A 72,089-nucleotide genomic window follows, 5' to 3' on the forward strand; every position below is an offset into this window, starting at 1 on the left:
CTGGATGAATGACCTCCTAAATGTTGTATTGTTAAGTTATCTTTGGGACTGTCTCTTCCATTAAGTCCCCTCTCCCAAGCGTGCTAAGATCTAGTGACTGGATTTTGCTCAGGACCCCCCAACCTCAAAGAGGTGATTTTGGCTTTTTCAGCCCTGGCTGGGCCTGGTGCAATGCTCACCCTAAGGAGATTAGGGCCCTGCAGGACCTTAATCAGTTCTGTAGGGCCTGCAAACAGGGCTGTTCTGACAGGCTGATAGTTGAAGCCAGAGAGGTAACATCAAGAGGATGCTGGCCTTCCTGTTCAAAAGTCCACCTGTAGGCACTGCCCCAAATCATCATCATCATCATCATCATCATCTTCTTCTTCTTCTTCTTCTTCTTCTTCTTCTTCTTCTTCTTCTTCTTCTTCTTCTTCTTCTTCTTCTTCTTCTTCTTCTTCTTCTTCTTCTTCTTCTTCTTCTTCTTCTTCTGGTAAAATTAATTTATTGTAAATAAATCTCATAATTATAGCTTGGCATTTCCTTTGAATCCTGGTGAAGAAAGTTAGCTTCAGGAATGCTATAAGCCACTATGATTTCAGAGAAGGTCACCTTGGAAGAATAGAAAGGGCAACTTAGCTGAGACTTCAAGTTACAGTGTAGTAATTAAAGTGTTGAAATAGCAACATCAAGCATCTTGGCTTCAAACTGTGGGGAAATGACCATCTTATTTTATTTATTTATTACAGCATGTCTTCTCCGCCTTTCTCTTGCGGTTGATGGCAGTCAAAGCCTTCCAAATGAGAACTGTCTTATCAGTTGTCTTATTCTTATTCTTAATTTATTCGATTTCTTACCTGCCACCCCCAGTATGCTAGCTTGAGCGGGTTACAATAAAACCCCACAGTAAAATATAAAACAGTCCCCCATAAAACCATTAACCTTCCCAGACAGCAGTCACTAAACCTAGCCTCCCTCCCCCCTCTCCAAAATCTCTCATCCAGTGTCTCAGGGATGTTGGGATATAATATTCCATCTGGCCCCCACTCAGTTGTCCATCTTAATGCTCTGCGCAAGACCATAGAGATTTTTATAATGGAAACGATTGATTTTAAACTGAATTCTAAACCTCAGATTTAATTACTGTGGATTTTAAATCTCGCTGCAAGCCACCCTGAGTCCTCTGGGAAATGGTGGGGTGAAAATCTAAAAATAAATAAGTACAATAGTGCAGCCATTGCAATCTGAGGGCCAACAGATTACAAATTGGGTCTTCCTCTTTTCCTGCTGCCTTCCCCCTTCTCTAATATGATGTTCCTTTCCTTGTCTTCTCATAATCTAGCCAAAGGACAATAGTTTCAGTTTGAGAGCCAGTTTGGTGTAGTGGTTAGGAGTGCGGACTTCTAATCTGGCATGTCGGGTTCGATTCTGCGTTCCCCCACATGCAGCCAGCTGGGTGACCTTGGGCTCCCCACGGCACTGATAAAACTGTTCTGACCAAGCAGTGATATCAGGGCTCTCTCAGCCTCACCCACCTCACAGGGTGTCTATTGTGGGGAGAGGAAAGGGAAGGCAAATGTAAGCTGCTTTGAGACTCCTTTGGGTAGAGAAAAGCGGCATATAAGAACCAACTCTTCTTCTTCTTCTTCTTCTTCTTCTTCTTCTTCTTCTTCTTCTTCTTCTTCTTCTTCTTCTTCTTCTTCTTCTTCTTCTTCTTCTTCGTCATTTTAGCTTCTAGGAAGGTGATTATTCCTGAACCACTTTCTTCAGTTTCTCCTCATTGGTGCCATTGTTGCCTCATCAAAGATCTTTTATGGAATCCTCAGGAGTTGACATATCTTTGATTTCACAGATCATCTTTCATTGGAGGAAACATTTGGTGAAGGTGGAATGGATGTTATTTTGGGGTTGTGTTACAATCCCACTGGTATGGGAAAAATCTCTCCAGGGAGCAGTAAAAAAGGAGAAACGAAAGGCCATGACCTCCCTGATATCATGGTTACTAAATTTCTCAGAGGGAGAGTCATTTTCAAGGCATGGTGGGGTGGAGGCTAAGGGCAAAAGGGAAGTAGCCTTGGTAAAGAGCAGGCCAATAGCAAAGAGCTCAAGTAGATTATGATAATGATGGCTAAATTCAACACTCTCCAATTCTCCGTGGACAAAGAGAAAAGACACTCCCAATGTTCTAAGGCTGAGTGGTAGTGTGCATACTTTGCATGTAAACCTTCCCACACCCATTCCCCTCTACAGCCAAATAAAGGAAGTCAGGTGGCAGATGCAAGGTGGGAAACACCTGAAGGTCTGGGGATGAAAGACAGAGATGCCAACCTCCGGATGGGACCTCAGTATCATGTAGAATTACAGGTCATGTCCAGACTACAGTTCCTCTGGAGAAAATGAATGCTTTGGGGGGTAGATTCGGTGGCACTGTACCCAGCTGAAGTCCTTGTTCTCTTCAGGCTCTATCTCCAAATCTTCAGGAGTTTACCACATTGCATCTGGCAACCCTACATCTCCTGGCAACCCTAATGGAAGACTGTCCTCTGCAATCTGGGGGCATTTACTGATGGGTACCAAGCAGACAATTTTGGGATAGCTGGATGAATGGCCTGACTTGGTACAAGGAAACTTCAGATGTTCAGAGTCATGTGGAGAAAGTAACACATGGTCCAATTCAGAATGTTTTCTGATTTATTTTTCCTAGTGTTAGGCCAATTCCTCTTGGAGGCTGCACCTGTGGAATCTACTGCCTCTGAATATGGAGGTTTCTTTCATCGCCATGGCTAGTAGCTGTCTACACTTTGTTCTTTAAAGAACACTTTGTTCTTTAAGCAGCCTAGTGTTGTGCACACTCTGAGTAGTCAACTTCTATCAACATGAAATGCTACTAGCTGAAGATGCAGAGTAGTTCGCTGGATGGTCTTGGAGAGCCAAACGGTTCACCTAAATCACCCTGCTCACAACTGGCAGAAAGAACATGAGCTGAACTGACCAGTGCATGGGTGTCGCTAAATGCATCTGAAAAGGGGGGGGGGGAGATCTATGGCCTTGCTGAAGATTGTGTCACTGCCAATCAATCTTGCCATTCCTTCTGCCTCCTGCTTGTTCTCACTGCAGTTTCCCTTCTTTCCTCTGACAGCCCTCAGCCTGATTCAGCCACGCTGAGCTTCAACGTGATTGTCAGGGGCAACTCAAAAGATTTTTTGTTGACAGGCACCCATGATGTCTCCATAGCGCTGAGAAGTCATTGCCCTCAAATCAAATCAATTGGAAGACTGGAATGGCCAAGAAGGTGGAGGGGGAAAAACGTCTGGGAAGAACTGCTTGGAAGGAGACATGTCCACGTGGCCATGAACGACTGAAGACGGAAAGCGTTTCTGGACGTTCTTGAAAAAGAACACCAAACAAGGTCATTTCTGGACCCGGCCCTTTGGAAGTAGCTATTTCGATATCGAGGAGATTTGAAGAACAGGACAATTTTCATTCCGCTTTGATGTGACGGCTCTTTGCCCGCAGGCCACCATGAAAACCTATACTTGAAACTCAAGTTCTCAAGTGCCTTCCCTTTCCCCACCCCCAACAAAAATAATATGACCCACAGCCTAAGGTCATGTAAAGTTCTGCATAAAATCCCCAGGGTTTCCCACTGGTGCAGGGTCAAGCCTCATAACACTGGAGCCAGCCAGTCATTGGAGCCAGCCAGCTTTATCATATGACCCAAGCTGTTAAACTATAAGAAACACACTCAGTCAAAAGCATGGAACAAACAAACCACTAATATAAATAGCCTGGTCTAAGCTGAAGGGTACCAATTAATTGTTTTTTAAGTTTAACTAGCTGCAATCCCTAGCTAGCCCAATCTGGCCTGATCTCAAAAGCTAAACAGGAGTAGCCCTGGTTAAGATTTGTATGGGGGACCACTCAAGAATTCCAGGGTCTTTTACCTTGAAAACTCTATAGGGATGCCATCATTTGGTTGCGACTTGATGGCCCTTTATGTACACAGCCTACAAAATCTTTCCTGAATCATGCCTCATGTTTGGATTCAATAAAACAAAATCAGCTTTTGGATGAAATGGCCAACCTGAGTGCCGTCAAAGAACTGGTCTAACACCTCCCTTCTAGACATGTTACGTAGGGAATCATGTAGAAGGCAGGTCTTCCATCAGTGGAGGAGCCATGACTCCATGGGAGAACACCTGGTTGGCATGTAAAGGGTCCCAGGTTCCATCATGGGTGATGGGAGAAACCTCTACATGGTATCTCGGAGACCTGCTGCCAGTCAAAGCAAACAATATGGATCTTAATAGACCAGTGGTCTGAAACCATATAAGGCAGCATAAGGTGTCAACATGTGCTCCCCTGCCTTATATCTTGCTAAGGTCCCTTCCCTCCTCGCCAATTTCATCAGGTTCCACCACTAAAATTGCCAGATCCCCCCAAATTTCACTATGAACTTCACTATCTCCCTGTCTGCAGCATGTTTGCCTTCCAGCCCTACTGCTAATTTTATGGGCTGAAGATCACCTCCAGAGATAAGAGAAAGAGCTCTTTCATTCTCGTTATGCAGCTTTCAAATGCTGCACCCAAATTCCCCGGGGAAGACTTAAGTCGTGAATGGATCCTGTGGTTGATTATCATTTCCTTCAGCATGTGGCCTCCGTCATTTTCCATCCACCTTCCAGAAAGAGATTTTTTTTTTTTGCAATACCTTACAGGGACGGAGCAAGGTTTTAACTGCAGAAACACCTGCCTACTTTACTGCTCTCCCTTTCTTCCGGAATTGGCGCCTGGCCAACAGACCATAAAGGTGCCTATTTTTAAACGCAGGGCACTTTGCATTTACTAGAACTGAACAATTAAGAAATTACGACAGTCCTCCTTCAACGGGCCAGAAGGGACGAATGTTTCCCGCTCGGGACTGTAGGCTGGCAGAGGCCAGGACTTGGGGAAAGAGAGAGACTGTTTATTAAAAAGAAGAAGAAAAAAAGAAAAGAAAAAGAGAGAGTGTGTGAATTAATTGCTGTGGGACTTGGTTCTAAACCAATATTTAGTCTAAAACACTTTGCACTGTCAGTTCCCATGTCCTCAAACTTGTTTCCACTCGCTAATAGCTTCTTTTCTGTTGGGTTGTTAGAATTCTAGCGAGAACAGCGATTTCAGAGAGACAGGAAGAGAGAGAATCAAGAACGGTGAGATTATGGAATGAGGACATCTTTGTTAACAAAAGTGGTTATATATATATATACAGCGGGCTAAATATATATGTGTGTGTGTGTGTGTGTGTGTGTGTGTTGAAAACATATACTCCTTTCACCCCCCAAGAGTTCTCGAGTTGTAGAATCCAGGGGAATCCAAGTATATGAATAAAGGGGCTCAGGGTGGTTCACATGGAACATAAAGAATACATACAACTTTGTTTCTTTACAACTTGACATATAGATGATGATGAAGAAGAAGAGTTGGTTCTTATATGCCGCTTTTCCCTGCCCAAAGGAGGCTCAAAGCGGCTTACAGTCACCTTCCCATTCCTCTCCCCACAACAGATGGACTGTAACAATATAACACTAACAATAGCAACTATAACTGAAGGTCACAGTTTAATTTATAACAGTTCGAACAGGTCCAGGGTTCAGGTGTTTGTGTTCTTGGGAGGGAGGTTCAGGGGCCCTGCAGATATTACTGATCCCAGTTGACCCCAACCAAATGCCTGGTGGAAGAGCTCCCTGTTGCAGGCCCTGTGGAACTGTTTTAGATCCATCAGGGCCCTGATCCCTACCGGGCGCTCATTCCACCAGGTAAGCATCCCCTTGACATCATGCCATCAAAGTGATATCACTGCCATTTCCCTCCATCATTCCTCCCAACATGTCCTCATGTCCCCACTCCTGGCAACCTTCACGAAACCATGGGAACTTCAGAGAGCCAACTTGGTGTAGCGGCTAAGAGTGGCGACCTCTAATCTTGCAACTTGGGTTTGATTCCTCGCTCCTCCACATACAGCCAGCCGGGTGTCCTTGGTCCTGTCACAGTCCTGTGAAGAGCTGTTCTAACAAATCAGTTCTCTCAGAGCCCTCTCAGCCCCACCTACCTCACAGGGTGTCTGTTGTGAGGAGAGGAACGGTCAGTGATTGTAAGTCGCTTTTTGACTCCTTAAGGTAGTAAAAGGCTGGACACAACCCACCTTCCCCCAAGCTCTTTTTCAAAGGAAGGGGCTGGGAACATCTAGCAAAAGAATCTTAGCCCCCTCACGAAACTACAATGACCAGATTTCTCTGGTGAAACCATGACTTTGCTATAAAATCGACTTCACTGGAGAGAGGGTTTGAATAACCACATATACATAAACACAGCATTAGGGGGAAAGACGTCTGCATCAGCAAGCATTACTTCCCATGCCTCTCAGTGAAGGAGTGGTTTTAATGTGGGCACAGCAGATAATCATTTGTGGGAAAGTTGTATGGATTTCACATCTCAATTCATGTTGTCCTTTTGAGCAAAAATTGGCTCTTTTTTTGGGGGGGGGGATTTGGGGTTGATTCAGAGATGCTTCCAAGCAAAATTTGGCAGGATCTGAATAGAATGTCCCTGAGGAAAATGGACTGGCCAAACCATTTTACAAGTTTATAGGATGGATGTGACACTCTGAACAGAATGGGACTTAACCCCCTCAGTAAACATGCCTAAGCTTGTGCCACACAGTTAGTTGCTCAGGGGTGCTACTCCCTCCTTGGCTTCCCAAGAGCCGCATGGACAGAACCACACTCTTAACCACTACACCAGCTTGGTATTGTGGTTAAGAGAGGCAACCTCTGAACTGGAGAACTGGTCTTGATTACCCACTCCTCCTTCATGTGCAGCCAGCTGGGTGACTTTAGTTCTCTCAGAGCTTCCTCAGCTTCACCTACCTCACAGGGTGTCTTTTGCTGGGGAGAGGAAGGGTAGGTGATAAATCGCTTTGAGACTCCTTCAGGCAATTGAAAGTAGGGAACAAAATCCCCATTCTTCTTCTTCTTCTTCTTCTTCTTCTTCTTCTTCTTCTTCTTCTTCTTCTTCTTCTTCTTCTTCTTCTTCTTCTTCTTCTTCTTCTTCTTCTTCTCCTTCTCCTTCTCCTTCTCCTTCTCCTCTTCCTCCTCCTCCTCCTCCTCCTTCTTCTTCTTCATTTCATGTGCAGCAGGAAGCTTGCATCTTAAGGAGGCTTGCAGCTCCCTATTCCTTAAAGAGCCATCTGCCAACCACAAATCCATCGGGGTCTTGTTGGCTGTCCTGAAACATGGGGCAGGTGCCACATTGGGGTTCAGTGCTCAAAAGTGCCAGATGTGGCATCCTAGAGAGCCGCACATGGCACCCACACCACTGAGTATCACCGCTGCAGCATGATTATTCGTACTGCGGGGTTTCTGCATAACTGAGATTCTTACAATGAAATCCCCAACAGAGTTCATGCCAGTTTGAGTCTGGAACTCCACAGGCATAGAAAGGGAATAACTCTGTTGAAGATTGGAGTGATACTGCCTACAGAACACTTTCCTGGGCATAACCCCCATTGAATAAAACAGGGGTTTACTTTTGTATAGACCTGCATTGTGTCTTTCCCCGCGGGAAGCAATTCTCCAGTAATGGTGCCGTCTCAGCCTTCGATAGTGCCTTTAGAACAAGGCTAGAAAATTTGAGCCGGATTGCAATAAGAAATGGGATTCTCGAGAGCCAGCAAAACAGCGAGTTAGATCGAGGAAAGATGATGGGAGCATATTTCAACATTGCTTTCTTTCAATGGGCTGGGCTATTGCCGTACTGATCGAGGCCAAATTTCTACCTGGTCCAACCCCGTCCCTTGCTGCTTCTAAAAGGGAGTATCATCTACCCACCCCATAACGATCTGCCTGCAAAGTCCAAACCACAAAAACAAGAGCAGGTGTGCACTGCAAGCTGCCTGCAGAGCAATCACTCCAGATGACTCAAAGCAAAACCCCACACAGCGCCTAACGCGCAGGATTGCTGGTACATGGTTCATGCGATGGATGATGTGGACAGGCTTCACAGAGAGAACTGCTTCAGCCTCACTGGTTGCACTAGATCAGGGGTAGTCAAATTGCAGCCCTCCAGATGTCCGTGGACTACAATTCCCATGAGCCCCTGCCAGCAGATGCTGGCAGGGGCTCATGGGGATTGTAGTCCACGGACATCTGGAGGGCCGCAGCTTGACTACCCCTGCAATAGAGACTGACCTTTATTTCAGGACAGGTGAAAAGGAAGGACTTCTTCTTGCAGCGTGCAATCCCTTTGTAGAATTCTCTGTCGCAAAAGACTTGGTTTTTATATGCTGCTTTTCTGTACCTAGAGGAGTCTCAAAGCAGCTTACATTAACCTTCCCTTCCCTCTCCCCACAACAGACACCCTGTGAGGGGGGTGAGGCTGAGAGAGCCCTGATATTACTGAAGAAGAAGAAGAAGAGCTGGTTCTTATATGCTGCTTTTCTCTACCCGAAGGAGTCTCAAAGCAGCTTACATTCGCCTTCCCTTTCCTCTCCCCACAGCAGACACCCTGTGAGGTAGGCGAGGCCAGAAATGTTCATGGCTTCCCCTCCAAAAGAATGGGTAAGACTGAGTTATGGAGGATGAGCAGAGGCCCTGCTGCTCATTCAGAACCGAGGCAGACAAAATGGGAGACGGGGGCTTCTTTCATGCTCTGAGTTTGAATGGGCAATGAGCCACAGTGTCTTTTCTCAAGGTCTTTGGTACTTCCCAGCACATAAACAAACAATCATGCTTGAAATCGTCATGGTCCTTGTTAATTATTATTGCTACAAGAAGGGGGTTTGCAAGGACTGGCTCACCAGATTAGAAGTCCATGCTCCTAGCCACTACACCAAGCTGGCTCTCGCTAGGAGCAGGGCTTCTCCACAAGAAGAAGCTGTGGACCACCACGGTCATCCGCCTTCGGTAGCCTTCGAGTGCTTGCCAGAAGACACGCTAATTAGCTGCTGGGATTAAACAGGTCAGCTCTAGGAATTTAACAAGGAGGTATGGCTGTAATCCAGTCCTTAGAATGACTTCCAGTTAAAACTGCGTAGATTTTTCACTTTATTTTCCAGCGCGAAGGATTTCAGCGAAGAGAGAAGGGGCCCTCCACGTGCTTAAAGAAGAACAACCAATGGCATTTGGGGAGGAATAACATCCACCCTAGAATTTATCTGAGTTGGAAACCAGTGGCAGACTTGTAGCTTGTGGAAAGGAAAGGTGCCAGCAGATGAGTCATCAAACCCCAAGCACAGAGTACGTTAGTGCTTACAGATGCAAATAACTTTGGCCAAAGTAAGAGCCAAAGCTTTATCATTTCACACCTTGCTAGACTGTCACACCTAAAGAGACAGGACTTGGAAAGCCAAAAGGCTGGAGAATATATATCTTTGCCTCAAAGTCAGAAGACCAGGACTGACCTTGGGGAAGTGGTAGGTTAAAGATGCTCAAGAGGCGATTATGAATTCTTAGAACAAAAGAATGGATCTGTTTTCTCTTTGGGCTTGTGGCCAGGGACAGACTAAGTTTTACCTAGGGAGTCCATCCTGACCATATGTTGATCACCGCCTCAGGATGGTGGACAGACATCCTAACTCTGAGAACTAATGCAGCAGCTTTAAGCATTGCTAGCCTATCATAATTAAATCATTTTGGATATGTTTAGAGTTCAGGGTTTAGAGCAGCCTTTTCCAACTTTTTTACCATTGAGAAATCCCTGATATATTCTTCAGGCTTCGAGAAACCCCAGAAGTGATAAGATGATGCAGAATATGGTTGGGAAGCAGAGCTGTGGACACACCCACCAGGGGCCCCTCCCCTTCCCACCCCCTCCAGGCCCATCGTTGGCCATTTTGGGATGAGGGGGGCAGGTTAACATAGCCATTGATGGTCATATCACCCAATCAACATTTAACAAATTTTAAAAATATATTTAAAAATTAATTCACTCCCACCCAATATGAATTGTCCTGTTCAAGGGACATGTGGACCTCCCTCACAGGGTGTCTGTTGTGGGGAGAGGAAAGGGAAGGCGATTGTAAGCTGCTTTGAGACTCTTGATAGAGAAAAGCGCCATATAAGACCCAACTCTTCTTCCAAAATCAGCAAAATTTGCCTTAAGCAAAATGCGAGTTCTTAGGTTGCTGAAGCTTGAGAACCACTGATCCATACCACATGGAGAGGCCATAGCACTGATCTCCCAAATTTAGCAATGCCTGGATGAAACAGTTCATAGACACATTGGTTGAGGTGCCTGGGAAGCCAGCTTAGCTCTTGAGTCTCATGTGCTCACGCCCACAGTCTCCAAACTACTTCTTCCCATTGGGGAGAACAGAAGGCAGAGGAAATGTGGTGCTCCAGTCATGTCAGCATAGAAATGTGTGTTGCTCAAGTCCAAGCAGAGTGGCTGTGCAAGGGATTGGGGGGGGGGGTTCTGTTTATTGGCAAGGCCGTGACCTCTCCTGTTTATGACCCCCGTGAGACCTCGGTATGGAAACGGGATTTGTAATGTAATGCTAACAATAACACACCAGAGACAGCTGTGACAGGGTCGTTTTCATCCTACACACTGCAGCTGGTTCCCAAGGATGGAAACGCAGAGGGGAAAAGACAGGAGCTGGGGCACCGGAGGGAGGCGGCTATATGTTCCCTGTCAGAGGAATCCGTAATGAGGTGAGAGCTGCTGAGTCACAAGGCAAAGAGGGAGGCAAAAAGACCTTTTCCCTAAAGGCCGCAAGCCAGAAATGGCCGCCCGAGGTGCAAAGGATTCTGGGATATTGTGTGAGTGAAAGGAAGGGTGCTGAAAGGTAGCCTGTGGGAGAAAGAAAAACCCCCAGGAAGAGCTTCTAACAAGGTCATAGAACGGAACAAACCGGAAATATTAAATGTGATATTTCCCTCATCTGGGGACTGATTTTTTTTTTATTACCTCTAAATCATTTCAGGCTTGGTTCCTGATCTCCAATATAAAGATTCTGGTGATATATGGATATATTTAGATTTGCATTATGTTTCCATCCATTCCTTTCTACAAGATCTGAGAGCAGTGCATTTTATCCCCACAACAGCCCTGTGATGTAGGCTTGTCAATCAACCGCACATTCATTAACCAGAGGCCTGTCTTGGAGGTATATGCATCTCATTAACTATGTTGGAAGATCCACACCATGGAGGTTCATCAGCATACCTGAGTAACAACTAATGAATAAGCCCCTAGAACTTTGGATATGAGTATCCTGACTTGAGTGAAACAAGCACAAGGACCTTGGTTTCACTGCAAATGTGAGTTCACTGCATTATTAACAGTACCATATTTAGGACCCAGAGCCTCTTGTGGTGCAGAGTGGTAAGGCAGCTGTCTGAAAGCTTTGCCCATGAGGCTGGGAGTTCAATCCCAGCAGCCGGCTCAAGGTTGACTCAGCCTTCCATCCTTCCGAGGTCGGTAAAATGAGTACCCAGCTTGCTGCTGGGGGGTAAACGGTCATGACTGGGGAAGGCACTGGCAAACCACCCCGTATTGAGTCTGCCATGAAAACGCTAGAGGGCGTCACCCCAAGGGTCAGACATGACTCGGTGCTTGCACAGGGGATACCTTTACCTTTATTTAGGACCCATTCCTATATTAAATCACGTCAATCAACTGCCTGGTGGAAGAGCTTTGTCTTAGGCCCTGCGGGACTATGATGGCTCCAACAGGGCCCTCAGCTCTTCCAGGAGCTATTTCCACCAGGTAGGGAACTAAGTCTTAGTGTTAGACCAGTGTAATTTAGACGAGTCTTAGATTATTGTAACTTAGTCTTAGGTGGGTATATTTTACTCAGGATCGCACTGTAAGGTTATCTGTGAATCGGGAAGTTTTCAACTGGGACCTTCCCAATCACAGCTCATCCTCTCAGCCATTGTGCTCGGTCATCTTGTGTTAACTGATGTGGAAGGGTGTTTTTTCCCCCTTTGGTGTATTAGATCTGTTGCGACTCCATCACACATGCAGGTGGGTACCACGGTCAATCAAACCAGAGTATGCATGTGAAACTTGCTGTACCATCCTCAGAAGAGTTATATCCTTCTAAGCCCATTCTTAATGACTGGGGAAGGCACTGGCAAACCACCCCGTATTGAGTCTGCCATGAAAACGCTAGAGGGCGTCACCCCAAGGGTCAGACATGACCCGGTGCTTGCACAGGGGATACCTTTACCTTTACCTTTAAGCCCATTCAATAGACTTGGAAGGATGTAATTCTACTTGGGATGGCACTGTCAATACCTTATTTTTCATTACTGTTTGAAAGCTGAATGAAGAGTAGCAAAGTCAGAGGGAAGGTGGGTAATAAGAAAAAATAGGGAAGAGCAACACATTCCCAAGTCTGGTCCATATTTTGGCCACATGTTCTCTCACAAGCGGCAGCCTTGGCTTGCATTTTAAAAATCCTTTCCCATCCCTTTTTTCTTTGCCTATGGGGTGGAGGGCAGCAGGCATTAGAACTCAGAGGGTCGTTAAAAAGCAGCATTGTGAGAAAAGCGGAACTGCAAACAGTCACATGCTGATACGCTGAGGTCTCTCACACACATCTGCAAACATCTATCCCAGAGGGCTTTGCATGTTGCATGTTTTTTTTAAAATAGTTGTATGCCAGAATGCCGTTTCCCAGTGCAGAGAGAGCTCATGGCCACGCCACCTGTTTTGTGAAGCCAGACTCCCTCTTGTGGGGTTGAGAAGCAAAGCAGAAGTTCTTCTGTCCAAGAATCTCCATGGAATGGGGGGGGGGGAGGGGGAGTGGACTTTTCCTATTACTCTGTAGAACAGTGGTCCCCAACCTTTTTATCACCGGGGGACCGGTCAAAGCTTGAAAATTTTACTGAGGCCAGGGGGAGGGGTTGTCTTTTGCCGAGGGATGCTCCCGCCGCCTGAGCCCCTGCTCCACTTGCTTTCCCGTTGGCGCACCTGACTTCCTGTCGCCTGCTGGGGGGCGCTGCCAGCAGCAGCTGCACAGTGCCATGCTGAGAGGGAGCCACAGCCATGGTGGCCGCTGGAGAGCACCAAAGGTAAGCCGGGAGCAGAGTGGCAGGGCAGCCACTGAGGAGGAGAATGAGGAGGAGCCACGGCCCAGTACCAACTGATCCACGGACCGGTCCCAGTCCCCGGACCGGGGGTTGGGGACCACTGATGTAGAAGATTCACATAACTGGGAATGGTTAATATAGTTGTAAGGATCACCAATGAGCTCCAACATGGATGATGCTCTGCCCACTTGTTGTGGGGAGTGAGAGAAGTCGAGGACGCACCGTAATTTCCTACACACCCCATATGCTAGTCCTATGCTAGTCCTATCAGGATGCAGAAATCCAGGGCGGACGGTGTCCGCCGCTGAAATGTGTCCCCCGGCGGACACAACGCAACACAATGCCCCAGCGGTGGCCCAACGTGGCCACCACGGTGGGGAATGGGCCTGTGTGACACATTCAACACGAGCTGGGGTGGGTGGGTGGAGCAATGAATGCCAATTAGATTTTTTTCTCCTGCCCCCAGTCGAAGGTTGAATCGGTCCAAATTTAAATCGTGTTGCAAAACAAAGCCTTGATTCTTTTAAAAGGGCATTCTTCTGAAAAGCCAGAACCAATTGTAGGTGCTTTGGGGGTTTCGGAAAAGCCGAAACGGATGTAATGAAAAGTAAATAATCACCAGCGTTGTGGAATGTTACAAAGGTTTTATATATTCACGCATTCCTTCTCTCCCTCCCTCCCTCCCTCTTTCCGAGAGGATCTCTTGATCTCGCAACAGCAGACTTGCGGCAAACAGATGCTTGTCAGTAAATAAATTTGAGGAACAGGGCGGGCCTCCAGGTCTTGCGAGCTTTCAGATTTGACATTCGCATCCCATGTGATTGCCAGATGCAACCCTTGCAAAAGTGCTTCAGATCAGTCCAGACTGCAGAGAAGATCTTTGGGGAAAATGGGGTCCTTACTCAAGGAATGTCCTCAGAAACACACAGGTCATAACACGACGAGGCTACCTGTGGATCGGCTAGATTCAAGTTCAGTAGCACCTTAGAGAGGACAAGATTTTGGGGGTGTTACCTTTTGAGAAAGAGTCTCTTGTGGCGCAGGATGGTAAGGCAGCTGACTGGGAGTTCGATCCCAGCAGCCGGCTCAAGGTTGACTCAGCCTTCCATCCTTCCGAGGTCGGTAAAATGAGTACCCAGCTTGCTGGGGGGAAAACGGTAATGACTGGGGAAGGCACTGGCAAACTACCCCGTATTGAGTCTGCCATGAAAACGCTAGAGGGCGTCACCCCAAGGGTCAGACATGACTCGGTGCTTGCACAGGGGATACCGTTACCTTTACCTTTTGAGAATCAAATCTCCCTTCATCAAGTACCAAGCTGTTCTACTGTGGACTGAAACGGCTATTCTCTGGAACCAGGCTTGCGATCTGTCCCCAGCACAGGTACACCCTTCTAAGTCCACCAAAGGCAATGGGTTTAGAAAGGAATCACTCTATTTAGCATTGCACTGCAAGAAGTTCAGTGAGGGAATCACGATTTTGTCCCGGCTATCTAACTTCAGGGGGTCAGCAGAAGAACAGGAAGTTAAAATCTTCTAGATGTGCAGCTTGAGCACCGTTTGGCAGGAGCGGTGCAGGGGAGGACAGGTTTGGCACTGGCAACATTATAGCAAGCCAGGTGTGGACACTGGAACATGCTCTGGTTCAGCTCATGCTGTGCTCACCCATCACGAGCTGGGAGTCGATTGTTCATCGTGCAGTTTGCGTTGTTCACGAGCACCTTGGGTCTGTTTGCCGGGTTATGTTTTGCACATAAAAAGGGGCTGTAGCTCAGTGGTAGACCACCTGTTTTGCATGCAAAAGATCCAAGGTCCAAAATGGGGCATCTCCCGTTAAAAGTTTCTGGTTGTAGGTGATGTAAAACAGGCGTAGTCAACCTGTGGTCCTCCAGATGTCCATGGACTACAATTCCCCTGAGCCCCCGCCAGCAAATGCTGGCAAGGGCTCATAAGAATTGTAGTCCATGGACATCTGGAGGACCACAGGTTGACTACCCCTGCTGTAGACAGAATACCATGTGAGCTTGCAGGGCTTCAGAGTGCAGGGCTTTAAAAAGGTTGACATCTGACTTCCACCTTAGCAGGAAGTTAGCCAACCCCACGGTCACCATAGGATCGGTGCCACATTTCCTCCCAAGAACAGAATCGACTTTCTATCCTGGTGATTAGCAGCAGGCGGTTTAGGGCTTGGGCGATTTCCCTATTAATGGCTGGCTGCCGCTATTACACAGAGGGGGGAGGCGGGCCGCCCCCACTCAGTGCCTTGACATTACCGGTGAGACTAAACAGGCCGGAGTCTGGGCTTTGGAATGGTCTTTCCTTGGCCTGGGCTGCTTCAGCTTCAGCAACTCCCTGGAAAGGAAGCTGGCAGAGATAATCTATTTCTAATGAGCCTGCTTTGCTAAGTGCCCTTTTATTGGAGCAAACCGAGGACTCTCTTCCTCCCCCGCCTCCTCTATTAAAGTGAAATATGGGTTCAATATAATCACACCTGTGGAAATGTTCTTCGGACCATATATGCCGAATCTCTGAGGGCTTCCGGTGAGATCCGGAGTGCAGCAGCGCTTTGTCCAGGGGAGGGGAAGTACCCAGCCTGCAGCAGGCGTTGGCTTCTATCCTCGTACCAGTGCTTCTGCCTGCTGGCCCTTGGGGGAGAGATGCTTTCCTGTTTGTCTCGGGTGTATGCTATTTCAGAATTCTGCAATAAGCCGGTTAAGAGCAAGAAGTTGCGTTTTAGTTCGGTTCAGTCCTGATGACGGTCTGCAGGCCATTCGGAGGCAGAGCAAAACAAGTAAAAGCAGATGAAAACAGTGTTGTGAAATTAATTATCTTCATGAAACCTCTTCATAATCACTATTCCTGATATATGTATGGGTTAAAAGGCTAGATTCTAGGCATTTTCAACCAGGGCTCCCAGAGAGCTTCCTAGGGGCTCCCTGGCCTTCCCTTATATCCTGCCTTAATGGACACATCCACATGCTGTTCCCACATGGCTGCTTCCATTGATTTGGGAGTGGTGTTCTCATGTGCTTACCACTCTGGGGAAAGGGGGTGGAGCCTCCTTTCTCCCCGCCCACTCCATCTCAGGTGTGGCCAGGAGGCGTGGCCTGCTGACATGTCTTCCAGTCCTGTTCCGGAGCTCCATGAAGCCATAAAAATAGGTTGGGGCCTCAAAAGGTTGAAAAAGTCTGGGCTAGCATTTGAGCAAATTTGACCTGGACATTAGCCTGTATTTTCATGGCAGAACACTGAAACTTTCCCAGAGAAACTGTTGTGCTTTGGTCAAACCCCGCCAATAAGATTTTGAGGTTTTCTGCTTGAAGAACGTTTTCTTACCGGCCAACAGAAGTTCCAAGAAATCCAGATGTGCCTGCATTTGGATCTACAGTGGAAAACACACACACAAATCAGTATGAATTAGAAGTGGAGTTTGTATATATTCTTCTAGGTAAAGGTAAAGGTATCCCCTGTGCAAGCACAGAGTCATGTCTGACCCTTGGGGTGACGCCTTCTAGCGTTTTCATGGCAGACTCAATACGGGGTGGTTTGCCAGTGCCTTCCCCAGTCATTACCGTTTACCCCCCAGCAAGCTGGGTACTCATTTTACCGACCTCGGAAGGATGGAAGGCTGAGTCAACCTTGAGCCAGCTGCTGGGATTGAACTCCCAGCCTCATGGGCAGAGCTTTCAGACGGCTGCCTTACCACTCTGCGCCACAAGAGGCTCAATATATATTCTTCTAGGAGGCCAATGAGCAGGGTAATCAGCCGAAAGGAGGGGTCTGGTGCTCTAGAATTGCAACTGATGCCCATACTGCAGAGATTCCTACCTTGGAGGAAACAGCAGCTTTGGAAGTTGGACTCTATGGCTTTACACCCCATGGAAGCCCCTCCTCTCCTCAAACCCTGGCCTCCATATGCTCCACCCCCTAAATCTCCAGGGATTTCCCAACACCGAACTGGAAACACGACCCCCTCCCAAACCCTGCCCTCCAAAGGCCCCACTCTGAAATTTCAAGGCATGTCCCAAGCCAGATTTGAGAAATGGGATCGGACACAAGTTGGGGAGTGGGCCTCAAATTCCTGGCATCTTCAGTTAAAGGGATCAGTTGGATGGGTGATGGGAGAGACCATCCTATCCACTGCTCAAGACCTTGGAGAGCTTTTGTGAGCCAGAAGAGACAGAATAAGACAATCCTGATCCTGATGGATCATTAGTCTAATCCGGGCTTTCTCAGTCAGGGATTTGTGAAAGCCTGGGGTTCCTTGATGACCCTGGAAGGGGTTCCAGAATGGGAAGGAACTACTAATTTTTAATTTTTTAAATTCTTAAGCACTTATCAGTTGACATGTCCATATATGGTCATGTCGACCTGCCCCCCGCTCCCAAATGGCCAATGATGGGTCTGGAGGGGCTGAGAAGGGGAGGGTCCCCAGGTTGGCGTGTCCACAGCTCCGCTTCCCAACCGTATTCTGCAAGATTGCATCACTTCTGGGGTTTCTCAAAGCCTGAAGAATGTTTCAGGGGTTTCTCATTGGTATAAAAGTTGAGAAAGGCTGGCCTAGTCTCTTGTGGTTTTACCCGGAAGTGATGTCATTAGTCTGACTCAAGACGAGGCAGGTTCCTATAGGAACACAGACGTCCACCAGGCTAATCCTTGATGCTGGCACTGCTTGTGCCTTGCAAAGGATTCTGGGGCATGTTTTAAGGGAGCACCCCAGTCATGCTAATTAATGGCAGAGACTCTTAGGCCTCACTGGTGTCCCTTCCTGAACTAAAAAGGTGCCCTGGGTCATATTCAACATGCTGCAGTGGTCATGCATTTCAGGAGATGATCGCTCATGCGGGGCCAGTTTTCTTTTAGAGTTTTCTTGTCGGCTATGATTGATCATCTGATCGAACAACTCCTGATAAACGTCCACAGAACGGGGGCAGAGGTGGAGGAGAGTTTTCCTGCGAACCATTTGAAAACGACTGACATAAAACCATGAGAATACGTAGCATTGGCTCTTCCCCTAAATACGACCCGACAAGATTTTATGGAAGGCAAACTTTTAATCATTTTTTCCTTAAAAAAAAGAAAGAAAGAAACAAGCTGGCAAATTTGTTATTCAAGAGACTGGTGAAGGGGGAAAAAATGATAACCTTAATGACAGCGAGGATTCCCAAATGAGAAACAAATGTGGAACTGGACGCTGGAAAGTTCAGAGCAGGGGAAAATCTACAAATCTCTCCACAGCCTGGAACTTTCCTCCCCTTGTTTATCATTGCTGTTAATCCCACTTTGGTCTCCCCAGCCCAGCCATGAAAGAAAGACAAATTAGGTACGTCAGATATACAGCTGATAACTTTGGCTAATCCACTGATCCTTCCCCCTCCCATTTTCCTTTTTTCTTCTCCCCCCCCCCCCCCGAGATCAGCTTGGAATACACACCAAGGAGTCAGAATCTAAAAGCAGCGTCAAGAGAAAAGGTGGCTGCGTCAAAAGAAAAACCTGATAATTGTATTTGTGTGAAATCTGCCATCATATCTCTGCGTTGCCGTATACAAATGGCCTATGAATGTAAGAATTTTAAGTGCTTGCTTAGCATCTCAAAGCCAGTTTATTTACTCAGCAGCTCCAAATGGCTTCTTCTGGGTGTAACCTCAGGTTGGCAGGTATCCCCTGGTGACCAGCAGGAGATTTGGGGGAGGGGGAGGCACAGAGTTACCAGCTCTAGGTTTGGAAATTCCTGGAATTTAAGGAATAGGCCCAGGGGAGGACGGAAACCTCAGCGACGCAGTGGTTAAGACTGGCAACCTCTAATCTGGAGAACTGGGTTTGATTATCCTCCACATGCAGCCATCTGGGGGACCTTGGGCCAGTCACAGTTCTTTAAAGCAATTCTGTTAGAGCTCTCTCTGCCCCACCTACCCGACAGAGCGTCTGTTGTGGGGAGAGGAAGCGAAAGGGGTTTGTAAGTCATTTCTGGGACTCCTTTGGGCAGTGAAAAGTTGGGTTATAAAAATCTCTTTCTCTGACAATGCAGTAACAGTACAAATTGGCTGTGACGTGCAGATACACAGAAGCAGGCCATGGCAAGCCACATGGGTATGTCTCTTGCTTTGACAAAAACGTAGGGGTTTGTCATTCGTGTTCCACTTTTGGCCTGTGAAATGCTGGAAGCTGTGCTTTGGGTGAAAGCAATGGCAAACCACCTCTGTTTAATCACTTGCCTTGGAAACCCTATGGGATTGTCAGAATTCAGCTGCAACTTGACAGCACTTGACATACACACACACACACACACACACAATGTGCTCCCCAGCACTTAGCTGGTACTGTTGAGTTGCTACGTTTCTATTTTCAGCAATCAAACTCACACTAAGTGAACACTAAATCCATTCAGGGGGAATGAATAAAGGGTGCACATTTCTTTGTCTGGGCTGAGCCAGGTCACTGGAATCCAGCTCTGGGTTGCCTTCTGAAAAGTGCGCTGCTCACAGCAAAAGGCAGACCGGTGCTTGGCAAGAGAGCAGGGATGTGTGAGAACCAGACCTGGGCATTGTCAAGCTCTTGATAAGCCTGTATCTAGGAAAATAAAACAGATTAAGGCGGGTTGCCAGAGCAGAAAAGCCTTCGGAGTCAGGGCTGCCTAGACTGTCTGCTCTACTACCGGCTCCTCCCTGGGGGCAAGCGTGATTTGGCCGGCTCAGCTGTTGTTGGCACCGTTGAGACGGACAGTCTTGGTATTAATGAAGGCCTTATCCCATAATGACTGACCCTTGGGGGCTTCCATAGGACAAAACTGAAATGACAGACCAGATGTGCTATCACGTGATAGTCAGGCATTTCGTAAGGGATTATACTTCTGATGATGCAGCAGACTCCAACGGAGCACAATTTCCAGGGCAAGCTTTAGAAAGCTTTCATAGAAATAAGCACCACTTACTGATTATTCTATTGATTAACTGCCCTTCTCTGCATTTAGGCTTGGGGCGGTACTCAACATATATTTCTATGACAGTGCTAAAATCAGAATATAAAAACTATAATGCTAAGTAAAAATGAAAATTCTATCCCAGTGTTCCTTCTCAGTGTATCTGGGGGGCGTGGGGGTGTCCTGGGATGGGCGAGAAGTTCATCTGTGAATCATAGACTTCTTCTTCTGCCCTGGAAAAACTTCAGCTTAGGCCAGCCCTTTCTCCTCGTGTCCTGGACCTCAGTGCAATGACCTCATCTCTTCAGGACAAGGCAACACATTTCTCTCTTTCCCATCTGTATTTCCCCCTTAGATTATCCATTCACAATATGCAACCACCACCAAGGATAGCACTGCATAGCTGTCACCTTTCGCTTCTCCTTGCATTTCTGTTTGCCTAAGCTCTGTTTCTTGGGAGGAGGAGAATGATTTTTCTCGAGATTCTCTGTGTCTCGTTTTTCCTGCTTATCTGGATTATTATATCAGGCCGGGAATGGTGTATACCAGGGGTAGTCAAACTGCGGCCCTCCAGATGTCCATGGACTACAATTCCCAGGAGCCCCCTGCCAGCATTCGCAGTTTGACTACCCCTGGTGTATACACTATGCTGATTGGCCCCAGATAATTGTTCTGGTGATGGGATCTAATGTAACACATGGAGAGGATGTTTTGCATCTTATGTGCCTGAAACATGGACCTATTTGTACAACAGCATAGCTTTGGTGGCGGCCAAAGGGAACCTCTTCTCCTTTTTTTCACCAGCAGAGAAGCTGGTTGGATCCAACCATCCATGCTATGGTGAGTCAGGCATTTTGGAGGTGATGGCCATTTCCTTGAACTAAGTGCACCACATAATCAAAGTAAAGGGAAAACTGGATGAGCCTCTATTAGATGTAATGACATAATGCCTAGCCGATTGAATAAAAGCCAAGGCACATCTGAGTTTTTTGAGATCTGGCATGGATCGTAAATCCTCACGTCAGAATAACACTGATGTTCAGAGAACTGGTACTCGGGGAGTTAGAGAAGCGGAAGAACTCCGGATTCCAACTCCATCCCTGGATTTAAAATCCACGGTCCAGTTCTTTCCAAAACTAAAACGTTCAAGATGTATGGAAAACTTGGCTGGAAGCAATCAGCCCAGTGTCATGCCCAAGAGAGGACTTAAGAAATTCATTCCTGGAAAGCTACAGAACCTGAAAACCAGATGAGCATCATTGGAAGAGGAGTAACAGCATCGTAACTCTTGACACTACCATTGTCATAGCTCAAGAAATAAACCAGACAGCGCAGAGTAATTCTTGGGTCCAAAACATCAGGAAAGGTCTCTCTGCTAGCCAGTGGTAAGGGGCAGCCATCTGATCACATATCCTGTTTTTCATGATGCGTAAGAGAAAGTTCTGGAGAAGGTTAATAAAATTTCCAGTTCTAGCCATCGCACTACTCAGACGGCCCAACTAGACACCTGCACATTTAATGCACCTTAACAATTGTTTGCAAGATAAATTTTCCGTTTCACCCAGTACATTCCAGTCGCAAAGTGCCTTGAAAGTGGATTAAAAGTACATTATGCAGTATAGATAATTCACTTTGAGTGTGCTTTAATGGCTAGATTTTTCTGTGCAAACTGGAAAATCTACTTCTAAAGTGGACTGAAAATGCATTATCCAACGTGTGCAGAATGAAATGCTTTTCAGGTTTCAGCTGTTGACACTGAAGTGCTACAGGGGCATAATTCAGATTATAATTGAAATGCGTATGTGTGTGAAATAAAGGGCTTTAGATGGAGGATCAGTAGATACAAGCAGAATACCTCCTGTAGTTGCTTAGTTAAATTGTATTATTGTATATATACACACTCAAATTGTTTTTGTTGTTGTTGTTGTGTCCTATAAGTTGGTGGCATTTGATGTCCAGCAATGTGTCACCATCACTGCCACATGTCCCAGGAGTGACATCATCTCATCTGGGACACCAGAGTGACTCTCTGGTATTGCAGCAAAAAACTCTATGGTGGAAACTGAATTTACCATAGTTCCCCCCCAAATACCAGAGCATCGCCCCAATTCCCTGGATGTGATACCATCACTTCCAGGTCACATAAGCATGTTGCTGCACATCAGATGGGCTTCCCTGCTGCACCCGGGAAGTCCCTCCTGCCTATGCTGGTTGCCAGGAAGAACCTGGAAACCCTATTGGCAAACCTACTGAATACTCAGCGGACAAAGTCCTCTCTTGCCCCTCCGTCACTCTCTTACCCTTGTAAGGGAGCTTTAGGTGCTGGTGGATTTGTTATGTGTCAGGCAAAAGGAAGCAGCTGCCATGCAGTGAGCCATGTCAAGTGCACCATAAAAAAAAGGGAAAAATAAACTGCCAAATTAATAGCTATCCTTGGCTGAATTAACCATCACCAGATCCAGCTCTGCAGGGCGGGAGGCCTTGATATCTTCCCTGTCCCCTTTAAATGCCCATCCCATGCTGAAGATGCTGGGTAATGAGTTATGAATGGCCTCCTTCCCTCCCCGCTTCCCGCCCCCTCCCGCACACCCTCCACTGATGTTTTGAGACTCCCCCCTCTCCACAAACAGCTGTTTCCTATTACCCGTAAAGCCTGACAAGGTGCAGGCCTAGAATGGAGCCTCCTCTGGCAGGTAATTTTGACGAGGCACAGCAGGCGAGAGCCGGGTGTCTCTGATGGGTTTCCGGTCCTCTTATCAGGCCTGCTTGGCACTCCCTCTAGCCCAGACAGACCAGCCGACGTCTGGAGATCAAGTCCATTTCAGAGAGACCAAGGGAGGGAGTGGGCGGGTGGAGGGAGGGAGGGAGGGAGGCCGTCTGGCGAGCACCAGGGTGGCTTCGGCAGGTTGAGGGGTGGTGGTGGATACAGTCCAGTTTGTTCTTCATGCGGAAGGATGGAGAAATACGGGACGTTGTGGTGACACCAGGCAGATGTGGGTGAACGTTGTCAGTTCTCTGAGTTGATCCGAACAGTCCCCGTTTTGATGGCATGTTTTCTTTGCGAAAAGCAAACCTGTAAGTCTGAATTGATTTAGAAAATCTCTACATGTTTGAGGCAGTTTATGAGTATGAGCAATACCATAATATCACCATAAATTATCCATGTTTTCACATCTTTCTTTGTTACTCTGTGTCATATTTTCCCCCGGAGTAATGTCGCCAGCCTCTGAGTGATGCAAACCACTGACATCCAGGCTACATAAATGTAGATCAAACCAATAGTTTTTGTGTTCTCATAAAGTTGTGTCATAATGTGGCCCAGTTGTAAAACACATTGGCATGTTGATCTCCTCAGTTATTTGCAATTTTTGTTTTGTTTTTTTAAAGGTCGTTTTCATGCATCCCAGTTTGTTTTCACTGACATTTCCCCTCCTCCTGATCTTCAACCATCTAAGGTTGCCAGCCTCCAGGTAGGGCTTGGATATCTTCCAGCAGAACTGATTTCGAGGTAAAAAAGGTCCGTCCTCCTTGGAGAAAATGGCGGCTTTACAGGGTGGAGTCTATTTCATTATGGCCCACCAAGGTTCTGCCCCTCTCCAAAGTCCTCCCTTCCCAGACTCCACCCCACCCCCCAAATCTCCAAATTTCCCAACCCAGAGTTGGCAACCCTATCAAGCACCCACCCCTACTGAGTAGATTCTGGGATTGGATCCATGCCTGGAATTGTTGCTGAGCTAACCTAGATGAACAGGTGAGAAGAGTATCTGTCTGCTCACGTTTCTTCTTTCACTTCAGAAGTCTCTGAAAAATAGACCCATGATGCTGCTAGTTTCAGGCTATCCTGACTCACAGTGATTGAGATGCAACAGACAAATTTGTCCTCTCCCTGTCTAACTCTGCTAACCTCTGTTGGGATGGCAGTAACAAAAGCATTTTGGCAAACTTTTGGGGCTCAGAGCACCAATCCACATGGTGATTGGGGGCAGAGAAGTTGGAGGGAGTCTACCCCTGTTATTAATGTATCCTTTGGAATTGTAAGTAGCCGTGAGCTGGCCTTGACCTACAGCAGTGACTAATAAATTGAGTGAGTGAGTAAGTGAGTGAGTGAGTGAGTGAGTGAGTGAATGAATGAATGAATGAATGAATGAATGAATGAATGAATGAATGAATGAATGAAAAAATTAGACCCTGAGAATCTTGTTGGTCATCAAGGTGCTCCGGGACTTGAATCTAAAAATTAGCTGATACCAAATGTCACTACTGTTCATATTTGTTTACATTGTAATGACAAAAAGCATGATGGGATATTTCCTTTTTCTTTTCCCTTTCATTGAAAGGTAGATCCACCTCTGCCCCGATCAAAACATGCCTCTTTCTTCCTGTAGGGAAACTTGTCGTTTGTATTATGCCTGAGCTGGGAGGGTTAACACTCTCTAGGCAAGGGCTTCTTTGAGGCGGTTCCAAAAGAAAATAAAGATCGCAATCGCCTCCAGTTCGGAGGATTGAATTCCAGGTGAACCAGCTGAAAGGGAGCTTTTACACTGAACGCTCTTTGTGTGGCTTGCCATGACCTGCCAATGATCTAGAGAATTTTCATATGCATGCAACACGGGAATTTGATGAGTGTCAGGTTTAATCAAAAGACGACTTTTTAGATATTCTTCTCGTCATCTGAGGGAAGATGTTATCCAACTCTGGAACAATAGAAGGGAAAGGGATGAAATCCCCAAAGTCATGTCTAAGTTGATTGCTGAAGAGGCGCATAACTATTCTTTAAAACACTAGGCATTGCATAAACATTCCCATTCTTCCACACATGTTTTTTTTTTTACTGTTGAGAAACCCCTGAAATATTTTTCAGGCTTCGAGAAACCCAAGAAGTGGTTGATTATGCAGAATATGGCTGGGAAGCAGAGCTGTGGACACGCCCACCTGGGGCCCCTCCCTCTCCCACCCCCTCCAGGCCCATCATTGGCCATTTTGAGAGGGGGCGGCAGGTTGGCATGGCCATATATGGTAATATAACCCATAAATGTTTAACAAATTTTCTAAAATATATAAAACATTAATTAACTCCCACCTATTCAGGAAACCTTTTCAGGGCTGCCAAGAAACCCTAGGGTTTCATAAAACCTGGATGAGAATGCCTGGAATACTATAATTAATACCAGCTCAGGTAAATAGTAATTTCTGTGAAAAAAATAATATGGGGAGGGGAATTTCCCCCCTCACACAAGTCTCTCTGTGTGTGTGTGTGTGAAGTGCTATCAGGTTGTTTCCACTTTACAGTGACCCAAAGGATGAAACCCTGGTTAAGAAAACCTGCCCTAAAGCATCCATTTTCTTCAGGGGAACAAACTGTAATTCCAGGGGATTCCCAAGTCCTACATGGAAACTAAAACTATAGAAGTGTTACCAGAAACCGGGGTTCCAGTGCACTTAAAGAACGCAATGCAAACTCTTTTATGTTGTAAATCTCTTCTTCTTTAATACATTTCACAATTAATCACAACCCTCACAAAATCTGTAATGGAATCTGCAAAGTTGTTATAATGAATAGTATTCTTCAAAAACAAATGCAATATTTTAATAAAAATAATGAGTTTTCGGGGGGGGGACAACTTCAAATACTGGAATTTGGTGGAGGAAAAATGAAACTGCACTAGAAAGAAGAAAATGTCATGAAGGTCGCAGTGGCTGGGCCTTTAAACACAAAGTGCAGTTTGCCAAAATGCTGAGGCTGCAAAAGGAAGTCACATTTGAAGAATGAAGGCTGGAGGCTGGAATCTCTATTTCCGGGTTGCATCGGAAGTGACATCATTGTGGCAGAGACACTGATCCTCCCCCCCCCCCAGAACTCCCTGCCTCCCCCATCTGCCATTGGTATTGCTAGGCTGTGCTTGACAACCCTAAAATTGGTTTTGAGACTGCCGTAGCTCAATTCCCATGCTAGTCATCCCAACCCATAGAGGCCCGACCTACATACATACAAAGAGGCCTTCAAGTCACCTTTTACAAGAATAACATTTATTAAAGAAGTGAAGGGCAAGGAAAGTCTATCATCGAAGGGTCCCTTGGAACCCCGCCAAGTCATGGGTGACAATTTAAAAATGGTATGCTAAGAATCCTAAACCTTATGGCTTTTGTAGGAAGGGTGCCAAGACAGTGGAAGGAAACAGAAAGGCCAAGAAATCATATTTATTTTGAAAGGATCAAGGCCTCTCGCATAGGGAGGTTTTGGATGACCCGAGGATGAAAACGAGCCTGATTCTAATCTTGCTGTTTTGCGGCTTGACGGAGTGACAGCAGAAGCGCCCTGGGTGGATTGCGGGGATGTTGTAAGGTTTCCTTGTGTGAGAATGACGGATTCAGTGGTTCAGAAGTAAGCCTGCAAGACTTGGCAAGACTTGGGTGGCCTGCGATCCGTATGGAGAAACAGGAGTATTGTTTCGAAGGAAACCATGATTGACAGCTTTGCTTGCCAAAAAAGGAAGCCGTGGGGAACCGGCTAACGTCAGAACCAAGAGCCTGCTAATATGCCCAAGTGGCAGGGGCAACGTTTAAGAAGGGCAAGGGCTTAACACCCCCCACCCCCCCAGTCTGGGTCAAAATGGCTCTAGATTTCGAAGGCAAAAAGTTAAATTTGGAATCCTCCCAAGTTTAGCAGGAGGAGCAATTCTGCAACAGGAGCAATCGATGGAGCCCCTTTGATGGGAGGAAGTCCAAAAAACATTTCATGGAGGCCTGGACTAGAGATTCCAAGTAGCACCCAGAAATGTCTTGTTATTAGAATTGTTCTCCAGGTGTCCAAGATCACTTTCCCAGGAGAAAATATTTGCTTTGGTGGGCAGCCTCTATGAGATTATACGCTGCTGAGGTCGCTCCTCTCCCCAAACCTGACCATCCTTTGTCTCCACCCCCAAATCTCCATATGTTTCCCAATCCAGAGCTGGAAATCCTAGTCCAGAAAGAATGTATTCCCAGGAGTTACTTTTAAAACTTCAGTGGTTTCTAGATGATTTTTATAACAAGCAGGTCACTAACTCTGTAAAGCAGGTGGTAGTCAACCTGTGGTCCTCCAGATGTCCATGGACTACAATTCCCATGAGCCCCTGCCAGCATTTGCTGGGAATTGTAGTCCATGAACATCTGGAGGACCACAGGTTGACTACCCCTGCTGTAAAGTGTGGGCTTAATCCCAATGAAGAAGAATAGGTTTTTATACCCCAATTTTTAAATATATATTAAGGAATCTCAGGGTGCCTTATAATCACATTCCCTTCCTCTGCCCCACAACAGGCATCTTATTAGATAGGGGACTGAGAGAACGGTGGGAGAACGGTGACTGGCCCAAGGCTCAAGGTCACCCAGGGTCACGTGGAGGAGGGGAGAATCAAACCCAATTCTCCACCACTCTTAAGCACTATGCCACTACAGAACAAAAGATGTTACAGTGAAAAAAGGAGATTGTTATCCAGTTTGCATAACAGATCTTAGCACCACACAAAAATCACAATCTCAGGAACAACCCCTTGCAGATGTTTCTGGCCTCCATCCATGAGAAACTGTCTGTGATGGTGGACAAAAGGAACTTGGCTTTTTGAGAATTGTTTTATCACCTCCTGTTATTTACATACGTGGTACCTGAGATCAGCTTTTCTCCGCCTGGGTTTGCCTTTGACTCTCTAGATGTTTTGAATAAACAGAAGTTGGCCCAATGCAGAGGCTCCAATTAAATTGAAAAACGTCCCGAGGTCATCGGCTAATCAACCAGCATCATTTTCCAAGGATTCTTTCATCAACTAATCTGGTTACCTCATTGTCCTGCAGGATGGTGTTCCTTTGCCCAAAGCTTTCTGGTATTGGAGAAAGCTGATTGCTATAAGACAAGAGAACCCAGGACAAGATAATTCATTTTGAATTCAGTTTGGATCTCTGCTGTTTTGGACCAACAACAACAAGAACAACAAATCAGAGGGATTGTCTGAAATATTTATTGCAGTTTGGTGTGTGTATCTGTTTGTGTATTCAGTAGATTTAAAAATCCTTCCCTGCTCCCAAGGAGCTCAGAGTGGCTGATATACATGGCTCTCCTTTCCTCATTTTATGTTCACAACCACCCTGTTAGGTAGATTAGGCTGAAAGAGGTTGACAACATACATCCTGTGAAGTGGGTGAGGCTGAGAGAGCTCTGAGAGAACTGTGATTGATCCAAGGTCACCCAGCTGGCTGCATGGGGAGGATAAGTCCTTCCTCCCAGCCCCCCACCTCAGACTTCAACCCCCACCCTCTAATCTATGGGTAATTTCCAACCTAGAGCATCAAACTAGAGGTTGGCAACCTACAACATCTGCATGGGAGGGGCCTCACTAAGGTCATCTTCTATGTGTTCATTGCCTTCTCCACCTGCTGTCACAGTTGGAAGCAATACAGAGACCGGATGTTGAGGCTACCAGGGTCTCCTGTGTGTTGGCGACTGAACAGGAGCAATTTGTGGCAGGATAATTAATACACCCCAGAGGATACTATAACAGTCATCTGGGCTTGTCCTGGAGAGAAATGCAGTAGCGTTGGCCATCCCTGGTGGAATCAAGTTGGAAAGAAGCAAGTAATTCTTGTGGCTTCCTCTGCAGATGGATGCTTTGGGCTTCCATGTGTGTATTACGTGCTGGAAAGTGGCTTCTAACTTATGGTGACCCTACGAATGAATGACCTCCCAAATATCCTATTGTTATGAGTCTTGCTCAAGCCTTGCAAACTGAAGGACATGACCTCCTCGATTGTGTCAATAGGGTTTGTGAGGCAAGAGATGATCAGAATTAGTGTATCGTTGTGTTCTTCTGCACAGTGCTGACCAGGTTTAGCTGAAGGGGCACTGCTGTTGTCTGTCAAAGATCTACATGGCTGTGGTCTATGAAAGATCACCGACCACTGTTGACCGCTACTCCCACTGTCAATGAAAAAAACGACGTTGCTGTTGTCTATGAAACATCCTCCACCAGTGTGACCTTCCAAAGGTTTCTAGGAAATTGTAAATTTCGATGCTTTGTCTTGTCACATACCTAGGGTGTTCCAGCGCATTGTCTGGGAATCACCGCCCTAGTAAGAAAGGGGGAACTGGTATGGGCGGTAGATATTGGACTGACTGTTGACCTGGGAAATTCCATGGATGTTGCCCCCTGAATTCCGTGGACTTTTGGCTTTTGCCTGAGCTGTGGAACAACAACCTCATATTCTTCCCACCCTGGTTGGATTCAAAGGGCCATGTGTTGATGGAGATGAAGTCGGACATGTCATAACCGAATGTTTATGGAAGTATTAGCATCGTGGTGACCCAGAAAAATGCAGTGTTTGTGTAGTATCTGTTACACAGCCTCCCCCAGTCCCGTGATTGATAGCAGTTCTAGTCTGGCCACTAGACATTTGGAAATCATTAGCAATGTCACAGATGGAGTGCTCTCGGATAATCTCACTCTCCCTTTTCTCCCCCAAGTTTATTATTGCATGATGGAAAAGGCCGGGCTGCGGTGGAAGCCGATCCCAGCCTTTTGACTGACAAGCAGCGCCAATGGAACCGATGTCTAAGGCTCACATGTCATTCCCTTACATTTCGTCCAGAAGTCCGGGTGGAAATAGAGGTTGGATGCCTTCCTGGTTGCCAGGTTTCGGAAAACAGCCTTTTTTGCATTTCCCTCCAAGTGGGGCAGAACTGAATGTGGATCTCACAAGTTCTTTTATAAATGATCATGGCCTGTATCCTGTAAAGCCTATTTAAGAACTATTTGCGGGGGGGGGGGGGATATCTGCAATTCTTAAGAGACATTACCATGCTGTTGCTGTAAGCTTTGGCTCTTTCTACATTTGCCTCTCTAGACCAAGTATGTTCGATCGAACAAGTCTCCCATTCAAGGTTCATAACACTATTTTGAATTTGACATCATCTGATAGGCAACAGACAGTGGGATTGTGGCGCAGGGTAGTGAGGCAGCCGATATGTGGTCTGAAGATCTGACCATGAGGCTGGGAGTTCGATCCCAGCAACCGGCTCAAGGTTGACTCAGCCTTCCATTCTTCCGAGGTCGGTAAAATGAGTACCCAGCTTGCTGGGGGGTAAACGGTAATGACTGGGGAAGGCACTGGCAAACCACCCCGTATTGAGTCTGCCAAGGAAACGCTAGAGGGCGTCACCCCAAGGGTCAGACATGACTCGGTGCTTGCACAGGGGATACCTTTACCTCTTTTAATAGGCAACCTACAGTGGGATTTAGAAATGGCAGGATGGAATAGCGGTTGGACTGGGGAGACTGGGTCCCAATCCCTGCTCTGCCATGAAGCTCCTTGTGTGTCATCTTAGGCTAAGCACAAGTCCCGGTCACAAGACAGTGTTCATGTTCATGTGATAGTGAAAGTTTTATATAATTAAAATGGAAATTACAAGACCGCAGATGTAAACAGTGAGTGAGCCTTTGATTAGTACGCAACATAATGGAGATGTTTACCAGATATACATTATGCTGTGTACTAATCCAAGGACCTACCTTGAGGCACTGAGCCAAGATGGGTCTGCTGAACTGAGTGATGAATTTTAGGGGGGCTGGTTTTTCTTGTGGATCTTTTTTTTTGTTTGTTTGTTTTTAAATCTTAATTTGATATTTTACTATTTTTACTCTGTTGTAAACTGCCATGAGGTGACTGGCTTGAGAACAGCGATTAATACATCTAATTATGAATGAATGAATGAATGCTTTAGGATTCTTAGGGCTGATCCTGCGTTGAGCAGGGGGTTGGACTAGATGACCTGTATGGCCCCTTCCAACTCTATGATTCTATGAGTCTATGATCCTGCATTGAGCAGGGGGTTGGACTAGATGGCCTGTATGGCCCCTTCCAACTCTATGATTCTATGATTCTATGATTCTAATGAATGAATGAATGAATGAATGGTGTCTTGTGAAGTGTGTATGCACATGAAAGCTTACACCTCGAATAAAACTTTTTTCTGCTACTTCAAACTGACATGGCTACCCCCTTGCGGGATCACTATTTTCTCCCAGGCTAGCGTACCTCACAGGGTTCTTGGAAGGACACAATGGGGGAGAAAAGCCATGCATGTCACCTGAGTTCTTTTTCATGGAAAGACAGGAGAAAACTGTACAGATAGGGCTCTCAATGCAGTCTCCTCCCCTCGGCACAGATCTAGGGATTCTGGTGGCTTGGTCTCATCTCTGGAAACCAAAAATCTTTCCAAAACAGAGACTGAAGCCAAGACTAACAACCAGTGGGGATATTATAAATAAACACACTACACACCAAGCTTCTCAACCTGGTTCTGAGAAAATCCACATGGCCCATGAGTCAGAGGGAACCAATCCTGTTATCCCATTATCCCGAGAAACCTCTCAAAGAGGCCATGATGGAAGGGTCGAATGGAATTAACGTGAGAAATCCCGAGATAATTTATCAGCCTTCATGTTCCTGAAACGATCTTGAACACAGAGTGCTGAGTCTAAATACTCCAAAACAGAAGCTTGGATATCCAGACAAGAATCTGGATCAAATCTTCATTTTAAACAGCTTTCTCCCAACAAAAGGCTGGTTTTCTTATTGGTTGCAGCAACATTTCACAACAGACCTGTGTTTTCCAGGATGCCTCTAGAATTCTCATCATTGATATACGGTTTTTGCAATTTATTCTGGCCTGTGATCAAGTAGAAAAAGAAGAAGAGTTGGTTCTTACATGCCGCTTTTCCCTACCTGAAGGAGGCTCAAAGTGGCTTACAGTCACCTTCCCTTTCCTCTCCCCACAACAGACACCCTGTGAGGTGAGTGAGGCTGAGAGAGCCCTGATATTCCTGCTCGGTCAGAACAGCTTTCTCAGTGCCGTGGCGAGCCCAAGGTCACCCAGCTGGTTGCATGTGGGGGAACGCAGAATCGAACCTGGCATGCCAGATTAGAAGTCCGCACTCCTAACCACTACCCCAAACTGGCTCTCCTTAGCTTCCCCCCCAAGTTTTAAAATTAAAACACAAAATTTATCAACCAACTCTTGAACATTCATGTAATGCATGGTCTTGCTTATTTAGATTTATAAAGAGGGAAACTGGGACTCAATCAGAGTGTTGACATTGATATTACTGATCTATTGTGGTTGTGTGGAGGTGGAGGTGGAGGTAGGCGGCCAACTTTCCTTGATTGATTGATTGCATTTATATACCGCCCTCTCCAGAGGCTCAGGGCAGTTCACATGGAACATAGGGACAATATAGAGACTTGGAAAGTCAAGGCAGTTTTCCAAACAAAAGCCTGTAGTAGCCAATGAATATATTCAGACATTATTGCTTGGGGAGGTGACATGATATAGCTCTCAGAAGCTAAGCAGGCCAACACTTGGATGAAGGTCCACCAAGGAATCCTCTGCAGAGGCAGGCAATGGCCAACCACCCCTGCTTCTCCTTTACTTTGAGAGCCCTGGATGGGGTCACCATAAGTTGGAAGCTAAGTAAGGTCAATACTCAGATGGGAGAGCACCAAGGAAGCCTCTGCAGACCACCTTTGCTTCTCACTTGCGTTGAATGACTGTCACTTGGGTCACCATAAATCCGTTGCAATTTGATGTCACTTTACACACACATATTCCTATTTTTGCCCTGACCGGGATAGTTCAGATGAGCCTCATCTCATTAGGAAGCTAAGCAGGTTCAGCTCTAGTTAGTGGATGGGAGATCTTTGAGGAATATCCAGGGTGGTCATGCTGAAGCAGGCAGTGGCAAACCACCTCTGAACATCTCTTGCCTTGAAAACTCCATGGGGTTGCCAAAAGTTGACAGCAACTCTAGGCCTCCATCCCTATCGCTATTATTGTTTAGTAGCAGTAGTCATGGCAGTAATGAAGTATTGTTACCCTCATTGGAGCGGAGGGCTCCAATGAGACTTTCTACAGTTCCCTCCTTCACCCTCTCCATCAGTCTACAGAAGGATGGATGGAAAGATGGTGCATGATCCCAACTGTGTCTCCACTGGAATCTTCAGGTGTTGCATTGAGGGCAAGGTAAGTCCAATTCCCAAATGCCTTCAACTAAGAGTATGGCATGATCGCTAGTATTTGTATAATGGCTTCCCTACATACCCCCGCGCAATAAACAAGATTCCAAGCGGGTGACCATTTGAGGCCTTGTGTTGAGGGGCAAGTCCGTCCGAAGGCTGTCTCCCAACTGGTAATAGATCATGGCTCCCTGAAATCCCAGCTATTTCCCTGGCTTTATCAAGGCAGTTTAATACCAAATAGGTCAAGTAATTTTAGAGTTAAGTAGAGTTATGAGAACCAAACATCTGTACAGTGCAAGCCTTGCAATAAGCCTTCCCATTCATAATAATGTTGAACAAAGCTCTGGAGAGAAATTGGATAAAATAAATGTTTTTTTTAAAGGTTTTAATGCTTTCTGACTCACAGCCAAAAGCTTAGTGAATCTTCCTGAGAATTACTTTCTGTTACTCGTAGAGAGTGGGGGGAAATTGCTTCCCTTTCCCTAAAATCTTATGAGCTGGTGAAAATGCCACCCGGCTGAGGCTACTTTTTTCAAATGTTCCCTTGGGGGTCTGAGAAGAATCCTGACAGTTTATGGGCCTCCCTGTGAAATTCAACAGGTCCAAGGGTATAAATGAAGTATGGTCTGGGAACCTCCAGTGGTCAGTGGTGCACTTGTAGCTGAGCCTCAAGCCCACACTTCAAATAAAGTGAAAATAAAGCAGAAGAACCAGATGTTTCTTAGCTTTATGATGAAGAGGCAAGCTCCTTTTCAGCGTAGAAAGGGAAGCCAGCTTGCCTCTTCAGCAATGGGAAAAGCTACTATCTGCGGGGGGAAACAGTAGCGGATAATGAATGGAGCCAGGGTGGGGAAATAATTTTTCAGCAGACGCTCTTCTAATGGGATGGCCATAATGTGGTGCCCCATAAACAGTGGTCCTCAGTACAATGCACTGCAAGAGAGATTTGGAATGGGCACAGGAAAATTTCAAATATCTCCAAAGATAGTGTAGAAAGAAATATTAATTATTCTGCAACTGTCCAGGGGTAGGGGGGAAAGACCGAGAGCATGAAATCAGCATTATTATGGGAGAATCCAGTAATGATGGATGCTTAACCACAGTGCAATAAATGTGCTTGTTTTGGAATCTAGCCTAAGGCAGCTGAGCAATTTCTCAAAACCTGGTTTGGGCTTTTCTATGCTTTGGAACTAATCTGACCTTTTGGGAAGCCCTGTTCTGGGAAGGGGTGCTGCTGTGAATGTCACTAGGAATGCATTCAACAGTTGAACTTACCTCAATTGGAGATCTTGTCCCTGCTGGGAGATTGGTTTACTTTGTGCTTAAAGGCTATGAGTACTGCATACGTGCAAAGGAACTGAATGGTTGAGGCTAGCCTGATGTCTCTTATGCCAAGCAAGGCTGACCCTGGATGGTCCTTGCATGGGAGACCACCAAGAAAGTCTGGGGCTGCTCCAGAGAGGCCAACCATCTCTGAACATCTTCTGCCTTGAAAACTTCACCAGATCATCAAACCCTGGCTATGACTTGACGACCCTTTACGTCACATGCATGTGCAGATGCTGCCCATTCAAAATGATCAATGGTCATCAATATCTCTAAAGGTCATTTAAACAAGTAAAGAAGGGTAGGATGTCATTTTAATTTTTTTTTACTTCATTTATACCCGCCCTTTCCCCACCACGGGGACCCAAAAGAACAGACAAGGAAGTACTTTTTGATTTACAGTCATTCCCATGGGGAATTCAGAGCTGCAGGACGTGGTGGTGGGCTACAAGCACGGACAGCTTCAAGAGGGTATTGGATAAACATAAGGAGAAGAGGTCCATCAGGGGCTATTAGCCACAATATACAGATTGGACACATTGTCTGGGGCAACGATACTCTTTATTCTTGGGGGGAGGGCACAGCAGGAGGGCTTCTGGAGTTCTGGCTCCACTGGTGGACTAGATCGGCCATTGGCCTGATTCAACGTGGCTTCTCTTATGTTCTAACGTTCTTATCTTGCACAATTCTCCTTGTATATAAAATTGGAATTAATTGGGGGAGGGGGTCACTTGTTGTTACTTGCCTTGAGTCTACTGGCGAGGGTGGGATGCAAAAAAAAAAATTGTTATTGTTATTATATTTTTGTCTTATGCTGTTTTCCAGAGGGCCAATCCTGCGTTTTGGTTGATTTCTTCATCAGCCAGCCACAGCAAATGTTCACAGCAGTGGGTGGAGTGTGGAAGAGGTTCGTACGGACGTTTCTGGGTCTCTTCCATGTGTCAAACTGTGCATGAGGCTTTTGGGATGAGGATGATATCAAGTTCCATCTGGGATTTAGCAGAAGCCAAATTCACCCACTCGCAATTTTTTTTCCAGAGGCTTGTTGCTACAGATGTACTGAGGACACGGAAGGAAGGAAGGAACCCTGTGATTGGAGCCTCCTGGTTTATTCCCCAAGGGCGACCTTTTTGTCCTGCTTTCTTCCATGCCCTTTCAGGAAATACAGAACCGAGACTGTGGGCACTATGCTCCGTTTCTTGTCCAAATTCTATGGCATCAATAGATTCTGCGAAATGAGTACCTTTGAAGAGATTTGGCCCCTTTTGCACAGTTCCAATCAAGGGAAAGACGAGAAGCGTCTTGAGATATGGAAGCCTTGCCCCCTCCCCATGGAAAATTCTATGTGCACTCAGCACCGGTATGCTCTGTATCTGTGTTTCCCATCGAGGTCCCTGTCTTAACCAGGCTCCATCCTCCAAATCTCTAGCTGTTTCCCAAACTCGATTCAAGAGCCCTATATCCATTGGTGGCCAGGGGAAACCTAACAGCCCTAGTTTGAGCTTACCAATGTTTGTGTTACCATCAACCTCTGTAGGGTTTCTACCTGCTCCCCCTGCATGCGCTACTGCCGAACCCTGGCCATGGCAGACCTGACAGTATACCTGCAAAGTAGCCTTTGACATGGCTGTGATATGAAGGCACCAACAATAGTTATTCTCTGGCAGCTGGCCGTTTTGGAACAGGCCGGAGCCCGAATCCGGGAGGCACATGCGGCCTGCGTGCATTCCCAGCTGGGGTCAGATGACAACGAGGGCTTGGCAAGAGCTTTTATCACTTCTGTACATCTTCGAGGCTGCTTGCCAGATTGTGTAGGGGGCCAAGTATTTGGGGAATCAAAAGGATGCTGGTGGAGGTTGATGCGTAACGTTTCCAGAGCACTGTGAAGCAACCCTCTCGCTTGTCCGTTTCATTTGACACCGGAGCGCAGCGTTACCGGGTCTCCGCTGCCAGACCTTCTTCTCTTAAATTGCCAAGACTGTAATACACACATAAAGATGAAGCACAATAAATTGTTCCAGCCCGCAGATCCGTGGAGTGTGCTGCATTTCTCCCTGCTTCCTTCCCTCCCACTTCAACAGACGGGAGCCAAAATCTATTCCAGCTGGGTACAGAATCCAAGGTTCAGCATTTATCTGTTACGGATGGAATGCATCAGCTAATGAATTCGGCCCAAGTGGTGGTGACAATTCGCAGAAGGTTCCTTCCGTAGTAAATCCATGCAAGGATATTGGCTGCAGAAGAAAACCCTTCCCACTGTGGGTGTTTGTATTATATATTTGTGACATGCCTTTGGTTTATAGCCCAACGAGGGACAGTATTATCCTGCATTTTCTGTGTCAACGCAGTCAGGTTGCCATTTTGTATCACAAGGAGAGCATATTGGAGGGTAGAAATGCGCTTGGGGTGAGGTCATTAACTCTGGGTTGGGAAATTCATGGAGTTTTGGGAGTGGTATCTGGGAAGGTCAGAGTTTGGAGTAGGAAGGAATTCAGTAGGGATGTGATAGTACTTTAGGAGTTTGATTTCTCCTAGACACTGTGGTATAGCCTACGGTCAACCCTCTAAAGATGCCATTTCCTTCAACTGAACTCATTTATTTCATCTGGTGATCCAGGAGAATCTCAGGTCCCTCCTGGAGATTGGTAACCCTAACTGGAAGGCATATGTGAATGGTGAGGACAGACAAGCTTTGGACTTTCTATGCTGGGCAGAGAATTAGACTGAATAGCTGTAAGATCCTTTCCACAACACAGAAAGCTGCCTTACCATTTGTTGACTTACATTGAGTGATTTTAAATATTTCAGCCCTGCCTTGTTTCTGCAAACTCACAGTGGCTGTCAAGACAGGAGACGCTGTCAAACACAGACCTCATAAGTGTCGAGCAAGTTAAAACCAATGCAGAATGGAAATATGCAACTAAAAGGAAATACACAGAGATGACACCGCTAAAAGAATTTCCCTTCATCAAACACCATCTGGAGGTGTATGGTCATCTTGAATATGGCAAACCAAGGTGCCAGACACACCAACTACAGTGAGCCATTCCTGAGGAATGGCTGTATCAAACAGAAGGCCCATGGCTATGGTCCAATGGACAACCCTAGGTGGGGTAACCTCCAGGAAAAGGCTGAGGACAAGTCACTGGCACAGAGGTGGACATCAAGAGATGCTCTTTGAGAGGATACCAACAGAAGCATCCAAGACATCTTCAGTGGCAGCCCCAGTATGGAGGTTACAGTCGCGTAAATTGCCATGGCTAGGTCGAAAGAGTCTAAATAAGGGGATAGCTTATGAACTAGATGAGCCTTTGTCCCACCTGGCTCAATTTGGAGCTGCTTGACAGACACACAGATCTCCAGGATGCCGGGGAGATGGTCAGCACTGCAAATAAGGGCCTTCCTCATGCGAAGACCAAATCAGGGATTTCCCATCCTTTTAGACATACTTTATATACCTGTCTCTACCTGTATATATCCAGGCTGTTCTTTTCAAGTCTAGAACCTCAAATTTGACGACTGCCTGCCAAAAGAGGGGGAAAGACATTCATTTGCGAGTTTTCCACCATGAAGCAACATTTCCTGAAGGGCTGAGATTGGGGTCAGTTTCTGGGTCCTGGATTCACATCGGCCAGGAGGAGACTAAGAGATCTGTGCTTCTCTGTGTTGCCATTGGCTGAACTGAAATCCCTGTACCAGCAATTCTGGTTGCAGAGGCGACAAAGTATCTGGTCTTGGCTGGGCACCAGACGAGTGTAACTAATAAGTGAAATTAATCCCGGCTGTCATGTCAGAAGAGCCCGTGATAAATAAAACACACACACACACATGTTTATGGTGCCAAGTACATCTGGAGAACAGTGGGAAACTCTTGCTGCAGGACGGCCGACTAGGCTTTTGTCTTTTAAGTGGCCCTCCATGACCGACGGCACAATCTTCTGGTCTATGGGTCAGGACGCAAAGCAGAGACAACCGAAGCCTTTCTTTGGTGGTCCCATTTAGGGAGACCAGGTAAGCAGACTTCATCCCACTCCCGCAGCATTTCAGGTCACATGTGTTCTTACCTCCAGAGCAGAAATTTCATGAGGTTTTATGGAGTCTGAGCCAAGAAGCCAAGCACTGGTGTGGATATGCACTTTGGGGGGCAATTGACTTAGGCCCACCTAATAGGTGCATTGCTTGTGAACTGAACCATGGGGCATCTCGCTACCAGGAACCTGGACACTGCCTACCTGCAAACACAGGTGAGTGCAGGTGACTGAGTGACGGCTGATGTTACAGTGTCCCTTGATTGTACACAGAGCCCGTCCTCATCATCTTTAGATGAACCAGCTTTAGAGAGACAGCGTGGTGTAGTGGTTAAGAGCAACAACTTCTAGTCTGGCAATCTGAGTTTGATTTCCTGCTCCTCCACATGTAGCCAGCTGGGTGACCTTGGGCCAGTCACAGCGCTCATAGTGCTGTTCTTACAGAGCAGTCCCGTCAGAGTTCTCTCAGCACCACCTGCCTCACAGGGTGTGGGGAGAGGAAGGGAAGGCAATTGTAAGCTGCTTTGAGACTCCTTCGGACAGTGAAAAGCATGGAATAAAACTCAACTCTTCTTCTTCTTCTTCTTCTTCTTCTTCTTCTTCTTCTTCTTCTTCTTCTTCTTCTTCTTCTTCTTCTTCTTCTTCTTCATGGTTTGTCCCTGTACACACATATGTTGCATGTCCAAGGCTAGTAATGTCTACACATATGCAAACCAGCTCTAACCAGCCAAATTCCAAAATGTCACCTTGTGAGGGACAGAATCCAAAAACTGTACATCCTTTCAACAGAAGCCCAGATGCCTGCTAGAGTCAGCTGCGTAGCTGTGATTCTATCTTTCTTTTTTTTACATAGGCAAATTCTTCTGTTAATCCACATCTCCAGCCAGAGAGCTCTAGGAGCCATCTGTTAGTATGACTTGCAAATAACAATAACAACAGTGTCAGCAGAATGCAACACTAACCTGATTTTCCAAAGCCTGCGGATGGTTCAGTGCCGTATCTCATGGGGGCTCCTGATCCTCTGTATATATCTCATTGACAAAATGTTTTCCCAAACGACTTAAAAAAAATTATTCCCAGAGTTTTCCCAGCCACCGCAAGAAGAGATAGCAAAGGCATGTAAACAAAGTAATGGGCAATTTCTGGCGGTGGTCTCCTATCCCAGGGGAAGGGAGGAAATAGCATTTAGGCTGTATTCTTCTGTCCCACTGAACATTCAGTTTAACACATATACAATTGGGTTGCATTCAAGCTAGGTGTGAGCTTAGATCAGTCTTTCTCAACCAGGGTTTCGTGAAACTCGGGGGCTTCTTGACAGCCCTGAAAGGGTTTCCCAAACGGGTGGAATTGTTTGTGTATTTTTTAAAATATATTAAACATTTATTGGAGGAGATTATTTTTGGGGGGGGGGGGGAACAAATCAGGAAGTTCCCGTGTTAACAATGCAAAATTCACATCTCCTCTGATGCCCCCTGTAGGTTATTCTTCACATCTTTTTGAATCATGCATACTATAGCCCAATCTTGTCAGCTAAGCAGGGTTGGTACATGGATGGGAGACCACCAAGGAAGCCTCTGCAGAGGAAGGCCATGGCAACCCACCTCGGCTTCTCACTTGCCTTGAAAGCCCCTTGGTGGGGTCACCATGGGTCAGCTGGCACACATACACACACAGTTTGATGACACTGCTTCCATATCTCTTGAATGAGAGGACTTATGCAGCAAACTCTGGCATCCCTTTGGCCAGAAGAGACAATAGATCATTCCTGCATTATAGATTTGAAGGTGGAACATGGGAGAATGGTATTGAGGGAAGGGTGGGGCCTTGTTAGGGCACAAAGCCATGTGGTCCAGCCCCCAAAAGCAGCCATTTCCACCAGGGGAAGTGAAATAAAGGTTTGGAATACACGAATAAGAAATAAGGGATTGATTTAGTCTGGAGCTCAGTTGTCATTCAGGGGATCTCTCTACCCCCCCCCCCCAGTCCTATGAATTTAAAATGCAATCCTATTCCAGACCAGCTGTGGCTCAGAGGCCTCGTTGTCTTGCTTTCTCCCACAGATCCCGGGTAGTTCCAAGACAGAAACCTCACTTATCTCCCCGTTCTGATGCACACAAGTCCCTCTGAAGAGAGGAAATTATATCATTCCTCAAGAATTGCTGGAGTAATGAATGGAGCTGCGGTATGTGACTCAGAATTGTTTTTGGCCAGAATCCAGAGTCACCGGGGCATTTTTATCAATTACTCTCTGTCATCGTTTCTGCCATTCGGGATCTTATCGCGGCAACAGAGGGCAAGACGTTATTCAGACACCAAAAAGGGAGATCCGAAAAATATCGAAGTGTTTCAGTGTCACGCCGAGACAGAGAAGTGCTCTGTCTGCTGCCGAGGCCACCAAATATAGCCAGACAATATTTGGAGTCTATTTCTTGCTTATTAAACATACCCAACCATGTTACTTGAAGAAACAGTGCTGTGGAAGAATGCCCTGGCCCTGGTTGAAGCCAATTTTATGTCTTTGGGGATGGGGAATCTGAGCAAATTTCAGTTGCTAGAACTTAGCACATTTGAGGGAGGCGTATTATGAAAGAGGGTCCCCAAGATACAAGGGTATGTTTATAAAATTAACGGAATTTACCAAAATCCTAAGTTATAAAGCTTGGTGAAAAGAGATGTTTTAGCCTCATGTGGATGTTTCAGCTGAGCTTCCGGTGAGAGGGATTTCCATAAGTAGGGTGCTACCATGAAACGGGTCCACTTCCTTGTGGCTTACCACCTGTCTTCCGAAGAGGGTGGACACAGAGTAGAATAGGGTTCATAGTCATCCCTCCCAAATCACCAGAGGGGGGATGGGGTGGAAAGGGCTGGCAGATCCAGGCTGGGAAACTCTTGGAGATTTGGGGATGGAGCCTGGGAAGAACAAGGTCCTTACTGGGTACAAGGCCATGAAGTCCACCCTCAAAACATCCCCCCAAAATCTAGGAATTTCCCAATCCAGAGTTGTCAACTTGGCCAGAGAGCTCCGTCTCTCAGATTCTGCAAGCTTAAGGCATCTCCTGTGCATGTTGGCTATATAGGTTTGAGGGCACATTCTCATGTGTCCTGCAATATTTCCCTGGGCCCACTTTCCTGGGCCATGTGTAGTTGTGAGAAGCCAACGATTTAAAAGAGGAGGGAAAGGCATCAAAGTTCAAACCTAAACAACTCTGCAAATGTTTGGCTGCCTCTTCAAAGAGGGCGAGAGGGAAGATAAAGCAAACGCTATAAACAAACAGCTTTTCATCACTATACATCCGAATTAGCACATGCAAGTCATTTAACCCGGGCCGATAATGAACGAATATGGACCTATTTATTTTTTAAAAGATTGATTCCCAAATGGAAATGCACTGTTGACCTTGGGTCGCAGTTCAAGGTCAGGCGCCGAGGTTTAGTAGTAAGTCATAGAATTCACCTACCATGCAGAATTGTGACTCCTAAGACATTTTATGGGATGTTTCGGCTCAGAAGGCATGGGTCGTAACAGCAGGGGCAGGGGAGGGTCATCTTGATTCAACGGGGAGGGGGCTCCCCAGTTGCTCTCTGCTGACTGCTTTGGCTTTGAGGTCAGAAACTCATGTGCACAGCTCAAAAAAAGTTCCCAGCCACATGTGGCTATAAACTCTACCTCCTGTTGACATGCCATGAGGATGTCATGGACTGGTTTCCCGCTGCCCGTGTCACAGCTGCCTGAGAAAGTAAGGGCCAGATCTTCTCCTGTCCTTCCATTTGTTATTCCAGAATGTCTCTCTCTGTGTTGTGTTCCACTCCTCCTTAAGTCCAACCTAGGAAAATTCTGAAATGGGTTCATTTCTATTTCATGTCAGTCATTTGGATTTCATTGTCTCTTTACCCCCTTTCCAAGTTTCCGTGGTTCGTTTTTTGAGTTAGTTACCACTGTGTTTGCGATCCTAGTGCAGCCTTTCTCAACTTTTTGACCATTGAGAAAGCCCCAGAAGTGGCATGATCATGCAGAATATGGTTGGGGAGCATAGTTGTGTACATGCCCACCTGGGGGCCCTCCCCGTCCCATTCCAGGCCCATCATTGGACTTTTTGGGAGCGGTGAACTTCTGATGCTGGAAGGGACCTAGCAGCACGACATTGTTAATGATACTTTTTGATTGGCATGGGACCTGCCCAAGAAGAATCATGATTCAACTACCAGTTTCAAAGCTGCTTTTTCTGCTACAGGTTCAGTGGACATCAGCAACATGGTGGGAGGAAGGCTACAAAGGAGCAGAAGTTACTGGGAACTATGGCAAATGGTGAACACAGAACATTCAGAGAAAAATGGCAGGGCAATGGAGAATTCCCAATCTTCTGTTTCCCTTTGGAAGCAAGACTGGGGATTTGGAACTCTGGGGAGAAATGGGAATGAAGCCCATGGCAGAAGCCTCCAAATTTTAGGAGTGGAAGCTGCCATCAAATCACAGTTGACTTGCGACAATCCCAAAGACCAAGGAAGGAGACGTTCAGAGGTGGTTTTTCATTGCTGACCTCTACGTCATGACCCTGGTATTCCTTGGAAGACTTCAAACAAAATAGGATCCCAGAGACACCCATGCTTGGCTTCCAAGATCTGATGGGATCAAGCTAGCCAAGGCTATCCAGGTCAGGGCCTCTGTAGCTTATGACTAGAGAAATCCGTTAAGGATGGTATTCATGATCGGATCTCTTGTAAATTCCTGGCCATTTTCTCGTTGCTGTTTTCTGGGTCGAGAGAAACAAATCAAAGCTTCATTTGCTCCACAAGGTTGTTGGGGGAATAAGATGGAGGAGGGCAGAATCATGCCATGCCACCTTTAGCTCATTGGATGAACAGCTGGATAAAATGTGATAGATAAGTAAGCAAACAGGACGGAAGGGCGAAAGAAAGAAAGAAAGAAAGAAAGAAAGAAAGAAAGAACGAAAGAAAGAAAGCCTTCGTACAGTCATGTTACCCTGCCCTAAATCATTCCTTCCCTTTCCTCTGCTCTTCCTCTGGCTTTTGGCAAGTTTAAAGCTGACTCCTTGAAAAAAGCATGGAGAATGTTTTTTACGTTTAGTTATTTATAGGTTTAGGGATGAAGAGGTCAATCGGCAGACCGCCATGCCATAGCTGCATGAGATGTGGCATGCTGCAAGAGGGCTTAGACACAAGCTGTGCGCCATGCAAGGAAGCGGAGTCTGGACTGTCCAGAAGAGGCATGAAAAGCAGGAGGCCAGGAGGGAAGCAGGGCAACATCCATCTTTTCCTTGAAAGTGTGTCTAAAGGCAAGAATGACAGGAACAAATCCACTTCTTCCTGTTCAGGGCAGCTCCCAGACAGGCTGTGGGAAGGTGCTTAGAGGAAACTGAAAGCACAAAGGCAACCAGCTAGAAATGAGGTGTGTAACCATGCAGCACCCAGATTTTCTTCGAATATTTGTCAGATATGCTGTGAATATGTAGATGTTTGCTTAATGTTTGACAGTTTCATTGAATATTTGAGATGTATGTAAGTGTTGTCAATTTGCAACACATTTATGGTGACCCCAGCAAGGGGATCTCAAGGCAAGTGAGAAGAAGAAGAAGAAGAAGAAGAAGAAGAAGAAGAAGAAGAAGAAGAAGAAGAAGAAGAAGAAGAAGAAGAAGAAGAAGAAGAGTTGGTTCTTATATGCCGCTTTTCTCTACCCGAAGGAGTCTCAAAGTGGCTTACAGTCGCCTTTCCTTTCCTCTCCCCACACCAGACACCCTGTGAGGTGGGTGAGGCTGTGGGAGCCCTGATATCACTGCTCAGTCAGAACAGTTTTATCAGTGCTGTGGCGAGCCCAAGGTCACCCAGCTGTCTGCATGTGGAGGAGTTGGTTATGCGACACTTTTCTCTACTGCATCAGTGACTCTCAAGGCCAAATCAGGCATCACAAGGAGATTTGGAATGGTCTCCTACTGTTGGTCTCCTACCGTGACTGGATCCTGCAGTTGTGAAGAACTAGTTAAGATTGGTTTTACTACATTGCAGGAGGGAGGGTTCTATGATCCTATGAAACACGCATCATAACCATCTCTACCCCTTGTGCCTGCAAAACCTGCATCCCCCCCCCCAGCCTGTGAAAGCATCAGCCAGTCTATGAGCGCCACCTTTTGGTCTCCAACATGACTTGCAGCCAGCTGCCCAGGCTGGGAGTGACTCTCCCTTCTGTTTTATGAGCAAGCTCCCTCCGCTATTCCTTGACATGATTTCCCTGTAGAGTTCATGCTTGGGGTATGATAATATACCCGGGCCTGCAAAGCATTAAAGGGAGGATATTGTCAGATATATGATCTACCCAGCAATACAGGCCAGATGCATTTATTACTAGGAGAAGAGCCCCTCCGTGCCCCGACACACTTTTAACCCGCTTGGTCTTTAATGGTATCTATCAACGCCTTCCTTACTTAGTCAGACTGGTTGGGTTAATTTTGTTCTTTCTGACCTTCTGGCTTCCTGGAGCCTCAGCAACCTGTAGGTGGCCGCATCTTCCAAGTTGAGATGAAGGACATGGGGAAAAGGTTATTATTATATTTTTAACAAAAACTGCCCCTCCCTTTCTTTTTAGCGATTGGTTTTTCAATCAAGTGAATTTGTGTTTGTCATTATCATTCACCTTGAGTCCCTGGAAGACAGATGATGATGATGATGATGATGATGATGATGATGATTACTCTTATTATTATTAATGATAATAATAATCTGTCTTTCTCCCAGGGGCTCAATGCGATTTATGCTCAATGAGTCGGCAAAATGAAACATACGTTCACTGATGTATTAGAAGAAGAGTTGGCTTTTATACCCCACTTTTCACAACCTGAAGGAATCCCAAAGTAGCTTATAATTGCCTTTCCTCTCTCCACAACAGACACCCTGTGAGATAGGTGCAGCTGAGATAGCCCTCATATTACTGCTTGGTCAGAACAGCTTTATCAGTGTTTTGACTAGCCCAAGTTCAACCAGCTGGCTGCATGTGGAGGAGGAGCGGGGAATCAAACCCAGTTTACCAGATTACAGTCAGCTACTCTTTAAACCCTACACCATGCCGGTTTAGGATTTTAGAAGTCTGAAACCATCAGCAAGTATTAACATGACTCATTGAGCAGTACAAAATGACATAATAGGATCCGACTTACAGTAAGCTAAGCTCAGCCGTCTAGACTACAGTCCCCAATAATTCATCCATGGCTGTGAATCATTTTCTGCCGTGCAACCCTATTACCTGTGCAGGAAAACCCACTTGAAGAATTCAGTTTTGCAGAGTTTGCAGGAAGTTTGAGGAATGGGATCTTTCCTGCCCTCCTTGGGCAGCTCATCCCACAAGTCAGGGGCCACAACAGAGAAGCAATTTGCATGAGCAGTTGTTGATTTGGCCCATTTGCAGGTAGGCACCCATAGAAGCTACTGATGACATAAGAGATGTCAGGTGGAGCATAGGAGGAGAGAGGTCCCACCAACAAGACAGGCCAAGGCCATGAAGGACTCTGGTAAGTGATAAAAAGGTAAAGGTATCCCCCAAAGGGGTCCCGGCCCCCAGGTTGAGAACCACTGATCTAAGCCCCATCTAGTGAGTGGGGAGAGACGGGTGGAGGCAATGTTTCTAAAAGTCATATCCAGCATTCCTCTGCTTTTGTTTCCCTTGGCTCTGTTTCTTGTGCTTCCTCTGCTGACATTCTAGATTCTGAATTCTGGCAACACAATTGAATGTTACTTTGGTGCAATCTTTTAGATTACTCTTTGGTGCTCTCCAGAGATTCCAAACAATGACTTTCTTCCCCTTTGGCTGTAACAAGCACCATTGGATTTTTTTTCTTTTTGGAATGTTTGAAACAGCCTCTCAGATCTGGCTTCTTTATGACAAGCGTTTCCTTTCTGCCCCTCTCCCCTCCCGAGCAGCAGTGAACAAATATTTACATAATTAAAGTACCTAATGATGGATAGGTAGTCTGGCCTTCTGGGAAATGTAGTTCACGATCTGCTTGGATAATCTTCAGTATCAGAAAGAATATGTGATAACACTGAACTGCACTGCTACATCAAAGATGCTAATAAGAAATGGAAACTGAATGCCTGATGCCCTGTTTAGTTGCAGCCATGCAGCTTCATGGTGTCAACATGCAGGATGCAATTAAAGTGAATGCTGTTGACAGAGTTTGGCTATGCAGAGAGGGCCGAGCACCAGGCATCTTAAAGAATAAAAGTTTTTTTATTATGAAACCCATATGTATAGAAAGCTAGCTGTTGTCTGCGGTCATTCTTCTGCTCAAAAACAGGAAGTCTTCTGTTGATCCAAGCAGAAAGCTGGAGGAGATCATTTAAAAATCATAGACAAGTTCCTATCCTATCTTTGCTAAATTTATATCTCCTCTGATGCCCCCTGAAGGCACCCTTTGCACAGGTGCAAGGCTACTGGGCTTGTCTGACTCAAACACTGGACAATAATTGGGTTGCTGGGTCCCTTCTGGCCAACAGCAGGGAATGTGGAGGTAGGGTTGGGATACTCTTGAAGATTTAGGGGTGGAGCCTCAGGAGGAAAGGAACCTTAGGGGAGTACAATGCCATAGAGTCCACTTTACAAAGCAACCACTGTATTCAAGGGGAACTGATCTCTGTAGTCTGGAGATGAGTGGTAACTCTAGGCAGCCCTAAACCAACAACATCAAGTCCCTGAGTCCCTCAAGGAGTTCCATCAAGGCATTTTTGTCTAATGATGATGAGTGCCTTCTTTGGTAATTATTTTGAGGGCTGTGATTGGTTGATCTGAATCTCGATGCTTTAAGTACCATCTTTATTTAGAGGGGGGCCTCATATCAATTAGAATATTTTTTTCCCAATGAATCTCCATGCTGATGTTCATAAAACAGGTGAATCACCAAGCATTCTATTCCCCCACTCTAGTCCTTGAAAAACCACATTTATGAGGCACTGGATGGAATTGTTTTATCATCTCCCCAAAGGAATTGTTTTACCAGCCTCTGAATTGAATTACTGAGTGTTGTTCATGACTCTGACAGATTGTTTGCTTGGCTTTTGTTTTCCAAGCCTTTGTACTGTTTGTTATCAAACCAAACTCCGCCCCCCACCCCCACGCAGCTCCTTTATTATTTTGGGAAGGGTTTTTTTTAACTTGAAAATCTGCTTTGAGAAGAAAGGAGGTAGTTTGGTGATTTATTCAAGTGTTAGCCAATCACCAGCCCAGAGAAAGGGGGGAGTGACTTCATGACCAGTGTTGACAAATTTCTCCAGGCAGCCAGTGGGGCTTGGTGGGTTTACAGGTAGCTGGGAGTTTCATTGCATGTTTCAGAAACATGCTAATGCTCATGTGACTTCCAACATGACCCGGAAGTGATGTAGGCATGTTGGGAATAACTGGACGATACTCTAGCTTTGGGGCAAAAACTCTATGGTAAAATTAGCTTCTACCATAGAGTTTTTGCCCTCCAAACCAGAATGTCACCCCAATGGCCCCAATATGCCTTCATCACTTCTGGGTCATGTTGAAGTCACATAGGCATGTTGACTGTTCCTCCCTCGTTTGGGCAGTAATTCTCTATATTGGCCAGCTAATCAGCAACGGAGAGGTGTCTGCCCCACCTGAGGGCACATGGACATGGGCCCTTTTTTACCACTAAGACCACCGACAGCTGGATCCATCCTTTGGTCACTTGGGAACCTTATAAGATGCTCTAATACTCTAAAAGAGTGTTGAACAGACTGGCTGACCACAAGATCCAGCTAGGCATAATGGTTGGGAACAGCGGCCTCCAGTCGGGAGAACCGGGCTTGATCACCCACTCCTCCTCCACATGCAGCCAGCTGGGTGACCTTGGGCCAGTCACAGTTCTCTCAGAGCACTTGCAGCCCCAGCTATTTCACAGCATGTCTCTGGTGGGGAGAGGAAGCTGCTTTGAGACTCCTTGGGGCAGTGAAAAGCGGGATATGAAAAACACAGCTCATCTTTGTTGGGGATCAGCTCTCAAATGGCACTCGTGCATCAATTGTGCCCCAGAATCTTTTGCAACAGAAAGCAAGCTCACAAACAGGGTTTCTGTGGCAGGCAAGCAATTATATTGAGGGGGGGGGGAGAGAGAGAGGTTTCTCTGATGGCTCTTCTAGGTCTCCAGACATTCCCAAGACTAGCGAGAGGATGTCAGGAGGGCTGGCCTTGCATCTCCCTCTTTGGCTACTAGTCGTGAAGCATCAGCAAACATAAAACTCTCCCCTTGCCTCAAAAAACCTAACAAGACATGATGGGGGGGGGTGGCAAATGAGGAACACATTGTAAGGCTGGGAACGGGCAAGCAGGAGACCCTCGTCTTCTCCATCGCTCCATCTTTTCCTTTCGCCGTGAGCAGGAAATTTTTCTAACAGCCGACCTAAGGCACTTGGAATCAATTAGAGGCAAGGGAGCCGTGCCAAGTTTCATGCACAGTTTGTGGTGGGAAAGCATGTGTGTGCATGTGTGTTCGGAGGTCACTTCCTTCCACTTTCTATTTTGGACGGTTATAGGCAACGTCTAAAGGTTGGGGGATTCGCCCACTGGGAAGGCAAACAAAATGCACAGGTTATGGGGAAGACTCTTGACTAAGTCAGCTGCATTCGAGAGGAAAAATTAGCCTGACATGGTGCTTACAAGTTCTCAACTTGCGCATGATTCATATAGCTTTGGTGGGGAGCACAGAAAGGCCTGGATTTACTTGAGCTCTTCCCCCCCCCCCTTTTTGAGTCTCTCTGCATCGGATGAGTTTCATCTCCTGCGTGCTCAAAACAAAGCCAGGAAGCAGAGCGCTCTTCCCCTCCAGGGATCCCATTGCTGGATCTCATCAACGGAGGATCGTGCAATAAAATTGGAAAGGACTAGATAACATCAGCTTCTTGCTGTGAGAGAAGAGGACCATCTTCTCATCATTCAAGCTACAGCATCCAAACCACGAGGGCCCCGCCAACACAGGTGCATCTGCACTGCGTGGACTTCCAGACAAGCAAATCGTTTCCCCAACGGCTGGTCCAGAGACAAGCTGCTCACCGCAGGGAAATTGCTGGATGAACTCCACAGGAGGGGTCAATGTGGAGGGGACATGATAAGTATTTGAAAGGTTGTCACTTGGAGGAGGGCAGGATGCTGTTTCTGCTGGCTGCAGAGGAAAGGACGCGCAGTAATGGGTTTAAACTTCAAGTACAACAATATAGGCTAGATATCAGGAAAAACATTTCACAGTCAGAGTAGTTCAGCAGTGGAATAGGCTGCCTAAGGAGGTGGTGAGCTCCCCCTCACTGGCAGTCTTCAAGCAAAGGTTGGATACACACTTTTCTTGGATGCTTTAGGATGCTTTGGGCTGATCCTGCATTGAGCAGGGGGTTGGACTAGATGGCCTGTATGGCCCCTTCCAACTCTATGATTCTATGATTCTATGATCCTGCATTGAGCAGGGGGATGGACTAGATGGCCTGTATGGCCCCTTCCAGCTCTATGATTCTGTGATTCTGTGAAGCTTGGAAGATGTCATTGGGCTGGTGTTGAAGTGACACACGAACACAGGAAACCGGCTTATACTGAATCAGACCGTTGGTCCCTCCAAGACAGTCTCGTGAGACTGGCAGCTGGTCTCCAGGATCTCTGGCAAAGAGAGGTCTTTCGCATCACTTACTGCCTGGTCTCTTTTAACTGGAGATGCCGGGGATTGAACCCAGGACCTTCTGAATGCCACACAGATACTCTACCCCTGAGCCACAGCCCTTGTCTCATCAAGACCCAAGCAAAGGCCAGAAAGAATACCTCAACATCGTAGCTTGTGGGTGTCTTTTGAAAATGTATTTTTAGACACTGCTGTGTGATTGGGACCAACTCATATTGAGAAGCAGGGCCCATTCTGCACAGGTAGGATAATGCACTTTCCATGCACTTTATAAGCAGCTCTTCCTGTTTTGCCCAGGAAAATCCAGCTACAAAAGGACGTTGAAAGTGCATTATCCAACGTGTGCTGTATGGGCCACTATCTGAGAATGGCACTAAAATCACTTTTGTTATATGATTTGCATCTGATGAAATCCACAAATAAAAAGGGCGTTTATTTGAGTCACTTTCTGGGTGTGTTTTTTGGAACGGTGGCATAGTATAGCTCAGCCTTGTCAGATTGTAGAAGCTAAACCGAACGGGTACTTGGATGGGGGACTACCAAGGGAGGCTCTGCAGAGGCAGGCAAAAAGCAAACCACCTTCGTTCCCCATTTGCCTTGGAAGCACCTGGCTGGGGTCGCTATAAGTTGTTGTGGCTCAGTGGCATTTGTGGTATATGGTTCAAAAATACCTGAGCAACATGCTTCCTTGGGAGGTGGTGGGTTCGCCATGTTTGGAAATCCTTAAAAGGAGGCTGGAGAGCCATCTGATGAAGAGGCTGATTCTGGGAAGGCTCAAGGGGGTGGCAGGTGACAGTAGATGAGCGATTGGGATGTGAGTGTCCTGCAAAGTACAGGGGTTGGACTAGATCAGTGGTCCCCAACCTTTTTATCACCGGGGACCATTCAACGCTTGACAATTTTACTGAGGCCCGGTGTGGGGGGGGGTAGTTTACTCCTCTACTCTCAACCACTGCCCGAACGCTCTCTGATCGCTATGGTAATGTTTAAACATCCCTTCAAAATAAGATACAGACACGCCACAACAATGAACATAAGGAACATTTTATTTTCATGGAAATTTTAACTCATGACAATGACAAATCAATGGGAACCCTGAGCTTGTTTCTCTGCAACGAGATAGTCCCATCTGGGAGTGATGGGAGACAATGACACCCGAAGTGTGTTGTAAAGGGCCAGGGGGGATGAAGTAAAGGGTCGGGGGGGGGAGAAGGCATCCTTCGGGGCCCACCTCCAATTAGTCGATGGACCACATGTGGTCCGCGGCCCACAGGTTGGGGATCGCTAGACTAGATGACCCAGGAGGTCCCTTCCAACTATTATTATATGATTTGACAATATTTAACTGGCCAGTTGATGAAATAATTGTTGAGCCGTCATCTGGCCAGACCCTAATTTGATGGCAGGGGATAAATTTAGTTGTTGCAACAGACAGCGTATAAGGTTTCATATCTGAAACAAAACGAAAACAATGAAGTGATGCTTAAAGCATTAAGCCGGATACAATTTCACATTCAAATCTGGATTGGCAAAGCGGGACGTTCTGAATATATTTGCAACTATCCAATGTGGCTCCAGTGACCACCAATGGGGAAATTAACCGCGTGTTTCTTTTCCATCTCCAAGGTGGTCACGTGGATCGGCTTTTCGAATTTTGTTTCCATTCCCTCCCTCAGAGTGGGCGAAAGGTGTCACCTCCTTTGAAGAGGAGAGAATCCGAAACCGAACGTAGCAGCTGCATTTTCCATGTTTGACAGTTAATGCTTTTGACAGGAAGAATGGCCGTCTGGAGTTAAAGACACACAGAATGTTTACAGACGGAACCGGGGAGGAAAAGGATTCCACAGAGCGGCCCACGTTGCTTCAGAGTCATGCTGAAAAACACGCCAAGACCAGGCCGGGAATCCACTGGGGAGGCCAGCAGTGAATGAGTCTGGCCCCTGAAGCTGAGAATCCTAAAGAATGTAAAACAAACTGAGCATTTTGCTGGAGGAACTCGATTGACCCAACAGGCAAAAGGACTATTAATAATTCATTGGATGATAAACAACGTTCGGGAGAGTTGGAGGGAGAACTGAAGCCAAAAGTCTCCAAGGGAAAAAACGGGAATGTGATTTCAGGGCTGGTGAACAGAGGGAAAGAGAGAGAGAATGTATTTGTGCGTGTGTGTTTGAAATGAAAGGAACTATTGCAGAAAACTAGAAAAAAGTTGCCAGATGGGTAACTGTGTGCGTGGGGGGGGGGTTAGGAGTGGAGATGCATTGGACAGGTTGGCATTATGAGCCCGTGCCACCACGTCACTGCTGGGGTGGGACTGACATCACTTCTGGGTTTCCTCTGGAAGTGACATCATCCCAGGGATCATGCTGGTGAGATCTTTGATCCTTCCCCACCTGTAGGGGTGTCTGGCAACAGGAGCTTGAAGTAGAGGATTACTCATTTGCCCAGAGGTTTGGCAGGCCTACAAGTTATGTTTGGTGGTAGAGGAAAGTGCCATCAAGGGACAGCTGCCTCTTCATGGGGTTTTCAAGGCCAAAGACAAAGCGAGGTTGTTCACCATCGCTGGCTCCTGCATAGCAACCCTAGACTTGCCTTGGTGAGTTCCTATCCTGCGCCAAACACTGGCAGGGGTTCATGGGAATTGTAGTCCATGAACATCTGGAGGACCACAGGTTGACTACCCCTGCTCTAAACCTCTACATTGTATGTCCCAGATCAGGAGTTCTCCTGGCCCTAGCAGGGGTTCTGGCATCCCTAAGCAGCAGGCATGGCCTGGCAACCCTACAAATGGAAGAAAGGGGGTCTTTTCTCTCTTTTGTGTTTTTCCCCGCTGGAAATGAACACCGATCTCAACTGGGTGATTGCCTGTCATGCAACCTGATCAACGCTCCGTCCAGACTGCAATTAGGTTCTGAGCAAGTTTTGTTCACAGTTTTGCTCATTAAAAAAACCCCAGGAATGTGTTGCCCTACAACGTCAACTGTGCGAGATTCATTCCACACTTCCAAACATACCCCTTCTCTCTTGGGGCTATGGCTGGGAAAGGCCCCAGCCAAGGTTAAACACATGTGCTGTGTAAGTGCAAAGCTTTTGTGCAACACTGTTTTCAAGCGTGGCCACTCGGAAGGCACTCGGGGTGGCAGAAAAAACACGGTTCTAATCTGCAGAGGACTAACCAGGGAACACAGGGAACCCCCGAGAATACGGAAGTTGCCCATCCCTATTGTAAACTACGCCCTCTTTGAAAGTGTCCCTGCTTTGTGTGGATGCATGGCCTTTGCATAGGGTTTCAAACCTCCAGGTGGGTCTGGAGTTCTTCAGGAATTACAATTATTTCCACACAAAAGAGATCAGTTCTGGAGAAAATGGCTGCTTCAGCACTATCTCCTAATGTCCATCCCCTCCCCAAACTTCACCTTTCCAACTTGGGTTGCCAGTGTCCCCCCTGGTCACTGGAGGGGAATGCAGGGCAGAGTGGCCAGATTCAGACATTTCTGGGGATGTATTCTGAGGAGGACAGAAACCCCAGTGCAGTACAGAGCCATACAGTTCACCCAAGTAGCCAAACTGTGGCTCTCTACATGCCCACGGACCACAATTCTCATGGGGCCCTGCCAGCACATGCTGGCAGGGGCTTTTGGGAATTGTAGTTCATGGACATCTGGAAAGCCACTGTTTGGCCACTCCAAAATCCCACACCTTGGGAACTGACCTGGAGATGAGCTGTAATTCCAGGGGATTCCCAGGTCCCACCTGGAGGTCATACTCTCTAATCTCTGCCTCCACATCTCCAGGGATTTCCTAACCCGGAGTTGGCATCTTTTGTTTTGCACGAGACTCATAGTAACACAGTCTCTCCCCCCTCCTTTTGTTATTTCCCTCCAGACTCCAAGGCAACAGGGTTAAGCCCGTGTTGCAGTAAAAGGGCCAAAGAGCACCTTGGCTTTTACTACCCGACATTATATCATCTTTGCTCAAAGATCACATCCTGCTGACTTTGAAAAGATTGCTGCGTCTCCCCTCCCCTCCTTCTCATCCCCTTGCCCACCCCAGGTTCCTCATAAGCCCCTTCCAACCAATCACCCCCACGAGGAGTCATGCACAGCGCAACATCTTGGATGAGTTAGGGGCTTTCTTCGGATGAGCTCAAACTCATATATCACATCATTCGCTTGAGCCTGTCACTTCCTGCCTACGAAGGGAGTAAACATGTTTTACTCATTATCTAGCCTCATCTGTGAAAACAAACACCTGCAAAACATTTTGGATCCAGACCGGATCAACGAGACTTCATTAGCCTTGACACTTTCTCCCTCGCTCAGATTAGGAAACGCCGCTTAGGACATCAAACATGGCGGCCCTACAGTGTTATGGGGATCAGCACCTTGTAAGAATGTAGCCCTTTAAGCCCCAAACTCTGGAAAGAAATTGCTCTCTCTTGCTCACTCTCCCCGCCCCCTCTGTCCTGTGACAAATATTAGAATAGCATAGAAGATGCAGGCTTTGGAACACAAGATGAAGCACAATTGCTCCACTGAAACGACTCTTCTTTTTGAGACTGTGATCTTTGCGAAAGGTGGCTCCAGCTTAGTTCTTTTTGGCTTGTCTCAAAGTGAGGGATACCATCCTATGTCTAAGGCTGCCAAGTCAGGGTTGGGAAGCTTCTGGAGAATTGAAGAGGGAGCTGGAGAAGGAGAAGGTTTGGTGAAGGATCTCAGAGGGGTAATGCTGTCGAGCCCCCCTTCCAAAGCACACCAGTAAGAACCCTATACACAGAAATATACCAACTCATGCGCAGACAACCCGTCTGTGTATAGTGACAGCGTAATCCAACTGATACTCCAGGAATTTCCCAGAGTTGGCAACACTATCTGTCTGTGTGTGTGTGTGCACACGCCCATGCGTGCAGTGGCTCTCAGCAGCCCTGTCCAAAAATTCTCAATACGTCTTTCAAAAGCCTCAGTCTAAGTCAGTGGTTCTCAACCTTGGGGTCGGGACCCCTTTGGGGATCAAATGACCCTTTCCCAGGTGTCGTGGCTGGGCAAGCAGCTTGGCCTGCGGGGGGCGCCATCCACACAATAGCCTTGAGGAGTAGATCGAGATAGAGCATTCGTCTGTCTGGAGCAGTGGAAAAGAGAGAGATCGGCATGGTGGGACAAGAGGCAGAACGGAACTGAGAAACCCCGGAGGGGGGGGGGGGACAATTTATATGCAATCATGAGCAATGGATCTTCATGCCATTGGTCAGTTTCGGTTTAATTTCTGTGAAAGAACACTTGCATAATTTTATGGTTGGGGGTCACCACAACATGAGGAACTGTATTAAAGGGTCGTGGCATTAGGAAGGTTGAGAACCACTGGTCTAAGTATTTGGGAACTGCATTCCATTGACTGTTCCACTCATGCAAGGCCTATCCCTTCCTCCAGCAGCTTTTCTCAGAGTCATCCTTTATTCTCTTCCCCTCTCCCCTCAGGTTCCTGGTTGCCCTGCCTTTTCCTGTTTTTTTGTGCTGCCTGCTCCTGATAAGATTACAATTGTCTCCCTTTTTAAAAAGAGGAATGTGTATTTTTTTCTAGCCTTTGTTATCGTTCTTCAAAGAGTTTTGCAAGACAATATCGTGATCTAGGCCTATTACCCTTGGAAGGCCACATGGGACCAAGGTGCCTATGCAAGAAACGACCACCATGCTGCTTACAGCCAACCGTGGACCCTGTGACTAAAAATCCTTCAAAGAGAAACCTTGGACTGTTTCTGGCCCCCGGGGACTTGGTCTTCCAACACTCCTTCCCCACTCTGTTAAAAAAAGGAGCCAGAAACCATCAGGCCGCTTGGTAACTAGGCATTCTGGACTAGGCAAAGGTTTATGAAGGCCCAGGGGAGTTGAGTATGGCGTGATCCCTGGAAGGGAAGTGTAGCGGAGTCTGGAAAATGCATGTTTGCAAGAGAACGACAGAGATGCTTTTGATTTGCAGTTCGGATCGTGATTAATTTACTGAGCGCACCAGATACCGAGATTAACTTTTCAGCTCCATTGGTATTTATTTATCCAGCAATAACTTCCAGTGCTCGGAGAGCCCGAATTTCATAGCTGGTTTCAATTGTGGATTTTTCGTCTGCTCTGGGAATTTCCACCTAAGGCCAGCTTCTCCTTTTCCTTCTCCACTCCAGACTAGCATACACCACTCTTCTTTCCAGGGCAGGTAACCAGTGGGTTTCTTCCCTTACTTCCCCATAGGCCTCACTTCCCATTTGCTTCCCAATTAACTAACAACCAAGGGAAGCATTGCTAGGATTTACGCTTTTGCTTTAGGTTGCATGTCGCTTTCCCTAGTTTGGTATCTTGTTAGGGAAATAGAGATTTTTGTATCTGAAATTTTCTCTCTATGACTTATATTTCCAAGGGTGACGTGCTAGAAAGGGGTCCATGTATGTCACAGACTGCAACAGCCCGAAATATTACCCTGGAGCACATGTTTGGTTCTAAGCATGACAAACGTGGCATGGGGACCCATTTGAGTGACAATCAAAGAATACTGTGTGGCCAAAGTCCCCAACACAAAGTGTATAGTGCAAATCTGGTCCCCAAGGGGCGAAAGGGAAGGCTGATAAGCCCAAAAGCACAGCAACTGGTTTCAGTGCATATGGTACTATGGAGAGACGGTGGAGTGGAGAGATAATAAGCAGCCTTTTTCAATCTTTTGATCATGGAGGAGCTCAGGAAATGTTTTTTAGGCTTTGAGGAGCCCCAGAACTGGGCAGGAAGTGATGACAGATAGCCATGCCTCTCTGCCATAACCAAGCACTGTGCAGGAAAATCTACTTCTAAAGTGCATTGAAACTGCATTATCTATTGTGTGCAGACTGGTCCTAGCATCCCTACACAAGGCTGTTGCTGTGAGGAGAAAATGGGCCAGAACCGCGTTGTAAGCCCTCTTGGGTCTCCATTGGGGAGCAAAGCAGGAGCAAGCTACAAATGAGCACACACTTTAATGTTTTGCTCATGATTATGAAATGCTGAAAGCCGTCCGGAGTCAGCTCCCCTGCCATCCCCCCGGGTGAGAGTTCCGCCCCACCTTTCGGAGTCACACTGTTGCCCAGGCAACGTCTAACATTCTCCAGAGGACACTCCAAGCTGACAGCCTTCAGAGAGCTAATTTTTCAAAGTGGTAAGATGATATTTCTGTATGAAAAGCACATCTGCAGGGTAAATGCCATTAAGTGTCAGTGAATTACGGTCCCGGCTTGCCGATCACTCGCGCTTTAATGCTACGAGCGCCCTAATTTTTATTCTATTTTTTGCCTTTCTGCTTAATGATGCTTTGACAAATTGCTTCCATATGATTGACTTTTTCCAAATAATAAAAACAAAAGACACTGGAAATGCTATCCCAGCCTATGTAGGCCTGTATATTGGGAGCTATGAATTCTCAAGCCCGGCCACTCTTGACATTTGTTTTTTTGGGGGGGATTTCGGGACTTTGGGGCTCACATTTCTTAACCCCCAGCTTCTTCTCTAACACCATCCTGTGCTTCTCAACTCAGCTTTGGGCCTAGATCTGTCAGGTAGGTTTACAGATAAACTGTTCCTAGTTACAGTATTTTGTTTTTAGGTGTGAAGCCGTGTCCGACCCATCGTAACCCCATGGACAATGATCCTCCAGGCCTTCCTGTTCTCTACCATTCCCCGGAGTCCATTTAAGTTTGCACCGACTGCTTCAGGGACTCCATCCAGCCACCTCGTTCTCTGTTCTCTGTTCAGTTGTAATAGCAAGAAATCCCCAGGTCTTACCTGGAGTTTGGCAACCAGACCCATCACCCACACTGACTTTCAATGAAGCAAATAAATGGTGTGTAAAGCGATCAAGCGGTCTTCAGTTCTACTTGCTCTTAAATGATAAACTAACAGTGGTGGAGATGTGAGAGAATAAGAAAATTTTGGATTAAAGTTCATGGTGTATTAGAGGAAATGTTTAATGTTAAATTTCCCATGAGACCAGAATATGCGTTGTTAAGCTTGTGTCCAGAAAACCTCCCACAGTAAGCAAAAAGCTTTTTTTTCTATGCAACAATGGCCGCAAGATTAATGTTAGCCAAAAACTGGAAATTATCAGAAATACCAGCTCTATCGTTATGGTTTGATAAAATGGATGAACTTTTGAAAATGGCGAAACTTACTTGCATCGTCAACAGAAACTCACCGGACGTCTTTCAAGAACAATAGCACTATTACATGGATGATCTCGCCAAATAAATTCAGGTTAGGATATCAGAAGGATCTCATGGAGTGGGGACAGGGGATATAATACAATGTAATCCTGTATATTCTTTATTCTATTTTTCTTTTCTGTATACTTTCCTATATAAAATAGATAGAATTATTGAAAAAAACCCAACTAACTGACATCCCATGTCTGAGTCGTAGCATTCGAAACCTGGCCTGGCTCAAATTACATCCTAGAAACAAATAGAAGTTGGGGAACAGATCCAGAAGGATTGCAATGTCAGCAGGATACAGAATTCAAAGAAGAGGTGGCGGTCCAGTCACAGACCTTGTTCGCTCAAACTCCCGAGAGGGAGGACAATGCATCCATGTGCCACTCCCATGACATCAGCTTTTCTCAAGGCCATACAGTGCTGGCCCGCCTGCTTGAACATTTCTCTGCTGCCACCTTGAAATCCAATTCTCCTTTTATGCCCTGACATGGGTAGCTCTGTCTCTTGTGCAAACACACTGAAACATTTAACAAGGGCCTGGCTTCTGACCTGTCCTGACCTTCCCCTGCTTGGATCGGAGTTCTCCTCCCTCCCTCTATTGTAATCCGTCCTCCGCCTTCTCCCCTTGTCCAGAGCTCTAAACCCCAGGGTTAACGAGGGCAATATTTATGACTGGGAAAGCAACCCGATAAATATTCAGCCTTATTATAGGCTTGCCGCCAGCCGCTTTCCTGGTATGCGAATATTGTGGTGTACAAATATTGCTGTATATACCACTATTCCCTTATCTTGTTGTGATAGACGAATATTGTCAAATGTACGGATGTTGCAATATACTAATATTCTCATATATAAGGAAACAAGTTTTCTAGTTTCTGGTTTCTCGAGTGGACTTAGCCGCACAGACGTGGGGGGAACAAGGGACCTGCAGCTAATGACCTTTCTAGAGTTGCCAACTCTGGTCTGAGAAATTCCGGGGAATTTGCAGGTGGAATCTAGGATTCCAGCTTTCAAGTGGTGTCTGGAAATGTCCTGCTCTTTCAGTTGATCTCCAGGTAATAGAGACTAGTTCTCTTGGAGAAAATGGCTACTTCAGAGGGCGGCCTTTGTAGCACTGCACCATGATTCATTCCTCCTTTCTCCAAACCTTCCATCCCCAGGCTGCACCCCCAGAATTGCCAGATAATCCCCCACCCAGAATTTGCAACCCTAATGGAGCTTAGAGAGGTTGGTAGATGGTGACTGTCATTCCGTAAGTGGCAGGCAGGAGACAATGGTGGCATGCACGTTGTAGACAGGGTTGCCAGCACTTATGCGGGAAATGCCTGGAGATTTCTGGGGGTGGAGCCTGGGGAAGGAGGGGCTTGAAAAGGTCCAGAACCTCAGTGGATATAATTACATGGGATTCACCCTCCAAAGCAGGTAGGGATCCCCTGTTGGCTGCTCCTGTACCTGAGCTGCTGATTAGCTGGTCAGTGGAGGGGGAGGGACTTACCTGGAGAAAGAGAAAGGCCCAGGAAATGATGTCATCACACCAGCGATATCCAGGCAACACTCTGGTATTTGGACAAGCATTCCATGGTAGAAGCTGGTTTTCCCATAGAGTTTTTGCCCAAATACCAGAATGTTACCAGGACTTCACTGGTGTGATGACATCGTTTCTTGGGCCTTTCACTTTCTCTAGGTAAATTCCCCCCATCCTCTATCTGTTCTCAGGAGGGACCTGGCAACCCTACCTCTGTCACCTGGAGATGAATCCTTATTCTGGAGATGCCCAGGTCCAACCTAGAGGTTGGTGACCTTAGTTGTAGACAACCAATTTTACCAAAAATGAAATCAGTAGCAGGGGAACAAGTCCTAACATTGAGTTAGGAGCAACAATGCGTCTCTAGACCTTAAAACCTGATAAGCCGGGGCAGTATTAGAATAGTTTCAGCTCACCTTAGATGTGCCAAAATGCTTCGTAATTGCCTCGCCAAATCAGTAGTCAATCCCCCCCCCGGAGACAAAATATCCACTGAGTCCCCCCCCCCCCCCAGACCTCCAGTCCTTCATCTCGAGTCCATTCCTTCCTTCCAGCTTCCTCAAGAGTCATACCCAAGGACCAGCATTACATTTCAGAGCTGCCAATAGCCAGACTATGAAATCATCTCGCAAGGAATCCTTGAGCCGTTTGAACAAATCATGACAAATTTCCTTCATCTTTATAACCCGGGAGGCAGCCGATCTGGCCTGGGAATACCAGCGGCCGTTGTTCCTCTCCCCAGTGACTCCCGGCAACTGGAGCTAAGGGGGGGTGGGAGGCAGAATGGGTCAGCTTGAGGGTCTCGCTGGCCAGCTTCAGCCTACCTGGGATGACGAAGCTCATGCTGAATTGATTATGGGGCAGGAAGTGAAACCTGACATTGCTGACACTTAACACCCTCCCCATATCCTGTCTCCTAGATGAGGAGAATGAAGATATTGTATTTTCAGTGGCCTTGACATTTTTATACCTTTTAATGAAAGGAGGAAGCTGGGGGGGGGGCTTTCTTGGGAAACAGGCTTGAGAAGTGTATATGGGTTTGTGGGGGCTTTTTTTTGGGGGGGGGAGGACACACTACTCACAGCACTTCAGGAAGCCAAAGGTATTTGAGTCGGAAGTTGTATAGCGAAGGGGACTTATTTGTTTTAATAAAGTCAAGTGAATTCCCCCTTTCCCAGTGCAGAAGAGGGGAGGGAAGAAGGGGAAAAATAACATTGTATGGAAAATTGCATTCACAGAATGAAAGGGGGGGGGGGGGAGAGAGAGAGAGAGAGAGTCAATGGCTGGCAGTTAATAATATTTTCAGATGGGGAATGGAAGCAGTGTGGGGGGGAGGAAGATTTATGTGGGCTAGGGCTTGTTACACAGCTGAATGTTTTTGCTCAGAGCAAGACATGTTTCCCACTCCAATTGCAACCCAAAATGCAGATGGGAATGAATTGAAATATGCGTGCTCCATTCAGGAGCATTTCTCTCCTTTCCCTTAAAGGAGCAAGCCAACAACTTTGGGGGGGAATTGCATGGCATCTATTATGGGGAGAGGAAGGGAAGGTGATTGTAAGCTGCTTTGAGAGTCCTTTGGGGCAGTGAAAAGCAGGGTATTAAAACCAACTCCTCCTCCTCTTCTTCTTCTTCAACATTGCACAACATTGCAGTGGCTGTTTCACCAGCCAGCCAGCCAGCCAGCCAGCCAGCCAGCCAGCCAGCCAGCCAGCCAGCCAGCCAGCCAGCCAGCCAGCCAGCCAGCCAGCCAGCCAGCCAGCCAGCCAGCCAGCCAGCCAGCCAGCCAGCCAGCCAGCCAGCAGTACATTCACAAACACACCACGAGCATAACAAGGCCTCCTTAGCTTCATCCTTATATGCTTCGAGGTCATATCATTTTGCCATCATTACTCTTGCCCTCAATGCAATGGGAAAGGACCCAGGTACACACTGGAGCCTCCTAACTCCCATGGGGGCAAATCTGTTAGGAAAAAAAGAAGCCCCTACCCAGAGGGAGCTCTGTGGAAACACAGATGCTGGCCTGCTCACAGCTGGCTTGGGCAACCAGAGCTAAGCAGCTGAGCGTCAGGTGTGCCCAGAATGTACTGCCAGAGGCAACCCTATCCATCAAAGGTGTCAACAAAGGATTTGGATAGGTGAAGCTGCCCTCTACTGCATCAGATCCATGAGGTCTTGAGGTCAGTATTTGCTAGCAGCGGCTGTCCAGTCGGAGTCTTTCCCATCCCCTATTCTCGGGGCCTTTCAGCTGGAGGTTCCAGGGCCTGGACCAATGTCTTTCCACATGACAAGCAGGTGCTCTGCCACCGTGCCATGGCCTCGGGCCTAACCCAAGGGACTGCAGCTTCGATTGTGTGATTCCGAATCTTCCTGGTCTTGCATGGGAGATTTTTTTTGCTGGCCACTGATGTGGCCTCTGGAAATGCAGGGTTGGAAGCAAACAACTCCCACCTGCTCCAGGGTGCAAGGCTAAGCACTCCAGTGGCAACCAAAGTCCCAGCTGCTCTTCTGGCTTCTGCTTGTGATTAATATGTTTGGGGAGGGGAGGGGGGGAGAAGGCACAACTCGGACCCAGAAGAAGAAAAGCAGAGAAAAAGCCAAGCAGCATAAAGAAGATGGGGGTGAGTAGTAAGCTTGTGGGCCCATAAATTTTGGCCCATGATGAGTGCATAAGTGTGCATGAGCCGACAAACATGCACATTTCTCTTTCATTGCAGGTTTTGTTTTTGTTTTTAAAGACGAGTATTTCACACAGTGGTGTAGAAATGGATTCTTAAGGGCAAGATTGTGGGCAGAAGGGACTAAGTTGCTGTTTGGTTCTTGTGGCCCTTCCTTGCAGGCCCAGGGAAATGCTGATTTCTACTCCGGAATCGGGATGCAAATTTCTTCCAGGCCAGACTGGTCAGGGGTGCTGGGTATTTTTTTGGTGGGGGGAGGGGGAGGGGAGGAGAATATTATCTGGGCAGGTAGTTGTGAGTTCCTTGCATTTTGCAGGTTTTTGGACTAGATGACCCTGGAGATCCCTTCCAACTCTATGATTCTAAGGGATCCTACAATTTGGGCAAACTCACTGGTATTTAGCTTGTCTCTGTGCTACTGGGGAATGAGTTCAAAATTCTCATCTCTGCTTTTTTGACCCCCTCAATCCCTGTTTCAATTTGGCTTCTCCCTTTCAAAAAAGAGAATCTGTGATTCTTTATTTTGGCCTTCCTTCCTGGGTTTATACCTACATTCACCCTTGAAAAGTTTGCATTCCTCTTAAAGGTAAAGGTAAAGGTATCCCCTGTGCAAGCACTGAGTCATGTCTGACCCTTGGGGTGACGCCCTCCAGCGTTTTCATGGCAGACTCAATACGGGGTGGTTTGCCATTGCCATTGCCTCTTAGGACTTGCTTATCAATCATCTTGGACTACATTTTAATTTGCTTTGCATATAAATGATGCATGCTGTGGTATAAATGCTGCATACGCTGTGCATTAAAAAACAACAACAACTCTACAACATGCATTCACAATCCACGCCTAAAGATCATGTTAAAAAAATGCCAAGAATCAAAGTAGCTGGTGGAAGTAGAAATGAATATGAACAAAGAAGCAAAAAGAGGAAATATTTGCTCATCCCCTTGTGCTTCAGAGTTTAGCCGTACAATATTAAACAGAGCCATTGAGTTCAATGCAAAGGTTTAATTCTGGTTAGGTTTGTGCTGTTAACTGTTTCATTTTACTACTGCTGCTGGGTCAGCATTTCCTCTCTGTGGCTTCTTTTGCAACAATCATTGCAACAACCTACGCTCTAGAAACAGTATTTAAGGGGGGCATGCCAAAGCATCTCTCAAGCACTATGGCAAAACCCAGGCGGTAGGATTAAACAGCATGGATCTAGAAGAAAATGAAACTTTTAAAGGCCAACCTTGGAACTTCACCTAAAGAATACTGTTTGAAAGAACTTGGCTGCCATCTAGAGGGCGATCTTTGCAACAATGACCCATGCACTCTTTTTATTGGCCCTAAACATGCCAGGCACTTCTCCGCAGTATTCTGGATGAAGACAAACCGGTCAAACTATCAGCATAATTTAAGCAATAACAATGGAGAGTTTGATGGCCTTTCCTGGTTCCCAGACATTTCTGGGCCTGTTTTTAGCCCATTTTTTGCCAGCTGGGTGACTCTAAGATCAGAGAACTTCAAAACAAGAGCAAGGAGGGACATTGGTAGCAAACGTGGAGATGTATTTCTTTTGACTTATTTATTTAAATGTCTCACTGAGGCTCAAGGTGAATCGCAGGACTTAAGTCAATATGATGATCTATAGACCAATAACCAATTCCCTGGGATACTTCAGCAGCTGTCTGGAATCAAGCAGAAAACTGCAATTGAGCTGGAAAGGGGGGGGGGAATCATTCACATGACATCCTACATGATGAAGAAATTACGTGGTTGGGTCACTTGTGTCACCAGCTCCAGATTCGGAGATACCTGAAGGTTTTGGGAGTGGAGCTTGAGGAGGGGTTTGGGGAGGGGGGAGGCTTTAATGGGGTATAATGCCATAGAATCCAAAATGGCCATGTTCTCCAAGTGGACAGATCGCTGTCACCTGGAGACCCACTACAGCCACAGGAGACCTCCATCCACCACCTAGAGATTGGCACACCTAAGGATCTCATGAACAGCAACAGTCAGAACAAACAGTCCCCATCCCTCTACCAAAGCACCTTTGGGACCCATTTCATTCCAGTACAATACAGTCACCTGTGTAAGAAGGCCCTGCTAAATAATTCAGAGCAGGAGGAGCTGCAGGCCCTGAGAAAGCTTTCAGCATTCTGCAGGGCCTGCAAAAGGGAGCTCTTCTACCAGGTCTATGGTTGAGGCTGAAGGGCCCCCCAATGTTAAGAGCGTAAACACCCGCTATGTGATCTGTGCTCCTTCCTCCCACTCCTATATTAGACTTTTGAGGGGCTAGCAGGTTATCTACCACCACGATTTTTAAATTGTTTTAGGAGTCTGTTTTAGACATTATATTGATGAATGTCCAGATGGGTTTTAATGGGGTTTTTAATGGTCTGTTGTAACCCTCCACAAGCCAGTTATGAGAGTGGTGGGCAATAAGTCAAAATGATAGATGGACGGACGGACGGATGGACGGACGGACAGACAGACAGACAGATAGATAGATATGAGGAAAGGTCTGAAGTAGCCCAATAAAATCAGAGTCCAGTGGCACCTTTAAGACCAACAAATATTTATTCAGGATGTGAACTTTCAAGTGCAAGTGTCTGATGAAGAGTGCTTGCACTCGAAAGCTCATGCCCTGGATAAATCTTTGTTGGCCTTAAAGGTGCTACTGGACTCTGATTTTATTGTTTTTATGCACTTCAATCCATGTGGCAAATTTCCCCCCAACTCTTATGGGAGTAGGGTGGTACAGAAATCCACCCTTGAGGACCCAGATCCAACCCAACCACCAGGAGACTGCAACACCAATGACCAAATGTCTCCATCTGTCAAACCATTCTCTGGTCTGTTATTATTTTTTTTTTACACCAGTTATATCTCCTCTTTCGATAGTTTGCAAATGTTATTAATGTTGCAATGTATTTTTTTCAAGTTCTGTGTTCCAGGCACACTTTCCCGAGACGCCAAGTGAGGGGTGGTATAAAAATCCAACGAACAAACAAACAAATGAACGAAGAAACGAACGAAACATGCACCAGTTTGCACTTAGCCAGCGTGCTTCCGGACTAAATGCCTCCACCTGTGCAGATACGCACGTACCGAAAAGACTATTCATTTTAGGATTGTGAACAAATCATCAACGTGGGTGGAGAGAATGGCTTATGAGCTGGGGAAGGGTGATTTGTGGAGTCCGCAGTACAACTAGCTGGAACGGGGTCCCTCTCCTCCACCACGTCGTGCTCTGAGGAACAGATGGGCTATAAGTAATCCAAGGCCATAAATGCCAAGGAGAGACTGTCGGGAGCCTTGAACCTGTTTTGCATGCAGAAAGCTGCAGGTTCCACCTCTGGTTGGGAAAGGATCACAGGTAGAGAGGCCGGGGATGTCAGAGAGCCAGTTTGGTGTGGTGGTTAGGACTGCGGACTTCTAATCTAGTGAGCCGGGTTTGATTCCCCGCTCCCCCACATGCAGCCAGCTGGGTGACCTTGGGCTCACCACAGCACTGATAAAGCTGTTCTGACCGAGCAGGAATATCAGGGCTCTCTCAGCTTCACCCACCTCACAGGGTGTCTGTTTTGGGGAGAGGAAAGGGAAGGCGACTGTAAGCTGCTCTGAGACTGCTTCAGGTAGAGAAAAGAGGCATATAAGAACCAACTCTTCTTCTTCTTCTTCATCTACCCAAGATTGTGTAAAAGCTACCTCCGGTCCAGTGATCTGATTCTGGATAATCCAATCTCCAGTCATTGTCTTCTGCAAACGACTGCAGGCTTGTGTCAGCCCTTTCCCTTCGAGGGTCTCCTTGAGCTTTCCCCCTATTCGAGCTCTCAGTTGTTGCTCTATCTGGTTTTATTTGTCCGTAATATATTTGTATGCATTTTTCACTTTAACATTTTATCGCTCCCCACCTTAGGTGGAAAGTTGGGTGGAAAGGAGGCTTCGAAAATCACTCCCAACAAATGTCAAAAGTTAATTTCAGGTGGGTCGCTGTGTTGACCGAAAGCAGCAGAAGGAAGTATGAGTCCAGGGGCAACTTTAAGACCAGTTTTATTTTGTTTATTTATTGATTGATATTTGTATTCTGCCCTTTCCTGAGGGATCAGGGCAGATCACTTCCCTTAAGGTGCAGTTAACATGCAGAAGAAAAGTTAGGCATTTCAAATCCGAGAATATAAATCTAAAAGCTTTTGCGCAGAAGCCATACCTCTTTCTCCTTGGAGGACAGTGGGGGAATCAAATAATATGACACTTAGTTAGGTAGATGTTTGTTTTTCTTTAAGGCAGTGAGACAAGTAGGCTTTAACTTACAAAAACGGAAGCACATCTTTCACATTTAAATTCTTGTGAATGGGTTCAATTCAAAATGGTTAACTTGCTACAGCTCCAAGCCCAGGTAAGGGAGAGGAGAGGTCCTGGAAGATAAAACAGCAGGTGAGCCAGGACCAACAAGACTCAACTTCTAACCCAGACTTTCTCAACCAGGGTTTTGTGAAACTCTGGGGCTTCTTGATGGCCCTAGAAGGCTATCCCAAATTTATGGGGTTTAGTTATTTTTATATATATTTTTAAAATTTGTCAAAGATTCATCAGGTTGCATGACCATATATGGTTTTATCAACGCTCCAGGACAGCCTCCATCTCCTGCTGTTCCCCATCACCTTTTTTGTTTGTTGCCACAACAGCATCTTTACAAGGAGACTGTGACATATTTTCGGTGCTAGCTCCAAAGATAGTTGTCTACCCTTGCATTCAGGGAATATTTTTTAAAGATTTCTTTAGGAAAAAGAGGGGCATTATGGGGGCATCTCCTCAACCTTCGGCCTCTCTCCTCAGGACCATTGTAGACCACTTTCCTCCTCTTTCCTCAGGTAACCTCAGACCACCCAAACACACAATGCTGGCCTTTGAGGAGAACAGTTCCAGTTCAGGACAGGGCTTAGAATGCAGAAAGGGCTTTTTCTCAGAGCGAATGCTTCAGATGCCTAAATCTAGCTCTGTACAAGAGGTTGCTAGAGCAGGACAAGCCCACAGGCCAAGAACCTGCTGTAGTTATAGCTGGAATGGCCTGTTTCCACGTCGCCCAGACGGCCGATGTACCTGTTCAGTGGCTGACCAGCAGGTGGCAGTAGAGTTACACTCAACCCACAACACGGTTCCATCAGGGTGCTCACCTGTCCAGCCGTACTGTTCAGTGAAGTTCATGCAGACGCTTGCGTGGCCCTGCTGAGAACGTAAGGTTAACAGGCTAAGTCAGTTTAATTTTCTTGGGGAAAGTGTCGCGGATCAGATAAGGGGCCAGCTGGGCTCGCGAGCAGCGAGGCAGGAGCGAAAGAAGCACAGTCGGATCATCGGAGGAGACACAGAAGCGGGAGGGTCGACATCTTGGGGGAGCACCTGCACTGCAGCCTCAGGAAATCAATTTGCACCAAAAGGAAGCGTCTCACCGCCGGACTTAACCCAGCCTTGCCAGAAGGGAAATGCACGCACCATCGGTGTTTTCAGAATCCTGTTTCAAAAGCATGGGCCGTGTCAGGGGTAGGCAATGAGCTCGGCCTTATGGTAGGGGTGCCAACCTCCAGGTGGTGGCTGGAGACCACCTGGGATTACAACTGATCCCTAGGTGACAGAGATCAGTTCTCTTGGAGCAACCAGCGACTTTGGGAGGTGGGATCTATGGCATTATACCCTCCCTCATTGCCAAACTCTGCCATCTTCAGGCTCCACCTCCCCCATCATTGGCTATTCCCCAGCCTGGAGTTGGCAACCCTACCTAAGGGTCAAAACCTCCCTCATTGTCTACCTGTGAGGAGATGGGTAATGCAAGTAAACAAATGTGAGTATGCATATGCATGCATATGTGTGTTTATATGCATGCATATGTGTTTTGTGTAGAGTGCGGGAGAGATTTTGCGTTGTATATGACCCCACAAGAGCCTCTTGTGGCGCAGAGTGGTAAGGCAGCAGACATGCTGTCTGATGCAACTATCTCAGGAATATTCCACTGTGAAGGTCGCAAACCTCTAGGTAGGGCTGGGAGATCTTCCAAAATTGCAAGTGATTTCCAGACAAAAGAGATCAAATTCTCTGGAGAAAACAGCTGGATTTGTAGCATTGTACCTCACTGAGAAGGAGCCTCTTGTGGCACAGAGTGGTAAGGCAGCAGACATGCAGTCTGAAAGCTCTGCCCATGAGGCTGGGAGTTCGATCCCAGCAGCCGGCTCAAGGTTGACTCAGCCTTCCATCCTTCTGAAGTCGGGGGGTAAATGGTAATGACTTGCTGGGGGGTAAATGGTAATGACTGGGGAAGGCACTTACCCCATATTGAGTCTGCCATAAAAACGCTACAGGGCATCACCCCAAGGGTCAGACATGACTCGGTGCTTGCACAGGGGATACCTTTACCTATGACCACACAACGTGGGAATTAGCCAAGCCCCAGAATCCCTTGCTCACCAGAGGCCAGCCTGGTGTAGTGGTAAGAGCTGTGGCCTCTAATCTGGAGAACTGGGGCTGATTCCCTACTCCCCCTGTCCCCCCACTCCTCCAGATGGGTGATCTTGGTCCAGTCACAGTTCTTTCAGAATTCTCTCAGCCCCACCTACCTAACGAAGAGGAAGGATGCTCTGTCCGAATGTACTGCCACCTGGTGGTCGGCTCTTGAACAGGTACGTCGCCAGTCTGGGCGACATGGAAATAGGCCATTTCCGAAATAACCACAGCAAGTTCTTGGCCTGTGGGGAGAGGAAGGGTAGGCAATTGTAAGCTGCTTGGTAGTAAAAAGCAGGGTAAAAAAGCCAGCATGACTTCTCCTTAAGCATAAGCTTTGGGCGTGTCCTATTATTTGGTCTTCTAAGGAGGAAGTGATTACTCATATCAATTTTCTATGAGGATATTCATTGATTTTTGAAGATGCTTATTTACTTCCAAATGAGTTGCCTGAAGACTCACTGATGGCCCACGGGAATGAACACACCCCTCCCGGTGGCCCTTACTGTTGCTGAAAGACTGACATTAACATCACGCAGATAGACGCCCGCCTCCCATAATCCAACTATCTCAGGATTTTACCACTTTATCAGTCTTCGAACGTACAGCATATAGATGACAACTGTGCCTGGGCATATGTTTTCATACCAGGAATCCTTTTATGGAGCCTTATTCGTAGACTCGCCACCGTTACTGCAACATTTTGTTACATTTTCATTGCTTTTGGTTTGGCGGAGCCAATAAAAAACAAAACAAATCAAAACTTTAAATAAGAAGCCCCAAAAGCACTTGCTATAGGCCCATTTGGCAGCAATGCTGGTCTAGGAAGCGATGGGAGGCATAAGCCATGCTGCTTGCCTTTTGTGCTAGGGGGGCTGCCTGCTCGTGCAGGTTGCTTAGGAGGAGAACCAGCCTGAGTGCTGAGAACAACAGTCCTGATAGCCCCAGGGTATAGATGGAATACTCTGCCTGGGACAGGGAGGCTCTGCATTCTTGGTGCTGGGAGGGCAACATTGGGAGGTCTTCTGGAGTTCTGGCTCCACTGGTGGACTTCTTGATGGGACCTGGGCTTTGGCCACTGTGTGACACAGAGTGTTGGACTAGATGGGCCATTGGCTTGATCCAACATGGCTTCTCTTATGTTCCTAAGAGAAGAGGTCTATCAATGGCTTTTAGCCACAAGGAATATTTGGAACACTGTCTGGGATGGTGATGCTCTGCATTCTTGGTGCTTAGGGAATGGGCTTCTGGCTGTACTTGTGGACCTCCTGATGGGACCTGGGCTTTGGCCATTGTGTGACACAGAGTGTTGGACTAGATGGGCCATTGGCTTGATCCAACATGACTTCTCTTATGTTCTTTTGGTGGGCCAGCAGTGAGACGCTGGTGGACTTCTTAAGGATACGTTGGGGATTGGTCACTGTGCAACGCAGAGTGTTAGATTGGATGGGCCATTGGCTTGATGCAACATGACTTCTGTTATGTCCTTATCAATTCATTGAGTTAATAAATTTCCCCCACCTTTTCGCCAACTAGCTCAGGGTGGCGTATGTCTTAACTCTTTCCTTTATTTTATCCTCACAACAACCCTGTAAAGCAGGGAAGGCCAAGTGTGAGAGTGAATGGCCTGTGGTCGTCATGTGAGCTTCATTGCAGAAGAGGGATTTGAACCTAAGCCTGAGATTCTAATCACAACGTTGCACTGGCTCTCAGTCCCTCCCCATGAGTTCCCTGCTGCATGTAATTATCTCTGGGTCAATGAGGTGGATCCTACTAGATTCCCTCTCCATCTCTTTCAGTTCCAATTTCCACAACAGCCACAATCGGGTCCCATGACCCCCCAGGATAGACCTCCTCTTCCTTTTGCCAGTTACAGCCTTCTTTGATTGGCCAAACTTCTTGTTGCATAACCCTGCAAGCGACAAAACTTCTGAATTTGTTTAGGGGAGGAATTGTGGTAAACATCCTTGCATGCAGAAGGTCCCAGGTTCAATCCCCAGCTTCCCTAGTTGAAAGGAGGAGGAAGGAGGGCCTGTGAGAAACCTCTACCTAGGGTTCTGGAATGAGAAGATCTGTTTTTGTGTTGTTGGATTTTTTTTGGTACCCTGCTTACGACTACCCAAAGGAATCTCAGCGTGGCTCATAATCATCTTTACTTCCTCTCCTCACAACCCTGTGAGGTAGATAGAGCTGAGAGGGCTCAGAGAAAGAACTGGGACTGGCCCAAGGCCAACCAGCTGGCTGCATGCAGAGGAGGAGGGGGAATCGAACCTGCCTGTCCAGATCAGAGGCCACTGCTCTTAACCACTACATCAAGATGGAGAACTGCTGCAGATCAGAGTCAAAAGTACTGGCCATAATGGATTGACAGACCGATTCGCTTCACCTCTGATGGCCCTGCATGCTAGATGTGCTAGATGTGCATGCCGAAGGCACAAATTCTTTCTCTGGCACCAACCAGGATCTTCCTGTTGATACCCAACCACATCAATAAATAGCAAAAAAAAAAAAATCATCATCACTAATGGGAACAAAAATGGAAGAAAATTACTGATTTTTTTTTTGGGGGGGGTGCAATTTAAGCCCAGATGAGGCTTTTCAAACGTGTTGAAACTGCTGTCCCAGGAAAAGCAACATTTCTGCATTTGTGTGTTAAAGATCCAGAGATAACCAGGAATAACTCCCGTGTCTGGGCAAGATCCCCCTGGGATTCCCGGTCCTGCAAAGGGCTCATCTCTGCAGCTTGGAGACGTCATGGGCAAAGACTGGTGCTGTGGTGTGTGTGTGTGTGTGTGTGTGTGTGTGCAATCCTCATGCCAGAATAAAGAGTCGGCGACTGGCGGGATTGAAGGCGATCATGTGGGCAAGGGATTATAGTGACAGGCATTAAAGGCCGCTTGGCAGGAGCGATAATAAGAAGTGTTTACATGCTGGAGAGGTTTGCGAGGCAGCTGCAGCCGGGGCTGGAGCTCAAGATGCTATCGGCCACAAGCGTGCCTGGTGTCAGAATGATGGCTCAAGGGCGCTTCCAAGCCAGCCTCGGGGGTCACAGGAATTATTTTGGGCCTCTGCACTACTGAGATGTTGACCCAGGACTCCTATACCTGGATCTGTTTGGGTGGAATGATCCTTGCTCTGGCACTGGGACTTCTTG

At 46.7% G+C, this 72,089-nt stretch overlaps 1 long non-coding RNA gene across 1 annotated transcript; it reads left to right on the forward strand.

Moving 5' to 3' along the window:
• The first annotated feature begins 22,568 nt into the window (after window positions 1–22,568).
• Window positions 22,569–36,276, forward strand: LOC143821903 (uncharacterized). The gene is made up of 3 exons (XR_013225960.1): window positions 22,569–22,669; window positions 35,172–35,253; window positions 35,385–36,276. It is a non-coding gene; the product is annotated as an uncharacterized LOC143821903 (long non-coding RNA).
• The last annotated feature ends 35,813 nt before the right edge of the window (window positions 36,277–72,089 follow it).

This window comes from Paroedura picta, chromosome 12, assembly GCF_049243985.1.
Source record: "Paroedura picta isolate Pp20150507F chromosome 12, Ppicta_v3.0, whole genome shotgun sequence".
In the NCBI taxonomy this organism is placed as follows: Eukaryota; Metazoa; Chordata; class Lepidosauria; order Squamata; family Gekkonidae; genus Paroedura; species Paroedura picta.